At 36.0% G+C, this 72,089-nt stretch overlaps 4 protein-coding genes across 5 annotated transcripts; 3 read left to right on the top strand and 1 right to left on the bottom strand.

Moving 5' to 3' along the window:
- The first annotated feature begins 9,040 nt into the window (after window positions 1-9,040).
- LOC104237129 (uncharacterized) lies at window positions 9,041-11,122 on the top strand. The gene is made up of 3 exons (XM_070158925.1): window positions 9,041-10,043; window positions 10,355-11,070; window positions 11,117-11,122. The coding sequence occupies exons 1-3, from the start codon at window positions 9,041-9,043 to the stop codon at window positions 11,120-11,122; spliced, it is 1,725 nt and encodes a 574-aa protein (XP_070015026.1).
- On the top strand, window positions 11,080-13,553 carry LOC104235193 (uncharacterized). The gene is made up of 3 exons (XM_070160830.1): window positions 11,080-12,133; window positions 13,289-13,392; window positions 13,468-13,553. The coding sequence occupies exon 1, from the start codon at window positions 11,137-11,139 to the stop codon at window positions 12,025-12,027; it is 891 nt and encodes a 296-aa protein (XP_070016931.1). The 5' UTR covers window positions 11,080-11,136; the 3' UTR covers window positions 12,028-12,133; window positions 13,289-13,392; window positions 13,468-13,553.
- A 198-nt stretch (window positions 13,554-13,751) lies between these two features.
- LOC138880453 (ATP synthase subunit gamma, chloroplastic-like) lies at window positions 13,752-15,666 on the top strand. 2 transcript variants are annotated; one of them, XM_070160617.1, is made up of 5 exons: window positions 13,752-13,780; window positions 14,207-14,606; window positions 14,843-14,923; window positions 15,033-15,265; window positions 15,575-15,666. In XM_070160617.1, exons 2-5 carry the CDS (start codon window positions 14,516-14,518, stop codon window positions 15,575-15,577), a joined length of 408 nt encoding a protein of 135 aa, XP_070016718.1. In that variant the 5' UTR covers window positions 13,752-13,780; window positions 14,207-14,515; the 3' UTR covers window positions 15,578-15,666. The 2 variants fall into 2 exon arrangements, 1 of the variants encoding a protein (XP_070016718.1); XR_011403108.1 differs by lacking the exon at window positions 13,752-13,780 and having other exon boundaries at window positions 14,157-14,611; window positions 14,843-15,265.
- Window positions 15,667-21,445: 5,779 nt separating this feature from the next.
- LOC104237128 (large ribosomal subunit protein eL30-like) lies at window positions 21,446-23,303 on the bottom strand. The gene is made up of 5 exons (XM_009791219.2): window positions 23,124-23,303; window positions 22,917-23,022; window positions 22,735-22,836; window positions 21,789-21,857; window positions 21,446-21,690 (listed from the first exon to the last, which is right to left on the bottom strand). The coding sequence occupies exons 1-5, from the start codon at window positions 23,145-23,147 to the stop codon at window positions 21,650-21,652; spliced, it is 342 nt and encodes a 113-aa protein (XP_009789521.1). The 5' UTR covers window positions 23,148-23,303; the 3' UTR covers window positions 21,446-21,649.
- Between the last annotated feature and the right edge of the window lie 48,786 nt (window positions 23,304-72,089).

Consider the following 72,089-nt stretch of genomic DNA (forward strand, 5'->3'; position numbering starts at 1 on the left):
TTTCATTCTAGAATACTGGTGCTGTTGATAAGTATCCCTATCCAGTAGTAAGGTTATTATCAAGACAGAGAACATTCACCAGCAAAAGGAAGTTTATAGTGTTGTTAAGCTTACGGATGAGGAGCAGCTGATAAACAAATATAGTCCTGCTCAACCTTCAGATGACTTAACTGTATGTCATATTTGTTCACAAACTTCATAACATATTTAGATTGCAAATTTCTTTTATATTGCATAATTTGAATCATAATTTCAAACTCATTTATTTATTAATTTTTGATAGGAACCTGACTTCAATAATATTCAAGTCTTGGATGGAGAGAAGGAATGTGAGGTAAATACATAACTAATTTGTCCTTTAACATTAAAGCGACTTACATATCTTGAAGGATTTCTTTCTGAAATTTTTTTCAGATTTGGAGTAGTTTTTTTTATAACTTTAAAAGTTCTAGATGTTCACTTTGTTTTTTCTATGGGAATCTATGAACACAGTATTAATATTTCATAGAATAAGATAAGAAAACCTGTTAAGCAGGCTTAATTATACTGCCTCTGTATAAATTTATTTCCACTTTCAATACATATAAACAACTGTGAAGTGAAAATAAGGAGAGAAACCAGAAAACTACTGCTATTGCTACTTTTTACTCCTCAAATCATACCTGGATCATTGGCAATTTGTCGAAAATCTTGTGTTTCCTCTTCTGTTGTACTCACATTTTCACCCTTCCCATCATTCTCTGCTGTTGGGAAAAACGGACCAACTATATTCTGGATCTCTTATGTTGTACTCACATTTTCACCCCTCCCATCATTCTCTACTGTAGGCAATAACGGCCCAATTATATTCTGGCGGCAAGAGGCAGCTTCCTTAAGCTTCTTTCGTCGTAGCCTCTTTCTCTGGGACCTTGTGAGCTTCTCATCAGTCCCATGATTAGACGCTTGGTCGCTAGAGGAGGAAGAGCCCCATCGTCTTCCACTTCATCTGTATGTAAAACCCAATTACTAAAAATGCATTTGGTAAGCAACAACTGCAGACACTAATTTTGCACTAAATTTTTATTTTATATATGCAGGATTCCACTGAAGATAACGACACAACTGATGTTGCACATACACCTGCCCAGATAGGTATAACTAATGCCGCAACAATGGTTGAAGAAGATCCGAATGCACAATTGTCAGGAAATAAAATGAAGAGAGTATTTAAGAAGAAGAAAACAACATAATGTGTTTGGGAATGTTACAGTTGGAGAAATCAAGAACTATTTTATGAGTTCATTTAGTATATTATTACTACTCTTATTAGTTATGAACAATATATTTGAATCATTTCACCTTTCTTCTCCTGTTTAACTTTTAAGTTTTATGATATTAAATACTATCTACAAAGAACTGTTAGTTATAATATTAATTTGAAGTATTTAAATGATTATTGCATTTTCACTCCTTTATATGCAAGAAAAACTTCAGGAATGTCTATACCTGACAAGCAGTATGTAATGAGGGATTGGATTATGCTTATTTATGCACCAAATAGAACTGAGAGACTTGAGTAAACAGGATAAGAATATGTATCATGGGGATTGGAGTATGAATTTTTTAAGCGCACCAAACAGAACTGAAAGAATTGAGTACATAGGGTAAGATAAGAGAATTGTTATATATGAGAGTTTCATCCTCAACAATTTATAAAGCTAATGAATTGTCCATGTCCCTTGGACATTTCAATGTCAGATCCAGCTTCACAATTTCAGAAATAAAATCTGTAGAAATTGGCTATTTGTACTTAAGAGTCAACTCTATGAGTTATGCTGAGTTTTTGTCATAGTTGACAATAGTCATTCTTGAGATTTACTCTATACATATAAGTGATTACCTATAATTTGAATCTCTTAACGGCATTGATGGAACTATATCCATTTTCCACATAGGCTGTCAACTTTTCCAACTGAACTACGTTATTAGAATTCACATTACCTTATTAGTTGATAGCTACGTTAATGCAAAAGAAAGCCAGATGCCATTTGCAACAATCACAGAACATGGAAAACTAGGAAGTTCTTAAATGATCAATACTCATATAATGCAGGACACATTACTATTTATCAACTTTCTGCTATTAGAATTTACATTACTGTTTATGTAATTATATTTCAGTAATAGTCAAGCAAGTATAGTTGCTGGATTGATCGCATCCCTACTCTTGCCAAAAAGGTTTGGACTGAGAACAATCCTCTACTGCTACAAGGCCAGAAGTTGCCATGGAAGGCTGTTAATCACGCTCTGGTCACATAGCCACGCCTCATCAACTAGACTTGAAATTAAATTCATTTCTTTAATTAGTTTACATATAACCTTTAAACTTTAACATTAAAAAGGAGGAAGAATAAAGGGAAAAAAATACAAACACTTGAAACGTAAATAAAATAAGAGAAAATGTTAATATTGAGTCATTTTGGGCAGCAAATTTGTTAATCACGCAGCGAAGCGAGGGTCAGTTTGCGAAACCGGCACCGGAGCATAAGAGACAAGAAAAGTCTTGGACAGCGAAGCCAGGGTCACTTCGCGATACCGGGTCAGGAGCAAAAGAGACCAGAAAAGTCCCGGACAGCGAAGCGAGGGTCACTACTACGAGTCCGGTACCAGAGGAGAAAAGTTTAGCTTCTCATATTAAAGAAAAGTTAAAGGAATATCATATTTTTCAAATATTGGACAATATTTTGCCGCAACATATTTTCAACATGAAAAATCATATGTTGCATGGTGTAGAGGGATATCATTGTCGATAAAAAGAGTTTTTGGCCGTAACGAACCAACCAAATTGTCAGAAAGGAACATAAGCAAAAAAAATACTATCTACAAAGAACTGTTAGTTATGATATTAAATTGAAGCATTTAAATGATTATTGCATTTTTCACCCCTTTATTAATAATTTTTATTCGCTTGTGCGCGCGAGTGTGTGTATATATATCCTTTCTAGCAAATTATCTCATACTTGCTCGACGAAACCGCAAATTTACTTTTCACCTTTTCATTATGAGTTTAAAAATACCCTACCGAGAGGCGGATAATATTTGACCAAGAGTCTAAACAAGAACAAAATTGCTCGATTTCAACTAATATATAAATAAATTAGACTATTGTCCCATGTTTAAACGCAATTGATTTGAAAATATTATGGGAAACACCTATTAGCAGAAGTAAATGTTAAGGTATATCGGATAAAGCAAAAGAAACACAACTTTTTAAAATACACTATTTCTTTCTCCTCAAAATAAGTAGACAAATCTAATTCTATTTACGTTGTGTTACATACCAAAACTGAAATTCAATATTACCGATCTGGAAGAAGAAAATACTTGGATTTATATTAAAATATTGATTTAGTTAAAAAAAATTAGATGAAATAAAAATACCCCATTAAAAGCGGAAAAGAGGCGCCCCTGTTTCGTCTACTGTAAAGACACTCCTTTACAACTTCTACTGTAAAGACACGCCTTTACAACTTCTCAGCCCTAAGACAGTTTCTACTCAAATTTGACATGGAAGAGGAGAAGAAGCTCGCAAGAAAAAATCGGATGAACACCTTGAAGCAGAAAAGGCCGAAATATTGTTCGGATAATAATGGTATGAACTTTTATGCACTATTTCTTGAAACAGACTCTGTGGTTAATGATTACAAATACGACGTATTTCCGAACTACTGTTCGGTTATATATGATTTTCGTCGGGCAAATTTCCTTTGAGTCGCACTAATGTCCTGAGACTCCGTTAAACCTGAAATTGTGCGCATTGCGTTGTATATTAACTGTATTGGTTAGTACTAGATAATTTGAAAATCATACCACCAAGACTCTTCGCAGCATCCTTGAGACTTCCAGCAAAATACTGTTGCAAAACCTCTAAGCTTATTGTTTTCTACGCTTTTCCACGTTTTCTCTCTGATTTCTTACCAGTGCCTTTATTCTCCTTGAACGAGCTATGATTATGGGCTTCATCTGTACCATTTACGCCCTCTGCAACTTTTGCAACATTCAATTCCACAGGGGACTCTTGCTTTTTTATTAGATCAGGACGCACCCTTCCTTCATTGAAAGAACACGCCTTTTCTTTTTTTTTAGTCTATTTCTAAAGTTGTATGTACGGCTGGGCATATATAGGATAAAGCCGGTAGCTCGAAACAGACTCTGTGTTTAATGCTTCCAAATACGACATATTTCCGAACTACTGTTCGGTTATATATGATTTTCGTTGGGCAAATTTCCTTTGAGTCGCACTAAAGTCCTGAGACTCAGTTAAACCTGAAATTGTGCGCATCGCGTTGTATATTAACTGTATTGGTTAGTACTATATAATTTGAAAATCATACCACCAAGACTCTTCGCAGCATCCTTGAGACTTCCAGCAAAATACTGTTGCAAAACCTCTAAGCTTATTGTTTTCTCAGCTTTTCCACGTTTTCTCTCTGCTTTCTTACCAGTGCCTTTATTCTCAGAGAACGAGGTATGATTATGGGCTTCAGTTGTATCATTTATGCCCTCTGCAACTTTTGCAGCATTCAATTCCACAGGGGACTCTCGCTTTTCCATTACATCAGGAGGCACCCTTCCTTCATTGAAAGAACACGCCTTTTCTTTTTTTTTAGTCTATTTCTAAAGTTTTATGTACGGCTGGGCATATATAGGATAAAGGCGTTAGCTCGAACCTAAAAAAAAATTATTGGGTTATTGGTATCAGGTTATTGGGTTAACAGTTTCTCTATGCATTCAAGGAAGCTGGCGATCCATCATGTAATACTTAAGCCTGTAATGAGTCATTGTCTTGCTCTTTTTCCCTATAAAAATAAACGTGAAATATTTTGTCCGATGCTTATTTGTTTTGTGAATTATGATCATTTTCTGGTGTAGCTACAGGAAAAAAGAATGAAGAAAGTTAATAGTTACATAAACATACTTGCAAATCTCATATTTTACCATGCAAACTTTTGGGCAGCCACTATTTTTTTTGGAGATAGTGTTTACTTTATTCTTTTGCCAATATTCTTACCATTTTCAAGACTATAATTCTGACCTAAGAGATATATAAATTTGTAATTTTCCTCCATTGTTCAGTGAAAGCAAGGGCAATTCGTCTTAGTTATTGTCTAAATTATAAAAGTTGACAATTGTTACCATGTAGTAGGATTATTTTAGAACTGATGTGTTATGAGTGGTTTAAGCATTTGCATTTAGGTATTCTTCGCACTTTAATATCCATGAGATGTTAGTTTTATGTATAAGTTCTGTGAATGATATTGCATTTTTTTTTTCTTTGTCAAAAAGGCATACCATTTGAGTGAAGTTTATCTCTTTCGTGGTACTGATGCAATACCTATACTTTATAGCATTTACATCACAATCTATAAGTTACTTACTTAGATCTGCCAATGGTATCTGATCTTTGCTCTTATATTTTCCAGCTTTACGGACTGATAGGATAGAAAATTCATGTTCTACTTCTACAGGCTAATATCGTGAATCATTTTGCACATTGACTTTCTTATAGTGACCACTAAATTAGATGCCTTCATGTCTTCCTATTGAACTGATGATTGTGTCCAGCAAAGTCAAAAAAAATATTTTTGTTGTTTATTAATAGCTCAAGCTTATTTAAACTCACGATTCTTCAAATTTTTTAGGCTTTTAATCATTTTGAATTATTTAACTTCTGCCTTTGTATTATTAGCGGTTGGTGCTTATATTTTTTTTTGTGTTTGTACCTGCCTGCTTATTCTATCTAAAATTTAAGATTAAATCATTAAGTTTCTTTCTCCTACCTTGATTTGTACTTTGCAGCAACTACGCTTTGTAACATGGCAAGGTTCTTCATCTATTTAACAAACTAATAATCCTTTTGTCATTATTGTATGGGATGTAAACGCTTTTTATAAAAGAATAATCCTCTAAATATGAAAATTATAAATATTTTGAATAAAAATAGGTATGCTAACCTAGGATACAAGTTGCTTTTATGGTTTGGTCAAAAGTGAAATTACTAGAATGCATCAAATCAATACTGTCTTATAACGTATATTTTACCAGAGTATTAGGAATTCAATATAATATGGACATTAGTTTATGACATGATTGAGAAATTAAAGCGTGCAACTCCAACGACATTTAATTAAATTTCTTTATATCTACTTGTGGACACAAAGGTTTCGCTACAAAATTAGTATATATGTTTATAATATCAATGTTATTCAATTATATATTTTAGGCATTCATTTACTCCAAATTTACAGTCCCTTATGAGTGTCAAGAATGGTTGTATTAGCAATTGTTGGTGTAACGTCATATTGCTGATATTTTATTCCAATTTTTTTTAAGCTGATTTGTATGTTTTATGGTTTGCATACTTTATTTGTCCTGTTACTATCACAGGGGATGCATTTGAAAAACAAAAGGCACCACAACCTTTAACAGACATAACCAATCGTCAAAATTTCACACGATTACATTATACACCTTTAGAGAGTTGTGCACATGCTTCATCGTCTCAATCTCAGGCACGATATCCAAATTTACCTCGACAGGAACATTTGAAATTTGGTTTGTCAAATTCAAATGTGCAGACAAATTATCTTCTACCAGATAAATGAGCTACCCCTACTTCCAGGTTCGTGTTATAAATAAATAAATTAATATAACATGAATCGTTTATTTATATTAATGGCATTTTATTATAATTTATTATTAGAAGTTGAGGATGTCAATATTGATGGTGATGTACCAGGTATGTTTTTAATCAATCAAATTTTTATCTATTAAATTACACAAATAAACTACAGTTATACTAATATTCAAAATAATGGTAGTTTGATTAAATACTTAACGTAATAATACGTAAAACCAATAGCAGAAAATAATGATGCAACTGAAGATGAAGACGAGTATGAAGGTATGTCTATCTTATCACAAACAATGATTCATTCATGTCTGCCTTTTCAATTTATATTGCTAACTTAATATGATTTTAATACTATTTAGAGTCTGATGTTGGATATGCAATTATTGACAATGAAGGTATGCATATTTATTATTTCTATATGTATATAAAATAATTAGGCTAACCATAATATAACACCTTCACATTAATCTTACATTTGCTTATTTTATTCATAGAGTTCTGGAATATAGGTGATCCTACATGTGAATGTGAACATTGTGGTGCTTACTTCTGGTAGGAAGAAAGAATCAACAAGAATCGCAAAGCTAAAAAACCAGAGTTCTCTTTGTGTTGTAATCATGGAAAGATACTCTTACCAAAGCCAAAAGAACCTCCCACAATTTTAAAACGATTATTATTCGGATCAGGTAACAAGAAAATCTACTTTTACCATACTTCAATAGTATCTTCAAATATATGAAAAAAAATTTATTCACCAACAAATACTTTTATGTAGGTCCAAAAAGTAACCATTTCAGAGATAATATTAGAAGTTATAACTCAATGTTTTCATTTACCTCAATGGGAGGAAAAGTTGATGCTTTTGTGAACCAAACAAAGGGGCCAAGAACATTCAAGTTATCTGGACAAAACTATCATCAAATCAGTAGTTTATTGCCTCCCGAAGGATCCAATCCCAAGTTTGCACAATTATATATATACGACATAGAAAACGAAGTTCAGAATAGAATGCATGCACTCGGGTTAGTATTTAATTATTCCAAATTTATATATGCATGAATAATCTAACAAAAACAAAACTTATATCAATTTTATAAAACATTTTTTAATGCAGTCGTGGTGATAGAATAAACCAACTTCATGCTGAAATTGTTCAAGATCTGAAACAAATGCTTGATGAGCATAATGTTTTGACAAAGTCATTTAGAATGGTGAGAGACAAATTTCATGAAGAAACTCACTCCAATTTTAGACTCAGATTGATAGGAAAACGGAACTATGATGGAAGAAGATACAACTTACCATCAATTTCAGAGGTTGTTGCTTTGGTTGTTGGAGATTTTGATGTATCTAGATGTGACTGAGACATCATAGTTGAAACCCAATCTGGACATCTACAAAGGATAAATGAGTTGAATGCTGCCTATTTAGGTCTTCAGTATCCTTTATTGTTTCCTTTCGGTGAAGATGGTTCTAGGGAAGACATTCCTTTAAATGAAAATGACGAAACAACTGGAGGAAGGCATTTTGTTAGCATGCGTGAATATTTCACATACAAAATTCAAGAAAAAAAAGGCGAAGTACCAACAATTGTTAACTCAAGAAGATTATTTCAACAATTCTTGGTCGATGGATTTACAATGGTTGAATCGTCTCGGTTGAAGTATATCAGAACTCATCAAAAACAATTGCGAGCTCATATGTATAAAGGATTAGAAGATGCAGTTTTACATGGAGAGATAAATCCTTCTTCTCTAGGTAAAAGGATAATTCTTTCATCCAGCTTCACAGGAGGTGCAAGATACATGATCCAAAATTATCAAGATGCTATGGCAATCTGCAAGTGGGCTGGATATCCAAATCTCTTCATCACATTTACTTGCAACCCAAAGTGGCCTGAAATTAGTAGATTTGTAAAGAGCAAGGGCTTGCAACCAGAAGATCGCCCAGACATTTTAGCTAAGGTGTTCAAAATCAAATTGGATCGTTTAATATAGGATTTGAAAGAGAAACAAATTTTTGGATCAGTTAAATCAGGTATATATTTAATCTTTTTTAATAAATTCTTATCAGATTTATAATGTAATTTAATAAAACATTTTGTCTTACATATAAATTACAACCACTTACCCCAACCGCAAATTATTATTTTTTGCAGTGATATATACTATAGAATTCCAAAAGCGGGGGTTGCCTCATGCACACATATTGCTCTTTCTTCATAATAAATATCCAAATATTGGAGATATAGATCAAATAATTTCTGCTGAAATACCTGATGAATCGGTCAATCCATATTATTATAAGGCCGTGAAGAATTTCATGATGCATGGCCCGTGCGGTTCTGCTAGAAAATCCTCTCCTTGCATGCGTAATGGTAGATGTACAAAACACTTTCCAAAGAAGTTTGTAGAAAATACCACAATTGATGAAGATGGATATCCTGTATATAAAAGAAGGGACAATGGTAGAACTATCCAGAAAGAAGGAATTGAATCGGATAACAGGTACGTGGTGCCACACAATAGATATTTATTGTTGAAGTATGGCGCACATATAAATATTGAATGGTGCAATCAATCTCGGTCAATCAAGTACTTATTTAAGTACGTTAATAAGGGTCATGATCGTGTGACAACAACTTTTTCTCAAAGTGTGCATGAGGAAGACTCATCGGCTATTGATGAAATAAAAATGTATTATGATTGTCGATACATATCAACCTGTGAAGCTGCTTGGAGAATTTTTAAATTTCCAATTCAGCATAGAGAACCTTCGGTAGAAAGACTTTCCTTTCATCTACCAAATGAACAAACAGTTATTTTCTCTGATGATGATCCAATTGATCATGTTGCCAATAGACCAAGTGTAAAGGAATCAAAGTTTTTAAGCTGGTTCGAGGCAAATAATACATATGAAGAAGCAAGAGAATTAACATATGCAGAATTTTCTCTTAAGTTTGTGTGGAATAAAAAACTAAAAAAGTGGGAAAAAAGAAGAAATTCAGCTTTTTCAATAGGAAGAATATTCTTTGTACCACTTGGAAGTGGAGAGCAATATTACCTTCGAATGTTGTTGAATGTAATTAAAGGACCTAAGTGTTATGAGGATTTACGCAGAATCAACAATCACGACTATTTAACTTTTAGAGATGCATGTTATGCAATGGGTTTATTAGATGATGACAAAGAGTATGTGGATGCCATAAAGGAGGCAAGTAACAGGGGAATGCCATCATATCTTAGGCAATTATTTGCTATGTTACTATTATCCAATTCAATGTTACGACCAGAATATGTTTGGGAGGCAACATGGATTTTATTATCAGATGATATCTTACATGAAGAAAGAAGAATGTTGGATAATCCAGGTATACAATTCGACCTTCTACTTAAGATTTTAATATTATAAAATTGTTAAATTATTTTTACATTAATTGTGCATACAAATTAAATCTTAGTTTATTCTACGATCTACATTTAGGCTTGCAAATTATGAGCGATTAATTATTAATATATTTTGTTAGAGACATAATTGATGTCGCCTTCCAACGAATTAAGGTTACATTAATTTTCTTTTATTATTTCCGAAGGAAATCATTTTGATCTTATCTTTATATGACTTAAGGCAACTATATACTTTTATGATAAATTAATTAATTATATACTTTTATTATTTTAGAGGCTGAGCTAACAAATGATGAACTAAAGAATCGTTGTCTACAAAAGTTGGAAATTTTTTTGAAAGGTTGCGGAAGAACGTTATACGATTTTCCAACAATGCCAAGACCGGTTTTCAATGAAGAGGAAATTGACAACACAAATGCACTAATCTGTGAAGAAATGCATTATAATAGGTGCTCTTTGTCTAGGGAACATGAAGATTTATTGGTTAAATTGACAATGGAGCAAAAGTTAGTTTATGACAGAATTATCAAAGCAGTGCATGAGGACAAAGGTGGATTCTTCTTTTTATATGGTCATGGAGGAACCGGGAAGACATTTATTTGGAGGACTTTGTCATCTGCCATAAGATCTAAAGGAGATATTGTGTTAACAGTTGCATCCAGCGGAATTGCATCTCTTTTGTTACCAGGAGGCCGAACAGCTCATTCGAGATTTGCAATCCCACTAAATGCAACTGAAGATTCAACATGTAATATCAAGCAAGGTACTCCTTTATCAAAATTGATTGTCAAGACAAAGTTAATTATTTGGGATGAAGCACCAATGATGCATAGATATTGTTTTGAAGCTCTAGACAGAACTCTAAGAGATATTCTTAGATTTAAAGATGCATCCAATTTAGATCGTCCATCTGGAGGAAAAACCGTTGTTCTTGGTGGTGACTTTAGACAAATACTTCCAGTCATTCCAAAAGGTAGTAGACAAGATATTGTTAATGCTACCCTTAATTCTTCATATTTGTGGAATCACTGTCAAGTGTTAAAGCTAACAAAAAATATGAGGTTGGAAGGAAATCAGGTGGATTCACATTTGAATGATCTAAGACAATTTTCTGATTGGATTTTAGCAATAGGTGATGGTATGATTGGAAATTCTGTTGATGGTATCGATAAAGTTCACATCTCTGATGATCTTATCATAAATAATTGTGGCGATCCAATTTCTGCGATTGTGGAAAGTACATATCCAGATTTTTTAAGTCATTGCACTGATTTAACATACCTGCAACAAAGAGGAATTCTTGCTCCCACTCTTGACATGGTTGAATCAATCAACGAATACATGGTTTCACTAAACCAAAGTCAACCAAAAACATTTTTTAGTTTCGATACAATTTGCATGTCAGACGATGCTTTTACAGGTTTGGAACACATACATACACTTGAATTCCTAAACACTATTAAGTGTTCTGGAATTCCAAATCATGTTATCACTTTGAAAGTGGGTGTCCCAGTGATGTTATTGAGAAATATAGACCCATCTTCAGGGCTATGTAATGGAACAAGATTAATCATCACTAGACTTGGTAATCGAGTTATCGAAGCAAAAATTTTATCGGGAAATATGGCTGGACAAAAGGTCTTCATTTCGAGAATGTCATTAACTCCATCTGATGCAAGAATACCTTTTAAATTCCAACGAAGGCAATTTCCAATAGTTGTATCCTTTGCAATGACGATAAACAAAAGTCAAGGACAATCTTTATCTCATGTTGGGTTATATTTGAAAAAACCGGTCTTCACACATGGCCAGCTTTACGTTGCTCTATCACGGGTTACAAAAAGAAAGGGATTAAAAATTTTGGTTTATGATGATGATGGAGAAATTTCAAATGAAGCAAAAAATGTGGTTTACAAAGAAGTTTTCCGTAATTTACTTGGAGAATGATAGCAAATCTGATATATTTTCGCAACATTTTTGGTTCTCATGCTTCTGTCTTTGCTAAACCATATTGGAAATAAAGTTCAGAAACAACAGTTGACAACTTCAATTGGTAAGCTTAACTTTTATCTCATCATCATTTGTTGTTACTATTTTCAGTCACTTTTAACTATTAACTTCTTAATGTTTACATCTACTAACAAATAACTCGCAAAGTTATATTTCTTCCAATATTATACGCTACTTCAATTCTATCCTTCCTAATGATGTCATTTGATTTCAAGTTAACTTAGGGCTGATGCAAAATATGGCTACTCATTTTTATTTCATTAAGGATATAACAATTTCGAGGATGCAACAGAAGTTTAAATGTCGGGTTGTTCGTCTATGGAAAGCCCGGGATTGTTACAATTCAAACACTAATTTCTCCGTTGAATTGGTTCTACAAGATGAAAATGTATTACAAATCAACTTCTTTTACTTACAAGTATTTTGCGTCTTTAATTTTAAATAGCAAAATCTTCAATTGTTGTTATGCTGTTCACAAATTTTTAAACCTACTTCCTCGATTGGTTGTAGAAGATTTCAATATACTACAACAATTCACTTTTTGTTGTTAAAATATTTGGATTAATAGTTAAATTATATAACGAACATAATCTGGATACTTATATAATCTTTAAGAACTTCTTTACTTAGCTAAAAGAGTTTCAGTGTAATTTCTTGCTCTCCCATCATTGTAAAGAAATGAATTATTTTTGTACTTTGTCCGTACTATTGACTAAAGGTACTTCTTTGCTTATGAAACTGAAAAGGATGAGGGCTTTTATCAGTATAATAATTTTACTGTTTCGTTCTGTTTCTTCGGAAAATACTCTTGAACTTATTACGACACTTGCACTTTTTTCCAATTTGTTTAACTAGATATCCTCTTTTTATTTAAAAACTGTATTTTCTATCTATATATGCAGTCAATCTATTCAACTAATATGTGATTTTAAAATGTCATACAATGGGTGATAGTTTTAAATCTGTCAGTATGTCATTTTAAAAAGTCATACCACTGTCCTGCACTTATTGTTGATGAAATAATCTGATTTCTTCACATTATTACAATACCAATTGCTATATCTTAGATAGACCATGACATTTATTAATTATTATACAATCTTCATTTATATTGTCTATAATAATTACTAATTTTACACTTTTTCAATTGGTCAATGTTATTGTACATGTCAATGTTCTGAATGCTCATTATGAATAGGAAGAAGATTATCTTCATGTTGGCACAAGCTGAATACATAGATACTGAGAAAATTGAGATTGTTTATGCCAAATTCAAATTTGTTGCACAGTGCTTTGTCTCTGGTAAGCGCATAAAGAACTTTTCTCTTATGGATTCGCTAAATGGTGCCTCCTTTGATCACTGCTGCAACATTGCAGGTGATAACTTTAATTCCTCTTTATTAGAAGTAGTTTGAGTAGAGCCAGAAGTATTTAACGAATGGGCATCATACGATAGAATCAAGGTACCATTTAATCTTCAATATTTAGCCAATGCATTTACATTTTGTCAAATGCTTCACTTAAAGCAACTTCTGTGGAGGTCATCATTTAGATTTTAATGTTGCATTGCATTAACCATCATATTTTGCATTTCTTATCATTAACTCTGCACAGAGCACATGAGTTGTTCTTATATTCACACAGGTAGAAAATTACAACTTGCTTCTACAGCTTCCCATAAGATATACTGGTAATTAAATATTTGGTCAACTTTTTTATTCTCATGAAGGCTTATTTAGATATATTACTGTTAGTTATAATGATTGTTGCTTTATACAAAGGTTGTGCAGAAAATTTTCATAACTGATTTCGACTACCTTTTTCCCTTTCTCAATACAAGATGATTTACCACCTGTTCGTTCATTCTGTGTAATTTTGTTTATCGGACATGTCCCGAGGGATGTAGAGAAGCTATAAAATCTTTGATTTCTGCAGCAGCAAGACTCGTCGACGTGCCAGAATTACGCATATTAAAAAGTATATAATATATGATTGCCTAGCCCTGTCTTGCCTTTACCTTTTTATGTGAAAGTTCTGACACTTCATTTTTATCTTGTACGGTCCAGAAATTGGAACAGGATTTTTAAAATATGCTAAGCCTGTTCAACTTAAATAGGGTCAGGAGATCACAATCTCAACTTATTACATCATTAAAGTTGATGAGAGTATGATAAGCATGAGCTACAAAAAGTTAGCAGAGGATGTAAAGCCATAAAGTGTGATCATCTGTGCAGATGGCACAATCACCTTTACAGATTTGTCTTGTGACAAAGAGAACGGTTTGGTATGATGCCGTTGTGAGAACATTGCTGTTCTTGGCGAAACAAATAATTTCAATCTCCGGTGAGTAATTGTGGATCTGCCAGCATTGACAGATAAAGACAAGGATGACATTTTAAATTGGGGAGTTCCGAATCTTATTGACATGATTGCGTTTTCTTTTGTTCGTAACGGTTCAGATCTCGTGGAGGTTCAGAAGCTGCTAGGTGAACATGCAATGAAAATTCTTATGATGTGTAAGGTTTGCTTCTGACCAGCTAACTATGTAGTCTAATTTTTTCTCCATTAAGTTGCCTATTCACTTGCTCATGTTCTCATATACTGGTTCGGAAACTTGCTCATGTTCTTATACACTTCTGATCCAAAGTACAATACAACAAAATATGATGTCTTAATTAATGTGAATTACACATATGTATAAATGCTCTTTGTTTTTTTGATAATAACTAAAGACAAATTTCTGCTTTTTCAGGTGTACTAATCCTTTTAAAGAAAAAGACAAGTACTTCTGTAGCATTACTCCAGCATACTCCATCATTACTCCATATCCGTTGTATGCTAAATTTGTTTCGTTGATTAAATCTGATCCAGTAATACATACGCTGCTTCTAATTTCGTCGAAAGGAGAAGTCTTGATGTTAATGGGAAAAATTTTGATGTAGATAAAGATGACTTCTTTATGTTGACTACTAAGGAGGGGAAAATGATTGTTGAGAGGGATCATTTCAGGGTTAAAAGGGAAAGTGAGTTGCATAATTTAGACTTTGAGCAACATCCTGCTCAGATTCTTGATGCTTTCATGCCACTCTATTTGAATAGCCAGATTTTGAGGGCACTTGAAGAGTCATTTGCGAGTGAGCTTGCTGCTAGGATGAATGCAATGAGTAATGCCACGGTAATGGTTTAGTTTCTTTCAAAAGGTCATCAGTTGGTTTTAGATGCTCGTGTTGTTGGTTCCACTAGGGTATTCCTTTACCCACAGTATGTTTCTTTCTGTTGAAGTGTCTGCCATTAATTTAACAAACTTAATAGCTCAGACCATTAGTCATTGCATTGGCTTATTTAAGTTGCAAATTCTTTTCATTCGCTTCAATAATCATGCAATGTAAGCTATTTACAGATGCATGTGACTAAGCACACTTTCAGCGCTCTTTTAGCAGTTGCATAATGCTGCCTTGAATTTTCTTTGAATGCTTTTTCACAGTGATGCTGCTGCAAATGAAAGTAAAAAGACAGCACCAGCAGCAGTTGATGGTCTTTCATGAGTCTCACAGCATTCTTCTGGATATCAACCTACTGGGGGGGGGGGCTGCCATGTCAACTTTCCATGGCTGATATTGTGAAGATGGCTAAGCCGCAGAGCAAAGTGCCGAGTGTACCTAATGTATCTCACCACAATGCCAATGCCCACCAAAACCATATTCAAGGGCTGCCGTCTGGTGCATCACATCAAAATCAGTTTTCTGACAATCATACATCCAATGTTTCTGATGTATATCGAAACTCTGGGATTATCTGGTGCAGCATCGTTCAACCTGAGCTGCATCCAGAGCCTCTATCTCAGAGCCTCCCACAGATTCTGAGTTGCATCCTGATCCAGCTAACATATCATATGACAGAATTAATCATCAAACTGAGATTGATGAGGTTCAGGGGATAGATGACAGCACTGCTGAAAATCTTGGTAGTCCTCCAAGCAGAAAGCTGCAGGAGAGGGTCTGATTTTTTCCGATAGAGCATAACTTCTGCGTCATAATAAACTATTTGCTACCCCAGCTACGTCTTCCACATTTTGAATTATACTATTAGATGGCAGACCATCAATAACTTCATATAGAATTTCTGCAGTTTAAATTATTTATGTTCATGTTTTATTATCGGCATTCAATCTTTCCCCTCAATAGCACTGGTAATCATGTTTGGACACCAGTAAACACTTTAAGATTCACTGCTTAATTAGCTTGTCTTAGCTTCTCCAGGTTTATGATCTAGACCTCTCTCCTCTCACTAATAAAGAACTCAAGTTTCATGCTGAATATTACCATGTGTTAGCTCTTTGCCTTGCGTCTGACTCATTGGATTCTTGCACCACGTACGGCCTTCCTCTTACCACAACCTTGCACTACGTACTAGCTTCTTTAAATAAACGTCTGGACATACTACTCTTACAATTAGATAAGCTTTCAAAATGTGATAGAATTACTGAAATATAGCTGTTAATTCAAAGGACGTCGCATAAATATTAAACTTTCAAGTAGTTAACGAACATTTGATAGAAAGTCAGTTCATATAGAGCTAATCGATTATTAAAATTCAGAATGTTGGTTACTCAATTGTCAGCGGGTACTTCTAACTCCATCCAAGCTTTGACATTTTATGAAGAGTTAATTTGTATACACGCAACAGGGTAAAATTCATTGACTTTAAAATTAAACGCATAGGGTCACAGTTGCAGTGCCAAACTTTCAACTGAAAGCAGCAAGTGTTTTTGAATCTTTGTCATGTTCGGTTGCTTAAGGTTATATCTGTAAGTTTTATAATCTCTGATATGAATGTAGAGGTCTTTCATTGTATCCATTAAGGCTTGTAATTCATTACAGGATAGCTACATCCGAGGCCGAGGCTCAATTAGATTTATTTTATCTTAATCTCAATTTCGGTCTATTTATCATTATTGTTCTTCATTTCATTATACGCACTTTGGATTAATCAGATTGCTCTAAAATACAAATTCAATTATTTATTCTAAAACCAATTTTTGCGTAACACAAACCTTATCATTTGAGGTGTTAAAATATCGAAATAATGACTGATCATCCTCAATATCATAGTCATTAGATTTGGATATAATGATTAGCATTAGCAACTACTGATCTGAGGAAAAACAGGACAAAGACTAATAAAGGTAAAATAGCAGTGATTTTACAACAACTTCTTTTCCTTCTCCAAATGAGGATACAGTCGCTGGAAATTCAAGACTGTCCATATCAAGTGTCGTAAACCAATCTCAGGAAATAATACCTTTGGCGAATACAGTAAACAACTTTTAGTTTGCATCCATTTTCAGCAACAAGTTTACAACACTCTGCCACTACCCCCATGATTTCCCACTCCCACACAAAACTCCTCACATCCAACCATTTCATACACGTCCAGTCGTCCACCTTCAACTTCCCCATGTTTTCAACCCTCTACTTCACATATCCCTTCACAAATCCTCCCCACTTACCCACTATAACCACTTCCCCACTATACTAATCACATGATATTATAAAAGGACATAATAAGGGAGGTGTTAATACAAGAAAATTCAGAGAACAACGAAGAACAGAGGAGAGTCCGACAATATTACGCAAACAAAAATATTCTGCAAATTCAACATAGCCTCAGTTCTGCCGGAAAAGTGAGTGCTTTTCGGATTCTTCGTTTCCAATATTGTTTGTCACAAGTTATTTTCGCTTGATTTTGGTTACTTTTACAGTAAAATTTAATTTGAATAAATTTATAATTTGAAGAAATAATAAGATATTGATTTGAATAATTTTGATTACTCTCAAAATTAATAATACTTCATCAATCTGGAAAATTGGTTCTCAAAGGCAGACTTCGTTTGGTTTTTCCTGCTTTCTTTAGCTTTCTAGCTATTCAGGGCAATTGGTTCTCAAAGGCTCACGTAATTCCAATGGAATAGTTTATAAATTAAGCAATCAAAATCAACACTGTTTTTCCGCTTTCATTACTTTTTTTTTTTTTTGCAATATAATATAGTATCACCGACAAGAATATACTAAATTTTATGTGATCTATTGGAATTTAGTATGTACAAGTCTATTGGTGTTGTCAACTTATTTGTATACTAACTGAAATTAGGATGCGTTTCTAAATATTCATATTGGAATTAATTTAAATAGTAGTATCCTCTATTCATTATTCCATCCAATTCAACAATTAAATGTCTATTAGTATTCACTATCCTTTTAGCAGTCCTCTCAAGAAATAACATCATTGTCTCTCAAATTTGTGAGTGCTTTGAGACGCTACTGCCTGAGCTATATCTACTAAGGAGAAAGTTTCAAAATAATATGCATGTACTATGTTATCTCATTGACATGTTCTAGCTATTCTTATTCTTTCTTTAGTTCTATTTTAGATATGGATGAACAAGGACACGTTCAAATTATTCCAACTACGAGTGCTCAAATTTAACGAAGGGGACAACGTCGAAAGATACGTCGTCGCAACATTTATTCCTATAATGCTTCAGACTCAAAGCCTGAAATTATCAGGAATGTCCCAAGGGCTATACAAAATAAGTTAAGAGATCGAAGGGCTGAACGAAGGGAAAAAGAAAAGAAATTTAGAGAGCTTAGGCCTGCACTAGATCTACATATTGCAAATTATCAGCTTATGAGAGATGCACTAATAGATGCTATAGACAAAATTATACTATATGATTGGGAAGCATTATCAATTTTAGTAGATTCACTTGGACAACCTTTAGGTAGTATTTTAACTGACATTTATCACGAGGTGTGGCCAAGTGGACCTTTTTGGGTTTATGTCCTTAAATTTGAAGCAGAGTGGGAGAACCGTCTCTACGACTACCTGTAATTTATTTAATTAATGAAAGTTTTTTATTGATTTGCAGCATTACCTGTCATTTAATTATTATTTTTTTTCTTAAGAGCATTAGATAAGATAAATTACATAATGGAATAACGCAAACTTATTCCTTCAAATAATGCAACTTTAATGACATATCCAATGTCTTAAAAGAGGAAAAACATGAATACACACATTACTTTACGCTCTTTGCTTGATTATATGTAATTCTGATGTATAGTAATACTTTACAATTGTTTTGCCTCTTTTCCAATCAAAAATTAATGAGGAATCTATATTAATGAGGATTTAAAAATTAATGAGGAATCGATCAAATGGTTTAAATTTTACGATTAATCAAGTTATAAAAATATGAGATGGTTAAGCAACTAAGTTAATAATTTATTATATTTTTTTCTTCGTATTTTCCGCGCATCGCGCGGGTACTGTACTAGTAACACATTAATATACAATAACACATTAATACTCATTATGATATTTTTTTTAATCAATATAAGTATCTCATTTAGAGAAAAATAAAGAACAATTTAACTGGTGCTTTTTTGTAGTTTAAAAGCAAGGAGACGTGGTTAGATGTTATTGTTAGTGACTGCCGTTAATTCATGTTTGCCATTTTTAATTCTTGCCGTAAGCAAAAGATCTTAAATGCATCTCAGCCATGAGTTAGTTTATGTACACATGGCATGAATCTAAAGGCCCATTGAAGATTACTTGACGAAATTCTACTTGACTGGATCTTTTTCCGGAGTAGTTTGTTATATTTCTAATGATCAAATTAAGGTTAATATGATTAATTTTATTGTTAATTAATACTAAAAAATAAATTCCTTAATATGTGTGAAAAAATCAAAAAATCACTTAAATGGATGGGATGGAGTAATTTAGAGTGGGGTATGTTTAATCCAATTGAAAACGTATTAGCCCCTAAACATTCTTTTGATAGTCAATAAGGGCAACCATAAGTCAAATTTCTAATGACAAGGATAGTTTTAAACCAAATTAACAAAAAACATGAATCCATTTCGCCTATTGCAGGTTACACTTGAACCTTTTCTTAAAACAATTTAATAGAACAATTATTTGACTGCTATTTTCCAAAATGAGAAGGGGAGCCTTGGTGTTGGTAAAGTAGTTGTCATGTGACCAGGAGGTCAGGTCACGGGTTCAAGCCGTGAAAATAGCCTCTTGCAGAAATGTAGGGTAAGGCTGCGTACAATAGACCCTTGTGGTTCGACCATTCCCCGGACACCGCACATAACGGGAACTTAGTGACCGAATTGCTCCTTTATTTTCCAAAATGAAAAGCTCCAAAAAGACGGTCAAACTAAACTGGAATGAAAAGACACTTGGAGAATATCTCCGAGCTACTTTAACTTCCAATATGAGATTTGAGTGACTGATGACAGCGTAGTTAGTTTTAGCATAATTCCGAGTCTAAGTGTCATATTTTGTCGATTTTGCCACAAAAAATTATATTACATGCTAGGGGAAGGCGGGGGAAAATACTGAAATCTATATAAAGAACAGGCAAGTGTTTGACAAAATTGCAAATTTAAGATTTTTTCAAAAAATGTAATTCGGATTCCCTTGCCATTTATGAGGTTGTTTGGACTTAGGTCCGGTAGATGAAGAAGGTGGAAATACAGCACAGACCATTGAGAAATTGAGACAAGACTGTACAACCAAAAAGAAAACAGCTATGCAAATTTTATCAACTCTGCAGCAAACAAAACCTGAATATCAAACAGATGAACTCTTTCCTGCAGGAAGCTTTGGGAGGTTTTGAAATGAGGAAAAGAACGGTCTGTGGAAAGTAAACCGGTGCAAAACCTTTGGTTTCTAACAGCAACTCCGGCATAAATTTTTCAGTAATGTGAGGCATGGATATATTCTTGACCATAGTTACAGCAATGTGCAAAAATAGATAGAATCAGTAGGAGAAATCACTTGATAAAGATAATGATGGGTTCAAATGCTTCGATTCAAGAAACCGGAGAGAAAGATTACCCCCCAACACAAATACTAAGTCTAATTCTTGATATTCTCCAAGGAGAGACTAGTTAACCAGCACATATTACATTGTGCAACCTGCTAAATGTGTCGTTCATCAAAGTACTAAAGAGACATAATGTTGTTTGCAAACTTTGCCCCTCCTGTGCAAAGTCGCTCAAGTCTCCCTCACATTTCCACGATTGGCTCAACTTCAACACGAAAAGGGAAGCATGACAAACCGCCCCGTGGCATCTCAGGGGAAAAGGTGAGTAGGTCTTAATGTAGTAGAATAGAATCGAGTAAAATTATCAACAACAATACCAACAAAAAAGCCTCAAGGACAAGCTAGCTGAGTTTGGCTACATCAAGTCTCACTATCCACGTCCCTCCAATTAGAGATCTTCTCTCAATCCAATAATTAAGCATCAAGTGAAACTACCCAGAAGCAACACAAAAGTAGTACTCTCACAAAGATATGCATTGATAGAACGAGCAAATCAATTACTAACAAAACATAAATAGCTGAATTCTGGATCACTATTATCTGGCTCAACCTTTAGGTCAAATGACAAACTAAATAAAATTAAGAAACAACAAAACCTTCTATACTCTTGCTACAAGAAATTTTCTCCAAGATACAAGAATATGAATGATAGAGCAACTCTCAATGATCTCCGTGCAGAGACTTGATGATGTCCGAATCACCTGAAAAATCATTAGCCGCAGACATAAGACAAAAGGGTCCTTATGAACTTCTAGGAAATTTCAATGTACAACAGTAGGAACTCTCAGATGTACTTTACCTGGGTCAATTATGCTTAGGCATGAGACACGGAAATACTTGCCACATGCTGTCCCAAGATCAACATTGTCTACACAAAAAAGTTGTAAGGACAATAAAGAAAACAAAGTAGTTTTATCGAAAACAGAACACTTTGGAGTCAAAAGGCATGAGCTATTCCCAAATGTTGTCAATGGGTAAAAGTAGCAAATCTATATCACTAAATGTACTGATAGAGGTGAAATCCTATGAACTGAAGACAACACAAGTACACAACTACCATTGACCTTATCATCAGTTAAACGGAAAATGTGAAGAATCAATCACACATAACTGCTATACATTCTCCAACAAATATGCACAAAATGTCTGGTTGGGGAAAATAAATTGGATATCAAGTATAATGAAACCGAGTTTTTCATTTGCTTAACATGTACTCCATTCATTCCAATTTATGTGGCACTATCACTATTCAAAGAATCCAACAATTTTTCACACATTTTTTCAAATGTTTCTATTGATTACTTCCTCCGCACATTTTATGTGGCCTTGTTTGATTGGACAAGGGGTGTAAGAAAAAAGAAAAACTTTTCAAACTTGTGGTTTAAATTCAAGTCATAGACACTTGTGTGGCAATAGATATCCTCACTAAGGGTAAAACAAAAATTCCAAAGTTAAATTATTTCTAAGTACAGAAAGTGTTATTGGTTTTGGGATACACTAAAATGAAATGTGTGCCACATAATTGGGACAGATGGAGTACAACACATTGTGATTTATAGTACTTATAACCTAGTCTTAAATATGTAAAATTTTACTTCACAAACGAAACTAGGAAACTAATTCGCTTAAAAAATTAGATGCATCACCAAACCCCACAAAGGGATCAAACTTAATTACTAGATAGCCATACGAATTAACACATGAACTAACAATGATGAAACTCAAGATCTTTGAAGAATGCTTACTTCCATTGAAATGGTGAACACCAACTTTAGAGAGCATAGCATAGTACTCAATCTCAGATTTCCTCAACGGAGGACAGTTGTTGGATATCAATATCAACTTTCCTGTAAAAAAAATATCACATTTAGTCCAAATAAATTACAAAAAAAAAAGGCAGAAATATTATTTTTTTTAAATGAAGAACCTTTAGAGCTCCTGAGGGTCTTGAGAACAGTCTTGTAACCAAGAGAATACTTGCCGCTCTTCATTACAAGTGCTAACCTGTTGTTTATGCTTTCATGTGTCTTCTTCTGCAAATTACAAATTTTGCATTAATAGCCAGCCAAAAAACCAAAAGAAAAATATAACAAAAAAGGGAATAAATGAAGGGGAAGAAATGGGTATTTCATACTGTTTTCTTTCCAGTGGTCACCATTGTAGATGCAAAGATCTGAGAATCGAAGGAAGTGGAAAAAGGGGAAAGTGGAAAGGAAAGGTTTCTGCTTAAAAATGTGAGATTAGGGTTTTGCCGGGGCGGCTATAGGGTAACGCAAGTGAAGCCGTTGCCTTAGCCCCAAATAATTAAGCCCCCAAAAATAAAAAGTATTATTATATAATATATACTCCATAATTTATATTTATATAATTATTAATAGAAGATTTTAAATTTTAATAATTTTTAATATTTGGTAGATGTAAGATTGAGTGAGTTAATTGGATAAATTTTTCTCGCTTAATTAAATAATATATTTACCTTCTCATCATTTTTTTTCTTTCTTTAAGTATAATCTTTTTGCATGGTTCTTACAATTTTACTTTCTAATTTCAACTCCAATTCTCTAAATTAACTATTTCTTTTTGTCACATTTGATTGATCCACACAGCAGAAAGTAGATTCTTTTGCGTCTCATTTTTTTTAACTAAGAAATTCCCGAGGCAAATGTCGCAAGGTTCAAAACATGATGAATAATGGGTTCACCCTTTACCATTTTCACTTAAGGGAAGAATTCAATACCATATGACGCACGCCTAACTCATACATCATGAGTTGTGCTCTCGCCACTATATCAAAGTCATATATGTTTTGTTGTGTTTCAATATTATATGGATTTTATAAAAGACGCTTTAGGGTCTTTTTAATATATTTTGGTTTAGGCCACCAGTTTTGTTGAGCCGCCCCTCATTGACAATCATCAATAATTATTTACAGACTACTGCCCCGCTATAAACGTACTGTTCAACCAACTTCATTCACATTTGGTAACTGAATGACAAACTCACTGCCTTTAATGCTCTTGTCATTGTTGTCTTATTTTAAGTGAGACTCTATAAATTTTATTGAGAATCACAGGGGCGGATAAGTGGCTCTAGTAGGAGACTAGTAAAGCCTTGATTTGGGTCCCCCAAAATTTTTAATAATGGATTTTATAATTTTATTTTAAGTAAGACAATATTAATATTTGTAGAAAAAATAAAAAAAAAATACAAAAAAATGTAAAAAAGAAATAAAGGTGTCTACTCTTAAACAGTAAAAATAATTTTAAGACTTTGAATTAAACTACTTAAATCTTCATATTAGTAAGTATATTTTTTACAACAATATCAAGGGTAACATATTGCAAATACATGTCTAATATCTCATTTATTTAAAATTTTCTTTTCTAATATAAATAATAATATTACTATGTGAAGTTAAAGACTTTATGTCATTTAAGAATATATTCTATAAACAACAAATATGAAAAAAAAGGCAAGATTAATTTTTTTGCATATATGTGTGTATACGTACTAACTAAAAAAAATATAAGGCCTCTTATTAAAATTTGACTTTAGGCCACCAATTTTACGGAGCCTCCCTTAGATTTTGTTGTGCGGCTCTTGGAGTGTTATCTTACAATTTGTCACTTGCGAAAAGCACGTGCTTATTAGGATGTTTGGGATGTGCAAAGGACGTGAGTAATGTTAGGACAAAATTTGAGTTGGAACGAAGAAAGAGAAGAAAAAAGGTTTTATTTGAGTTGAAGCTAAAAGTTGTTTTTGTTATGATAAATATCTCGTTACGGTGGATGTCTACTCTTCTTCCATGATCTTCATTTTAAATGCTTAATGACATATTCAATAACATATTTTGTATGTTCAATGATATATTTCATGACATATTTTCTTCACTTTTTATGCATATATAAAGGCCTTGTAATAGATAAGAAAATACACACAATTGAAGAAGAAAATCTCTTCCTTCTCTCTATCTCCATTTCTTGTTCATGTTTTGCTAAATTGCTTTTATTTCCTTGTTCCATATTATTACTTTGAGTTATATTTCATAACATGTTATCAGCACGAGTCTCTAGCCAATTGTATATATATCTACAAAGATTGCAATTAGAAGCCATACATATCATCTCTTGGTTAGATGTAAAGAGAAACTACATATAGTAAGTAATGAAACGTAAGAAGGTATGATTATCTTATACTTGTCATTCCTCTAATATCTCGTATGCACACAACTTCGTACTACACATGTATTGCATAAACACATATCAATATTACATCTTTTATATCATATGAATGAAATGAAATTTTCGAAGCTCTATATGTGAAAATCATAGTAGCAGTTAATTGTTGATATGATGCATGTCATGGTAACCAAGGATATGTTATATAAGTAGTCTTATGCTTATTTGTGTGCTAACTATCTTCAATCTGTCTTGCCGCTTTTAATATTTTTTTACTTGGATGAACATTTTTTCCTTTTGGGTCTTTGCACTTGCATAAAAAAAATGGTCATACTGAAGTGATTAGAAACATAAATAATCTTAAAGAAAACAAGAAATACTTCACATCTTTATCTAGGTTAATTAATTATTTCTTTGAAATTTGGAAAACAAACCAGCTATTGAGAAAGTATTCATAATTTATGGTCGTATCATTTGAAAGCAAACAATGATTAGTATGACTACTAGAAGAGGTATTTTTTTATCCATGACCTACTTGATGCTTGCTACTGACTTACCATTTTCAAGTATTTTATATGAATGATGCACAAGCTACAACTGGTAAGTTGTTACCTATAATGTCACTTTTCAGGTAATATAAATGTTGAATTTATGTATTAGTACTATATATGTGTTGTTACCTATATGATGTACTTTTGATAAATTTATTTACTAATTGCTTGGTTGAATTGAGTGAAGGAAAGTCATGGCGTTAAATCAAATCCAATGGTAGGGTATACCCCGAAAACAACAATATTTTTGAGAGAGACTCAATAAATATTATGACAATGATTTTATGATCCTTTTAAACTCTAATAGAATTTAGAAGAAATATTCTGACTACAAACGGTTGTATTTCATATAGATGCTACAAATAATTAATAAAGCTTTACGCTGATTTGAGATTTGTACACTTATTTAAGAAAGCAAATTTGATTTGCTAAGTTGCAAATTAGTTGCGTATAACTTTCTTGGCATGTGATTGAAATTAAGGCTTGAGAATGAATCTCAATATTATTTAGCCTATTATGTCATTAATTGAGGGTAAGACATTGGGATGCTCCATAATGATAAGAGTTGGGTTTGAGTCCCAATTTATTATGGCCTAACATGTCTTTATATTGGTAAGATATTGGATTTGAGTCCCACTATACTATATTGATGATATAATGATGACTAAAGAAAAATAATATATTTTTCATTAAAGGCATAAAGATTGTCCCACTTGATTTGCTCCATTCTTGAAGTGAATGTGGTAGCAGTGCATAATAAATTTAAATGAAGACAAGTGGTCGAACACCGAACATGGGCGTTCCAAAGATCAAAACAATAATCATCATCACTATGATTATAAAAGGAGAATAATAGGGGTTCTCAAAACAGTCCTTCAAAATAAGAAGGCAATGTTTACCATTAAATTGGTATGAAAATAATAAAGCACGTCGTTGATTATGATCCATTCCTTGAAGAGAATGTGACTTGTGATAAGCATTGAGAATGCAAATCCATTCCTAAAGTTTAATGTGGCAATATGTGATAAAAGCAATGAATAAAGACATGCGATTCATGCTTATTTGAATACCACACAACTCACATCTAAGGGAGGTTTGAGTGAAATAAAGAGAATAAATATTATTGTGTGGTTACATGAATATGTCATTAGTCGCGTACATGTGATACGCCAGATATTATTTTGCCATGCCATATAAAAGTTATTAAAGGCAAAATTAAAGAAATAAATAATTTTGCTTATGATGATTCTGACCATGGCAATTTATTATGATATAAGTTTCTCCGTGAAGGAGACATTTGCCATATGAATGGTATGATAAAAGATCTTGTAGTACAAAAGTTGTTAAGAGCTCCGAAAAAACTAATTTGTTACTATCGGGATGAATAAAATTATTCATGACATTGATATTGTAAAGTCTCAAAAGAAACTTTTTGAGTTTCAAATGTATAAGTCAAAGTGGTTGGCATATTGAGACTATAAATAAAAGGAAGATTGAATATCTTCATATTTCTATAATCATACTGGATAAATATGAAAGGTTACCCGATTTTCTTTCTATTTGTACTACACAAATATAAGCATGATGATGGAATCATATGCCACAAGTAAACTAGAGGTTTACTAAAACAAATATTAGTTGGCATAACCGATTGACCATCCTGGTTCAATTATGATGCGAAAAATTAATTGAGAATTATATTGGCATATATTGAAGAATAGAAGATTCTTCAAGAATTATTTTGTGCTGCTTATTCTCATGATATACCAGTTAAGGTTGGGATTGAATCCCTTAATTTCTAGAACAAATAAAAGGTGATAAATATATGGGCCCGGTCACCTGCCATGTGGACGATTTTAATAGATGCATCTATTCTATGGTCACATGTGCATTTGTTATCAACTTACAGTTTGGCTTTTGAAAGATTGCTTGCTCAAGTTATTAGAGCACAGTTCCAGAATATAAATTATGATGATTTATCTTAATAATACTGATTTAAATCCAAGTTGGTTTAGCAGAAATTGTATGCCTCTAATTATAGCTAAATCATTGGTTATGAGAACAAAACTCCCAAAAACGAAATTTGGTATGAGATGTATTATTTAATATACAACAGCACTTGTATGCATCTAGCCAAATTATAAAAATTTCTCCCTATCACAATCAGTTCAAGGTCAGGAACCAAATAATTTCTATATAGAAATATGGATGTGCTGTATGATTTAATTATGCCACCAAAATGCACAAAGATGAGTTCCCAAAGAAGGTTGGGAAATATGTTGGTGATCCCAATATTAGGGGGAGAAAATGAGCAGTTGAGAAAGTGATACGTGAAATGAATTATTATGAATACATATAGATCCTCGTACAAGAAAATATGAACTTGAAGTTCAAGTGATAATTCATTTACAAATTATTGCTAGACGCATTTGCTGACCCAAAGCTAAATGTCATATTTCAGCTGCTAATGCTCCAAATAGAATAAAGTCCATGAGGGATAGAGTCTATGGCACGCATGAAGCGAAACAGACCAATCGGTTCCAAAGATAAAACTCCTTGAAGAAGGAGAGGAGTAAATATTCAAAATGGTCATAATAAGGAGGCAAGTGCTCTAGAATAGCACCACGACATAACACTTCATAAGACCTCATGGGAGAGGCTCGGGTACCTAAAAATAATGAGATAAAGAGATCTCAATAAGTTATGTCTTTATTAGGTAATAATGGAACCGACGTAAAGTGATCGTCGACGATATTGTTAATATAACGTAGCACTCAATATTATTAATATTGACGAGGATCTTGAGCTCAAATCTATTATGAAATTTGGACAGATAAATGATTGGCCAAAATAAAATAAAATATACGCAATCACGATTGATTTCACCTGAAAAATGTGAAGTTGGACGGATAGTCCCAACACCTGAAAGTGTAAAGCCAGTTGAGGTATAAATGTGCTCTTGTGCGAAGAAAGACAAGTCGATAGACATAAAGACGACTTGTGTCATAAGAAGATTTGTAAATATCCTGGCATTGATTGTATAGAGACATGTTCTCTTGTGGTGAATGTAGTTATTTTAGGTTTTAATCTGGTAATACATAAAAAACTTGATATGCGTATAATGAAAATCATTGAAGGATTTAAATTGCTCTGAAGCATATTATGGTTCCCAAGAAATTTATTAAATAAAGCTTCAATAATACTTATACGGATTGAAACAATCAGGGCGCATGTGGTATAATCGCCCGAGAAAATACTTGTTGAAAGAAGGGTACAAGAATAATTTAATTTGTCCTTGTAAAAAGATCCAGATTGAATTTGTTGTAATCGCCGTGTATGTTGATGATTCAAATATCATTAGAACTCACGGGGAGCTTCATAAAGCAGTAGACTGTTTAAAGAAAGAATTTGAAATGAAAGATCTTAGAAAGACAAAATTTCATCTTGGTCTACAAATTGAGTATATGAAAGATGAAATTTTTGTCCATCAATCAACACACACTGAAAATATTTTAAAGCGATTCTATATGGATAAAGTACATCCATTGAGTACCCCGATGGTTGTGTGATCACTCGATATAAATAAAGATTCATTCCGGCCTCATGAAAATAATGAAGAACTTCTTGATCCTAAAGTACCATATCTTAGTGCAATTGATGCACTAATGTATCTTGCTAACACTACAAGGCGTGACATAACTTTTTCAATTAATGTCTTAGCAAGATATAGTTGTACTCCTACAAGGAGACATTGGAATGAAATCAAACACATATTGCGTTATCTAAAGAGAACTACCGATGTGGGCTTATTTTATGGCAATGATTGCAATTCCGATCATGTTGGTTATGTCGACGCGGGGTATTTATCTGACACACACAAGGCTTGATCTCAAACATGCTACGTGTTTACATGTGGAGGTATTGTCATATCTTGGCGATCGACTAAGCAATCAATCGTGGCTACTTCATCTAATCATGCTGAGATAATTGCTATTCATGAAGAAAGTCGAGAATGTGTATGGTTGAGGTCTATAATACATCTTATTCGAGCCAAAAATAATTTGACGTGTTACAAACTACCCACAATTTTGTATGAAGACAATACATCATGAATAGCCCAATTGAAGGGAGGATTCATAAAAGGAGTTAGGACAAATTGCATTTCACCAAAGTTATTTTCCATACATGATCTTCAAAAGAATGGTGATATCAATGTGCAATAGATTCTTTCAAGTAATAATATGACTGATTTGTTCACCAAATCTCTACCGACGTCAACCTTCAAGAAACTAGTGTACAAGATTGGGATGTGAATGATCAAGGATGTGAATTGATGCTCTCATCAGGGGGAGTTAATACGCGTTGTACTTTTTTTTCCTTACAAGGTTTTGTCCCACTGGGTTTTCCTTGCAAGGTTTTTAACGAGACAACCAAAAGGCGTATTTCTAAACATGTGTATTCTTTTACGTTCACTAGGATTTTTTTCCCATAGGTTTTTTTTCTAGTAACGTTTTAACGAGGCACATTATCTTTGGACATCCAAGGGGGAGTGTTATGATAAATATCACATTATGATGGATGTCTACTCTTCTTCCATGATCTTCATCTCAAATGCTTAATGACATAATCAATGACATATTTTGTATGTTCAATGACATATTCCATGACATATTTTCTTCACTTTTTATGCCTATATAAAGGCCTTGTAATAGATAGAAAAATACACACAATTGAAGAAGAAAATATCTTCCTTCTCTCTATCTCCATTTTTTGTTCATGTTTTACTAAATTGCTTTTATTTCCTTGTTCCATATTGTTACTTTGAGTTATATTTCATAACAGTTTTTGAATTTTGACTTTGAAGTTCAAAATTTGTAAACATAAAACTTTATGTGTGTATACTTCACCACATAAATAGTGAAGTTTTTGAAGAAAATGACAAAACTAACCCTTAATCTCTGTAGTTGGTTTAATAAGTACAGTATTTTACGTATAACACTTGAGCAATTTTAATCTTTTATGTGGATAAAAATTGAATCAAAGTGGAGTACTTTTGATGCCCACGATATCTAAACGGATATAGCCTTCAGAAATTTTGCGTAATCAATGGTGTAATTCTTATATATATATATATATATATATATATATATATATATATATATATATATATATATATATATATATATATTCATACTATGTGGTACACTTTATTTTTTAATTTGCCTAAGAAAAAGACATATTTTCTTAGAAGGAAAAGAGAGGAAAATTAGAGACATGTAACGATGGATTACCTAACATGGTGAACTTGTGAGATTGACAAGAAAGAATATTTATTTTTCCAAATTCCAAATCACTTTTATAATCAAACAACTCTAGGACAAAATTATTGTACTCAAAGTCAAACATGTCTTCCATGAATTAAAAGTCATTCTTTTAGGCATCTTTGTAATCCCATATTAATATTGCAGGTTTGCTCCCTCCACAACTAAGCAATTGCCTAATAGCACAAACAACTTTCTTCCCACAACCACAAGTCTTATTATCTTCATTAACAACTCCTTTCTCGTCCATTTTGATTTTCTTCATCTTCTCCTTGTGATGTTTCTGCATTACATGAATTTCAGCAACCTGTGACATGGCTCTCTATTTTTGCTGACCTTTGCTCTATTTTCTGGTGAAGTAACAATGTATTATTCTTTCTGCTATTTATAAGCGCTTGAGTACTTGGGAAGCAAGGGGAACGTGTTGTCATTAGGCTTTGGTAGCTGATTAAAATTCATGTACTTGGAGACCAAGTAATTTTCTAATTTTTTTAATATAAAGTTTTCATAAAGCTTCTCCTCAAGCCGCCCACTTTGACTGTAATTACTCCTATTATTATACTTCTGGATAAGAAATTTTGGAACATGACACTGTTTGGCGCTTGTTAAAGAATCCAATGACTATGTGCTTGTCTTAAAATCAGCTTAACCTTAACCAGGATTCTTCATATGTTATGAAGTTGGACTTCAATATATCATGGAGTAACTTTTCCACTAATTAAGATTGCAAGTTGTCCTCTCTGGGAGCCAGACAGAGTGTCTCTCTCTAGAAACTAGATGACTTTACCACCCTGTTGTACTGGACAAACCACCTCAATCCCACCCAAACCACCAGATATTCCAACCAGTACCATGGAAGGCATGAATCAATCAAATGATCACAATCCTACTCCCCTAGGGGACTCTCCCTCTTTCAAAGAAATACTTCTCACGGACCCCTACTCTAACCTAATAACTCTGCAAGGGGATATGCTAAACCCAATGCCCATGCATCAAGAAGTGGAATTAACATCATCATCAATGCATGAAAATCGATTGGAGGAACCAGTTAGGGAGGGCTACTGTGTTAGCCTATCACCAGATGATCTCCGGCGAATCTACCATCCCTGAAAATTTTCAGTCATCATCCAACTCTTGGGTAAACGAATTCCACACCACTGCCTAAAAAGGAAAATTCAGGACTTATGGAAACTCTCCGAAAATTTTCCATTAATTGACTTGGGTGCAGACTATTATATTGTGAAATTCTCTAAGGAAGAACATATGGTGAAAGCTTTGCAGCAAGGCCCTTGGTTCATTAATGGTTACTTTTTATCTGTTCAACGATGGGAGGCTAACTTTGTTGCTTCTGAGGCAAAACCTCTGTTTACGGCTATATGGTTAGAGCTTCCCCAACTTTCCACAGAATTTTACGATAGTCTAATCTTGCAAAGGATTGGGAACACGATAGGGAAACTGTTAAAGGTTGATGCATGCACATCTGCTACTCATAGGGGTAGATATGCAAGGCTATGTGTAGAAATCCCCATGAACACTACTGTTAAGTCCTTTATTTTTATTGGTTCTCATAAACAGGACATTTGCTATGAAGATGAAAAATTCTTGTGCAAAAATTGTGGGAGATTAGGCCATGTTGCTCCTCAGTGTCACTACACCATTAATAAACAAGGTGCCAAAGAACCAGTTATCCCCACCATTCCTGGAGAAATACAAAAGCAGGATCAAGAAACCAATGGAAGACGATTGGAAGACAGTCTCATTTGCCAAGACAAAAAGGAAGCTTACTCGATCTTCTACAACTCCCACTCATATTCAAAATGTCCCAGGTATAAATGTCAAAATTTATGATGCTGATATAGGTAAATACCTTAATACTCAGAAGCTTAATTATGTGGAAAAAACTACAGGGTTCAATACGGAAAAGATAAAAAGAAAATCCAATCTACAAATGAGCTGATTATCCCTAACTCTAATCTGATTAACAACAAATTTTCTAGTCTAATGAAACAGCCCATGGTTTGTGAAGAAACCACCGGTTCTAAATCAGTTTTTTACCCTTCCACCCAATGCATGCCTTTCTTACATGACACATTGCAGGAGTTGAAGCCACACGTGGCCACTGGCATGCAAACCCCTAGTATTAGCTCTTCATTATTAACAAGAGATCCTAAACACAAATCCTGTCATTAACAACCAATCCCTTTAATAAAACAGAATCTAGACTTAATAATATGGATTTCCCTCCAACTGTCACCCCATGCACTGACACGCTATCCCCCGTTAATTCCAAAGCCCTTCCATCCACAACAACCAACGAGTTCTCTGAAGAATGCCAAATGGACACCTCTCTCGACCAAGTGTCACAAACAAAATCCCCCAAGGATCTTGTTAATTCCCTTACTCTTCCCCAATCTGAACCAATGCAAGTAGAAACTTCTTCTATAAAGTTACCTAGGGAATTGTCTAGCACCAATCCCACTCTTTCAACTATCAACAATATAAACCCTACCACTCATAAGTATGCCAAGACTACCAATATCGTCAAGAAGGAGAAACAGACTTCGATCCTTCGTCACCAACACCTTCCAACAATGAACAACCTTCCTCCACTTCCCCCAACTCCCAGAACCAATAGTTTACTACACATCCCCCCCCCCCCACTTCCCCAAAACTACCAACCCCTATCTTGGCTAGAAGCAGGACTGATAGGACATGCTATCTCGTTCAACATGAACATCAGTGGCCAGGACACGGTCCTCATAATCCAGATTACACCTTATCTTGCTCAACTAATATCGGAAGGGATGAGGCTAGTTATGAACAATTACTTGAACCAAATGTGGATCAACAATGTCCTACACCCCTTAGCTCCAACAATGAATCAAAACCTGATTCAAGCCATGCAACAACAATGGAATCTTCCTCCCCAAGCAAACCCTCAAGCCCCACAAAATCCTCCCGTAGAGCTTCCATTCTTCCTTCCGGAGGAAATCTCCCAAATCAACCCTATCTTCATCCCCTGGGACATGCATGCACATGGAAATGCCCAGAACAACATTCCAATGCAGATGGAAAACAATCCCCCTCCCAATGTGCAAGAACCAGTAGGAAATCAACCAGAAGAGGAGGAAGAACTCGATCCTCTACTTATGGAATCGAGTGTGGAATTTGCAAACCTAAACGAAGTAAAAGTACTTCTATTCAAGGAGATGCTGAGCAAGAAATTCATCTTCAACTGCCCTCCCTCAATGTACAAATGCTCAGTGGACATAAGTGTTGCGGAAGTCAAATGTATATAGTGTGAATAAGTCACAACTACTATACCAAAAATTATGACAGCCACCAAATAATAAATAAGACAATAAAACAACAATAAAGGGAACACCAGAATTTACGAGGTTCGGCTAATTTTGCCTACTCCTCGGACACAACCAATATTTTATTTCACTCCAAAAATACAAGTGAAATAATACTAAAGAGAGAAGATACAAATGCCTTAAACAGATGAGAAGGCAAATGAGAGGTGTGTTTAAATCCTAAACATTAAGCCTTCTTTTATAGGGGGAAAATCCCCCCAACTATTGCTAACCCACCGATGTGGGAAGCTGAAATATTTGACATTTCAACAAATCTCCACCTTGGCAAAAATTCCACGTCTTCAATTTTCTCTCTATAACAAATTTTGGTTGTGTCTTCATCTTCAATCTTCAGTGTTCAACAATGTTGATCAAATCCAAACAATGTTGAAACTTGACCGCAGTCACCACCTTTGTCAGCATATCAGCAGGATTCTCCGTAGTATGAATTTTCTTCACCGTGACTCCACCTTCTTCTATGATTTCTCGTACGAAATGATACCGAACATCAATGTGCTTCGTCCTTGCATGATAAACTTGGTTCTTCGCTAATTGAATAGCACTTTGACTATCACAAAAAATTGTGATACCTTTTTGTTCAACACCAAGCTCCTTTAGCAATCCTTGAAGCCAAATTGCCTCTTTCACAGCCTCTGTAATAGCCATGTACTCTGCCTCTGTTGTAGACAAAGCAACTGTTGACTGCAAAGTAGACTTCCAACTAACTGGTGCCTTTGCAAAAGTAAACACATAACCAGTAGTTGATCTTCGTTTGTCCATATCACCCGCAAAATCTGAGTCACAATATCCAACTACAAACTGATTGTCTTCCTGCTCAAAAACTAACCCGACATCTACAGTATTATGAATATACCGTAGAATCCACTTCACAGCTTGCCAATGCTCCTTCCCTGGATTGTGCATATATCTGCTAATAACTCCAACAGCTTGTGAAATGTCAGGCCTTGTGCAGACCATTGCATACATCAAGCTACCAACAGCATTTGCGTATGGTACCTTTGACATATACTCTCGTTCAACTTCATCCTTTGGCGACATAGTAGTACTCAGCTTAAAATGGGGAGCAAGTGGAGTACTAACTGGCTTAGTCTTGTCATCTATGCCAAAACGTTGAAGTACTCTCTTCAAATATTCCTTTTGAGATAAACAGAGTTTCTTTGAACGTCTATCTCTTATTATCTCCATGCCAAGAATTTTCTTTGCCTCACCTAAATCCTTCATCTCGAACTCCTTCTTCAGTTGAATCTTCAACTTATCAATTTCTTCCAAATTCTTGGAAGCTATCAACATATCATCAACATATAGGAGAAGATATATAAAGGAACCATCTTTAAGCTTGTGCAAATACACACAATGATCGTATTTGCTTCTCTTGTACCCTTGCCGCAACATAAACTCGTCAAATCGCTTGTACCATTGTCTAGAAGATTGTTTCAATCCGTACAACGATTTTTCAAGTTTGCACACCATATTTTCTTTTCCAGCAACTTTGAATCCTTCTGGCTGAGTCATGTAGATTTCCTCCTCCAAGTTTCCATGTAAAAACGCAGTTTTTACATCCATCTGAACTAGTTCCAAATCCAATTGTGCTACCAAAGCCAACATAATTCTAATGGAGGAATGTTTTACAACTGGAGAAAACACTTCATTGTAATCAATTCCCTCCTTTTGAGCATATCCTTTGGCCACCAATCTTGCTTTGTAGCGAACATCTAATTGGTTAGGAAATCCTTCTTTCTTTGCAAATACCCATTTGCACCCAATTGCTTTCTTTCCCTTCGGGAGATTGGCCAATCTCCATGTATGATTCTGATGAAGGGACTGTATTTCATCATTCATGGCAATCCTCCACTTATCTTCTTCTGAACTTTGGACAGCGTCTTTATAAGTGGTAGGAACATCATCAGCTACAATTGAGGTTGCACAAGCAACCGTCTCTATGAGACGAACAGGTTTCGTTATTGTTCTTTTTGGCCTGCTGGTTGCTATTGATTCAAGTTGTTGTTGAGGTTCCTGAGTTGGAATCTCCTCTACTGGCTCTCCTTCCAGAGGGTAATCTTCATTTGTTTCCTCCTCTGCTTCTTGTGTAGGAAAAATAAATTTTCCCTCAAACTCCACCTGCTTAGAAGCACCTTTATTTTGTTTGGTGTCTTCTGTTACCTTATTTACCATAGCAGATTCATCAAAGGTAACATCTCTGCTGAATATTACTTTCTTTGTCATAGGACACCATAAGCGATATCCTTTGACTCCAGAAGTAATTCCCATAAAAATAGCCTTCTTTGCCCTTGGATCCAATTTTGACTCCGTCACATGATAATATGCAGTTGAGCCAAACACGTGCAAGGAGTTATAATCTACAGCAGGTTTTCCATACCATTTTTCAAATGGTGTCTTGCCATCAATAGCAGCAGATGGTAAGCGATTAATGAGGTGGCATGCATATGTAACTGCCTCAGCCCAAAATTCTTTGCCCAAGCCAGCATTGGACAACATACACCGTACCTTCTCCAGCAAGGTCCGGTTCATACGTTCTGCCACTCCATTCTGTTGTGGTGTATGTCTAACAGTGAAGTGTCGGACGATGCCATCATTTTCACAGACCTTATTGAAATGATCATTTTTGTATTCACCTCCATTGTCTGTGCGAATACACTTGATCCTCTTGCCTGTTTGATTCTCCACCATCGTCTTCCATTTGAGAAAAATTCCCAACACTTCATCTTTGCTCTTCATTGTATACACCCATACTCTTCGGGAAAAATCATCAACAAAGGTTACAAAATAGTGCTTCCCACCCAATGAAGGTGTTTTGGAAGGACCCCAAACATCAGAGTGTACATAATCCAAAATGCCTTTAGTATTATGGATCGCTGTACCAAATTTAACCCTTGTCTGTTTCCCTTTGACACAATGCTCACAAAACTCCAAGTTGCAAGCCTTTACTCCTTTTAACAATCCTTGATCTGATAGAGTTTTCAAGGATTTTCCTCCAGCATGTCCCAAGCGCATGTGCCATAGCTTGGTTGCTTCTGCCTCTTTGTCGTCACTGGATGTCACTGTCGCTGTCCCAATAACTGTACTGCCACGATAGCGGTACATATTATTATTCTTCCGATTAGCCTTCATTACCACTAGTGCACCGGAGCATACTCTCATCACTCCATTTTCTGCAATGATTTTGAACCCTTTTGATTCTAGGGCTCCCACAGAGATGAGATTCTTCTTCAAATCCGGTACATATCGAACATCTGTTAATGTTCTGATCATTCCATCATGGTTCCTTAATCGTATTGAACCAATGCCATATGAGGTAAGAGGGCTGTTATCCGCTGTGTGGACGACTCCATATTCTCCTTCTTGAAATTCCACGAACCAGTCCCTGTTGGGACACATATGATAGCTACAAGCCGAGTCCATCAACCATATGTCTGATGATGTTGATGACTCTGTTGTAACTAATGAGAAGTCTGAATCATCACAATCAGCTACATTTGAATCCATAATGGCCTTTCCATTGTTATGTTTGGCCTTATTCTTCAACTTCGGACAGTCTTTCTTCCAGTGCCCTTTTTCTCGACAAAAGGCACATTCATCTTTGCTGGGTCTGGATCTTGACTTGGATCTTCCCTTCTTTGTCCTCGTTTGATTTTGAGGACGACCCCTCACAAATAGTGCTTCTCCTTCTCCGCCCTTCTGTTTTTCTCGCTTTCTTTGTTCATAGCTGTACAAAGCCGAACAAACTTCTCTAAGAGAAACTTCGTCATTTCCATGGAGTAGAGTAGTTTCAAGGTGCTCGTACTCATCAGGAAGTGACGCCAACAACATCAAGGCCAAGTCACCATCATCATAAGTTGTATCCATATTTTGCAAATCTGTGACCAACTTATTGAAACTGGTGATATGTTCATTCATCGTGGTACCAGGAACATAGGTGAAGTGAAACAGTCTCTTCTTCATGTACAATTTATTTTGACTATTTTTCTTCAAAAATTTATCCTCCAGTGCTTTCCATAATTTACTTGCAGAAGTTTCCTTTGTGTATGGATATTTCTGCTCTCTAGCAAGGTAGGATCGAATGGTACCGCAAGCAACACGGTTGAGAATCTTCCAATCTTCTTCTCCAATAACATCTGGTTTCTTTTCTTCAATGGCCAGATCTAGCCCTTGTTGAAAAAGGACATCTAGAACCTCGCCTTGCCACATCCCAAAATGCCCGGACCCGTCAAAAATTTCTACCGCAAATTTCGCATTTGACACAATTCTTGTCATAAGCGAAGATGCCAATGATGACGTATTGTTGACACTTGATGTAGATTCTTCTTGTTTATTGTCTCCCATATTTGACACAAATATTATTTAATAGCTGACGACACAAATCAAGATTATTTCCTTTCTGATGTAGAAGATCAGACTAAGCTGCAACCACAGAGCATACTCAGACAGAACCTTGACTCAGTTACCAAGATAAATCTTTTCTGATGTGGAAGATCAGACTATGCTGCAACCACAGAGCATACTTAGGCAGTACCTTGGCTCTGATACCAATTGTTGCGTAAGTCAAATGTATATAGTGTGAATAAGTCACAACTACTATACCAAAAATTATGACAGTCACCAAATAATAAATAAGACAATAAAACAACAATAAAAGGAACACCAGAATTTACGAGGTTCGGCTAATTTTGCCTACTCCTCGGACACAACCAATATTTTATTTCACTCCAAAAATACAAGTGAAATAATACTAAAGAGAGAAGATACAAATGCCTTAAACAAATGAGAAGGCAAATGAGAGGTGTGTTTAAATCCTAAACATTAAGCCTTCTTTTATAGGGGGAAAATTCCCCCAACTATTGCTAACCCACCGATGTGGGAAGCTGGAATATTTGACATTTCAACAATAAGGCCTCCACGGGACCCAACGGTGGGAACCCATGCAGTGATCTTAGTCCCATGCCAAAGGAGGACCTCAAACTCCAACTCGGAGGAGGAGGAGATGACTGTCAATCCAAATCACCAACCAAGAATGATGAGATCCACTAGAATCATCTTCTGGAATGTCCGTGGTGCAGATAATGACGACTTTCGTCGTAATTTTAGGGACCTAGTTGACACCCACAGACCTTGTTTAGTTGCTCTCCTTGAAACTAGAATGGCAAATCATGGGTCCCTTCTTAATGATTTTAATTTTTCTGAAATGATCGAAGTCCCCTCGGAAGGCCAATATGGTGGAATGGCTATCCTCTATGACCATACAGTGGTCACATTTCACAATTTCACTAGGAGAGGGCAAGAAATTCATGCAATGATAGAGGTACTTCCCTTTCGATTTACTTGGCTATTAAGCAGTATCTATGCTAGTACTAATATTCATACTAGAGATTCTATATGGGAAAATCTTATTAATATTTCCAATAGCCACAAGGGAGCATGGTTAGTGAGTGGAGACTTTAATGATATTACCATGTCTTTCGAGAAAATTGGAGGAAGAACTGTAAGTATTAATAGGACCTCTAGGATTTGGAACTTTATTAACAAATGTCGACTGATTTACTTAGGTTATAAGGGTAGCAAATTTACGTGATCTAATCATAGGAAAAGGTTTAAGGGATTAATTATGGAACGACTTGATCATTTTTTAAGTAATGAAGATTAGGCTAATCTTTCCCCTAATGCCACTGTAACCCATCTACCAAAGACGTATTCTGGCCACAACCCTCTTCTTTTAAACCTTAATTTTTTCCTCATGTAACTATTCGTTAGCTATTCAGGATTGAGAATATTTGGTGCACTCATCCTGATTTTGTGAACTTAGTTCAACAACATTGGCTAAATCGTAACCTCTTAGAAGCCACTCGAAATTTTACTACCAATATCTCCAAGTGGAGTAAAGAAACCTTTGGTGATGTTTTCAAAAGAAAAAAGAGAATTCTGGCATGCCTCGAGGGTATTCAAAACTCCCCCACTATGCCCATAGTTCTTTTCTTCAAAACCTAGAACTCTCTTTGAAAAATGACTTTAATAACATCCTAAAACTAGAAGAAGACTATTGGAGACTTAAATCTCTGAATTTCTTGGCTAAATGATGGGAACGCAAACACAAAAAATTTTCATATTTGTGCCACTAAGAAGGAACCATGTTAGTTTTTTTAAAGATGATCATGGGAACTAGGTTGACAACCATAGTGATATCCTTACTCATGCTCAAAACTATTTTGAAAAAGCATTCACAATTTCTCACTGTTTTACTAATAAATCGAATATTTTCAATAGCCTGTTTAGTTTTGACTCAGTAGACCTCTCAACGCTAGACAAACCCCTTTCAAACAGTGAAATTATTAAGGCTATTTTTTCCTTTAAGCCTTTCAAAGCGCCTGGTCCAATGGTTTTCACCCCTTCTTCTATCAGAAATACTGGAAATTTGTAGGGCCTAGTGTTACTTCATTTTGTCATAAAATCTTCACTTCCTTCCAAATTCCTGCCAACATCAACTCTACTTACTTGTGCCTTATTCTCAAAATTCCCAATGCAAATAATCTCAGAAAATTCCGACCTATAGGACTATGCAACACCAGCTATAAAATCATCACAAAAATTATAGCTAATAGGTTAAAACCTTTTCTAGCTCAAATCATCAGCCCCTTTCAATCCAGCTTCCTAAAAAATAGAAGAGCTAGTGACAATGCTGTCCTTATTCAAGAAGACATCCATAATTTCAACAAAAGCTCTAGTAAAAAGAATAGGATGATCATTAAAATTGACCTAGGAAAGGCTTTTGATAAATTGGAATGGTCCTTCATATGTAGAACCTTCAGTTATTTCAAAATCCCTCCTAATCTGTCTAAATTAATCATGTCCTGTATCACAACCTCTAGTATGACAGTTATAGTAAATGGTGCTAGGAGTAACTTTTTCTATCCCAGTAGAGGTATTAGACAAGGTGACCCCATGTCACCCTATATTTTTATTCTCTGCATGGAAATGTTATCACGCTATATTAACTACCAAGTAGACATAAAAAGGTGGGATCCAATTACCCTGTGCTCAAATGGCCTTCCTCTATCACACCTTTTCTATGCAGATGATCTAACCCTTATGAGCCACATAAATCAAAAATCCTGCTCTTCTATTAAGTGAGGCCTTGACATGTTTTGTAAATATTCTGGTCAAAGCATCAACATGACCAAATCAAAAATCATTTTTTCAAAGACCTGCTCCAAAGAAATCAAAGTTGATACCTCTAATTTTTTTGGTATAAAAAGCAGTACATCTTTTGGAATATACTTAGGATTCCCCATCGTGGATTCTAGCCCTAAATCAAAAGATTTTCACTTCATTATTGACAATATGAGAAGTCCCCTGACAAATTGGAAAATTAACTATCTAAACATGGCTGGCCGAACAACCCTTTCATCCTCAACCTTTGCTAGTATTCCCAATTACGTAATGCAATACACCCTTCTCCCTGAAAAAGTCTTGAAAACCATTGACAAGATTCAAAGAGATTTTATCTGGGGACGAATGATTCTAAAAAGAAGTTGCATCTCCTTAAATGGGATACCATTACTCTAGAAAAAAATAAAGGTGGCTTTGGCGTTAAGAAAGCAAAATCAAAAAACCTAGCTCTCCTAACTAGCCTGGCATGGAGATTAATTAATTACCCTCTGACTCCTTGGGCAACAGTATTAAGGCAGACATATTTATCCTCCCCTACTAAGCGTCAATCCTTTTATTGGAAAAATTTCCTAAAAGGCTGGCATTTTTGTTTGAAAGGCTGTTTGTGGCAAATAAGTCGTAACTCCTCCCTTGGCATTTGGGACACAAAATGGATTCCCTGTCTTAGGAATATCATTGAAGGTCCTCTTACCCAAGATGATTGCTCCATTACCATTAAAAACCTCATCACTCACAACACTTGGTCACTAGATAAAAGATCCTTAGCTCTGCCAAATTATTTAGTTGCTAAAATTCAGGCCATTAGCTTACCAATAGAAAGAAACCACGACTTCTTGACTTGGGAGCCTAATAGCAATGGCCTATTTTCAACGTCTTCCTGCTACAACCTCATTGAACCTAATGAAACTCCCTAAAAAAATTTTAGTTGGATCTGGAAAACTCATTGTCCCAACAAATTGAAATTTCTCCTATGGAAATGTTACCACAATAGACTACCCTCTAGATCCTATCTTCACCATAGAGGAATAAATGTAGATAAATTATGCACTGTTTGTCGACAACAAGAAGAAGACATTCCTCATATTTTTATTCACTGCACTATTGCTCAAAAACTTTGGCAATCCCTGAATATTAGTACCAACTGGCCCAATTGCAAGGATAACCTAAGGGTAGATAAATTGAAAAATTCTAACCCGTCAATTCCTTCTACTATGCTTACCTGGTCCCAATTATTTCCCTATGCTATTTGGAATCTTTGGATAAACAGAAATAATAACCACGAAAATAATTCATCCAACCATGTCTCAATCTCTTCTGTCATCAAACAAGCGATAGAATACGCTTTACTAACTACTAGAGAAAGTGCTCCCTCTAAAAACATTATTTGTAAGACTCATTGGCACAAACCCCGAGCTGATTGGTTCAAGATAAATATAGACGGAGCTTTTCACCAGAGTCGTGTAGGTATATGAGGAGTCATAAGAAATAACGCAGGAGAATGGATCATGGGATTCCATCAAAGTGTTCAAGCTGTGAATTGTATTCATGCTGTAAGCACGTGATTTTTGCCCTATATGAGAATTACTCCCCAAAAATTCAAAAATAAAATGATTTTTCTTTGGTATGCAATTTTGTGATATTTTGAAGAATTATTTGTATTTGTCTGTGCGTGTTTATTCGCTAAATTAATAAAAAATACAAAAATATGTCGCATTTTTGCATGTAGGATTTAATTCTACAATTATTAGTAATTAAAATTGTTTTACAAAAATTAAAAATTACAAAATAGGCATCGTTTGCATTTTTAGCATTTAATGTCCAAATATACAATTTTATGCTTAATTAATACTTAATTGTGCGTTAATTGTTATTGGGAGTTAATTTGCGCCTTTATAACTTAATTTAGTTCTTAATAATAGTTTAAGTATTTTTATAATTTAGTTTTAGAAAAATAAAAGAAGAAAAGAGAGCGAAAATATAAAGAAAGTCGGAATTGGGCCTCTTCTTCAATTTCAAGCTATAGGCCCAAAAAATGGCCCAATCTTCCCTACGACCCAGTCCATTTCGAACTGGGTCGACCCAGTCCATAACCCAAAAGACCCAAACCTCTTTGTCTTGCATTTTACAAAACAAAACAAAAAAAAAAGAAGAAGGAAAACCCTAAAAAAACACTAAAACAATCCGCCCCCCCCCCTTCCCTATCTTCTTCTTCTCCAAGTTTCTCCAAAGCTCATCTATGGCTTCCCCCTCAAGCTCCCATGGCTGCCCTTTACCCTCCATTATCACGTCCAAACAACCCCTCACAGCTTCATCTTCACCCTCACCATGGACAACCCAGTTGCGTCTTCATCTTCTCCATGTCGAGCTCAAAAAGCTCATCCATGGCTGCTCCTCCTCCTTCGTTCTTCATCGAGCTTTAACCAACGTTGCTGCTTCTTCTTCCTCACTTTAAGACTCCTGCTGCTGCTCGTCGAAGCTCCTACGCCGCCGCAGCTGCTTCCTCATCGTTCAAACGCGTCACTGCTGCCCGTTTATGCCCCGTTGCTTCTGCCGATGTTTTCTTCTTCTCCCCGTCGACGGACAGCTGCTGCCATGGTCGCCACTGCTGCTGCCGTTCCAGCTCGTTCAGTTGTTCCTCATCAACGCAGGCAGCCATGGCTGCCATTGCGTCTCTTCTCTTTGGTCGTCCGTTCGTAGTCGTCTTCGACGTCAAGTTATCTTGGTGCGAGATTCGTTCTCGGACAGATTTGTTTACAATCAAAGTTCGTCGTTGATTCATCTCCGGTTAGTTGTTTTTGAGTTTTATTTTTGTCCATATTTTTGTTTGATATTTTCCGGATCCAAAATCGTTAAAGAATTCAATTCTTGTTTGTTCGTTGTTCATCGTTGAAATAATTTTCTAGTGTGTTCATGTTGTTTGTTAAATTAATTTTCAGATTTCAAAATAGAAGTTTAATTAGTTGTTTTCATGTTTATTTCATGTTTGTATTATTGTTTAAGTAAGTATTTGTTAGTTTGATGTTTGTTAGATTCAAATTGAAATTTAATTAACTATTTCTTCAATTTGTTTCATGTGTTTATGTATTGTTAGAAATTGTTAATATTGTTAAGTTCAAGTTTAAGTTCATAATTGTTTCTTCGTCGGTCTTGTTATTTGTTTAAAGAATTTAGTTGTGTTAGAGAAATATGTTGGTTTAATCGTTTAAATCCATCATGTTTGTTGTTTAAAATAGATTTAATTCATGTTCATACTTTGTTTGATTGTTCTTGAATCCGAAATTTGTATAGCTTGATTTCTTGTTTACCATTTGTGATTATTTCTTGAATTTGTCTCATAAAGTTTAATATAGGAATTGTTGGTTGTAATGTTGTTAGAGTTGATTTTAAGTTCAATATTATTGAATTTAGGAATCTAAATATACTTGTTTGATTGTTGTTGTTGTTTAAATCCGAAAAATAGGTTTGTTGTTGCCAAAAATATTGTTCAATCAAATTTTAGTTGTTCTTGGTTGTTCAATTTGTGTTCATGTGATTTGTTGTTGAAATGTTGTTAAAATCATGTTCATGTGATATTGTTGTTATGATGTTCATCCGTGTTCATATTGTTGTTTGAACATTGTTAGAAATTGATCATATTGTCTATATTTTGGTTAAGTTTGATTAATTGATGTGTTATAGCTGATGGGTAGTTTGGTAAATTTGTAATACGTTCAGGGGTAGTTTGGTAATTTCAGTAAGGTCGGAAGGGGTAGTTTAGGAATTGTACATTTTGTAATTGTTTATTTGAAGCATGGGGGACAAAATGAAATGGGGTGGTGTGATATGTTTATTTAATGTAATGGGGATGAGTGGAAAGATAATGGGTTGGGTAGAGAAAAAGTATGGATTTTAATTAATTGAAAGGTTTATGGGATGGGTTATAAGAAGAAGTCTTGAACACAAGACATGGAGAATACAGGACAAGACACAGACAGAAAAAAAAACGGGGGAGAGAAACAAATCTGAAAATAAGAGAGAAAAGGGCTGAACATTTAAGAGATAGAAAATTCCGAAAAATATTTAAGCTTTCAAATAAAAAAAACTAAAAAAAAATATTCTGCTTTCTTTTGTTGTTTGAAATCAGAATTGATTGTTGTTTCATAAAAGCTGAAGCTTTTGTTTTTTTTGGATTACTACTCCACCGGTCTGTTACTGGGTTGTTACTGTTGTTGGGCTATTGTTGCTGTGTTGTACTGATTTTACTGCTGCTGCTGATTCTCATCTTCATTTTCTTTTGCTTCCAATATCAGGTACACAACTGACACGCTGGTTATTGTAATCCGAAATATGAAGCATGAATACGAAAAAATGAAGAGTTGAAATTTTGAATTATATTTAATTATATTCTGAATTTTATTTGTATGTATAAATTATGTAGTTTGCAAAAAAATCAGAATCATGTAGATATTTAATACATATAGTGGAACATTCGACGATAGCTTAACAAATGAACTATCTACATCTATTGCCTAAAAATAAATAAATGGTGTAGTAATTCCGTTGAATAAAAAATCAAACGAATAGGCCATCTAGTAGGAAGTTAGTAGAAATTTATTTAGTTAAATAATATTGGTTAATTTCAGCATATAAATGGTCTAGGATTAAAATTAGAATTGCTATGTTTTTTTTAATTTGACAAACTGAGAACATGCCTAGTATAATGTAACTAGGTAATAACATGTAAATAAATTAAGATATTTCTCCTTTATTTTGTAGATACAAATTTCAATAAAAAATGTAGGCATTTTAGGACTGCCCTTTTAAAAATAAAATGAGATGAGCCTCGCCCAATAAAATGCACTAATTGCGGGGCCCTCAATAAATATTTAATTGAGTATTTAGAATTCGGGATGGACTGTTTAGTGAATTTCACTTCCTTCCCCAAAGATAATGACGCGCTAGACTCTTTAGGCGCGATTTAATTAATTTTACCTTCTTAAACTCGGATGCGCATTTCATGCGACCCAAATCTAAATCCTAAAACATTGAATAAAAATGTGTTCCGGATTGCGGGTGCATTTCATGTGACGTAATCCAAAGACATGTTTTAAACGATGTTCACAATTTTATTTTTTTATTTTTATTTTTTTAAAAAAATATTAATAATAATAAAGTGGTAAAGAGTTAAAATTGGCACATCGGTTCATAATTGTATTAAAATCAGATAAATAAGCCAAATATGACAATTGAGCGACCGTGCTAGAACCACGGAACTCGGGAATGCCTAACACCTTCTCCCGGGTTAACAGAATTCCTTATCCGGATTTCTGGTACGCAGACTGTAATATGGAGTCATTCTTTTCCTCGATTCGGGATTAAAATTGGTGACTTGGGACACCCTAAATCTCCCAAGTGGCGACTCTGAAATAAATAAATAAATCCCGTTTTGATTGTCCTTTAATTGGAAAAACTCCTACGCCCTTCGCGGGGTCGGAAAAAGGAGGTGTAACAGCTCTGGCGACTCTGCTGGGGACATTTACCCAGAACCACTGGTTCAGGGTTAGAAATCCAAGCTCATATAAATTGTTATATTTGGTTTTATCTGATTTTTACATGTTTGAGCCTAATGTGCTAAATGCTGCTTTTACCGCTTTGATATTACGTGAACTGTGTATAAACTGTGCCGAAACCCATCTCCTCTCTGAGTCTTCTAAATCATGAAGAAGGGTGTACTTCGTACGACTTCTTTTCTGTATAGTGTCAAATCCCAATTTAGAACGAGGTTCGGACAAGTTGCTAAGCCGGTGAAGCTTCTGTATTCCCGGTACGCTACCCCCCTCGGCTCGAGCTGTCCGCTCGGGTAAGCCAGGTCTAGAACAAACACCCAGGTTCTGAACCTAGTATAACAAAGCCACATGCCGGATCCCTAGTAGGAACGTTTGTTTGCATCACGTGCATCTGACTTTGGAGGCTCAACACAGGGGTTGAGTCTGTCTAGGACAGGTGCACCAAAAATGAAAATGACCATCCTGATGCACCTTACTTGTTACTACTTGCGCATTAATTTGATTCGGACTTGTGTGTTGACTGACTTGTGAATATCAGGAATAATATTTTGAAATTGAAAAAAAGAAATAGCGGTTAGGGAATTGATTGTTTATTTTGAAAAGAAAACAAATGCCCAAATACTGTCAAAACTCTGCCGAAATTTTGAGAAAATGAAAAAAAAATGTCTTATTAGTTTGTTTTATTAAAAGCTAAGAAAAGAAAAAAAAAGAGTCGTTGTTCTGTTTTGTTTTTTAAAAATAAAAATAGAAAAAATATATAGTTTGTCTTGCCATGAAAATGAAAACGAAAAAGAGTCTTATTTTTGAAATGGTTTTTTTTTATTATTTATTTGCTTATGAAAATGCAAAAAAAAAAAAAGAGTCTTTCATTATTTGTCGCAAATATATATATATATATATATATATATATATATATATATATATATATATATATATATAAATCCGAAAAGTTTTTTTTTATTTCCAAAAAAATATATATATCTTCATTGGTTGCAAAGAGTATTTGTTTTGCCAAGAAAATTCAAAGTAAAATTCCAAAAAAAATATGTCTTGCAAAAAATAATATAAATATCTTTATTTTCCACTGTTGATAAAACAAAAATAATAAAAATGTTTTCTTTAAAAAAAAATCCGAAAATATTTTGATACTTCTTTCAAAATTGAAAAGAAAATTCAAAATTCAAAAAATATTTTTTAGAAGCATTTCTTTTATCAAAAGTAAAATCCCAAAAAATATATTTTTTTTAGAATAAGAAAAAAAACAAATGGAAATTCAAAAAAAAAAAAACTTCCTTTTACTTTTGAAATTCTCAAAGTTCAAATCAAAAGAAAAGGAATTTTTACAAGTCTTTCTTTCAAAAAGAAATCAATCAAAAAAAAAAATATATATATATATATACTTCCTTTCTTCTTTTGAAGCAGTTCTTTCACAGTTCCAATTAAAAAAAATATTAGTTCATTTACTTATTCGCGAGGCCCGAACTACGCGGGTTTGATTCTCACCGGATGTGAGATACGTAGGCAACCCTCATCGGGTCCAACCCCCTTTTTTGCTAAAATAGTCAAAAACCAAAAAAATAAATAAAAAACGTGTCAAAATTTTTTATTTTGTCATAAATAAGTCTAGTGGTGTCCAACCTCCCCTTTTGCTAAAAATAGCCAATAAAAAAACATGTCAAATTTTAATTTTGTCATAAAGAAGTCGGGTGACGCTGTTTTATCAAGACATAGCCGAATGTTCCCGAAAGGGACGCCGGAAGGCTGACTTTGCATAAACAACCACCTTTTGGGTCATGTTTAGGATTTTTGGTCTAGTTGACCCACACAGCCTTAAAAATCTTCGTCCCCGAGGTGCTGAAGGGCCGTGTTTACAACACCCGATTTTTATTGTAATTTGAAAAAAAAACAACAAAGAGTCAGCGGTTAGGTGAATACCATTTAAATTTTTGGTCAAAATAAAGCCGAGCCAGCTTCGGCCGCGTCTTAAAACCGTTCTTGCCGAAATAGCCTTAGAGTATCTTTCAATCGTCAAAAGGTTATTTTCGTAAAAGAACAGACAAGTTTGTAAAGTGTCAAAATAATCCTCCCCGACCTCAAAATTCATGTGAGATTTGGAAGGGAGCACATTTGCAAAAATAGCCGTTTGGTTGCATTTGTCAAACAGGGAAAGGAAGCTGGCCTTTTTGTTTTGAGGTTATAAATCTTTTGGCTAGAATATATGGGTTGTTTGATTTTTGAGTTTGTTGGTCATCTTTCAACCTTTGAAACCCAGTTTATTTTATTATGAAAATTGATAAAAAAAATGTGTCTCATTGTTGTTACCTTTCATTTGGTCCGAACTACGCAAGGTCTGATTCATGCGGGGTCATGATACGTAGGCAATCTCCATAAGATTCGACCACCACTGAAAAAGAAAAAAGGGAAGAAAGAAAAATAAAGGAAAGCGCAAGTGCATCGCATCTCTGATAGAACGGTTTAACTGCTTAGGTGCATTGCATCTCTAATATATGATTATCTGTCAAATGCCCTGACACTAACGTGATGGCTTCCCTTTGCTGTGTTCATATATAGAAAAGTGGTTGGTTGTGGTAACTCCTCCCTGCAAAGCAAATGACACAGAACCTCAGAACAGGGTGGGTCGGTACTGATGACCGACAACAATTGGTCGAACAGAACAACGGGTTGGTAGAAGAAGTGAAAATGCTGAGACAACATGTGGCAGACATGTATCAAGCATGGATAACTGGGAAAGCACCACCCCCACCACCGCCAAGCTTTTCAAACTCTGGCATTACCCATCCCCCATACTCTCCATCCCAGCCCACTTATGACAGCTTTCCTAGCTACCCGAGTAGCTCCATCACTCGTCCACGCTACTCCCTTCCCCAATGCTACTTCTCTCCACGAGATTCCCAAAGACGGGCTTCACTTTCCAAATACCCAGCTCCACAGAAGGCCTATCCACCCTCACAAGCCTACCGGAAGCCCCCTGGATCAGGTTTCCGGCCCAATCAAGCATTTAGGAACGAAAGGTTGCTGAAACGAGGAAAGGCTCTCACCCCTATCGGAGTATCTTATGCAAGTCTGTTTGAAAGGCTAAAGCATGCTGGCTCGATTGAGCCACTCCCCGCATGTACTCCAAATCCACTTGCAAGGAGCTTTGATCCGGCAGCGCGATGCGCCTACCACTCCAATGTCATAGGGCACAACATTGAGAGCTGTCATAGTTGGAGAAGGGAAGTAGAGAAAATGATCCAAGAAGGGCGGGTTGTGATTAATAACAGTGACATGGTGCACTCGAGCCCCCTCGAGAACTTGCCGACGAATGTTGATGATATTGAAGCTGGTAATGGTCTTGGCAGTATCGATGCAAAGCTCAGTGGCTAAGATGCCAGTCTTGATAAAGTGGAAGGACGCTCTGTTCCTTGGTTAACAAGAGAGAAGCTTGTGGTGGCTTATTTTGTTGACATTTATGTTGTTCGGATTATTAGGGTTATAAGTCGGATATTGTCTTGTCCAGTTTGTTTTAGGATTTTGTTCTGGATTGTTTTGTTTGTTTTGTTATTTAAACCATTTCACCGGTAGTCTAATACAAAATCCGGTCTTTCTTTATTTCCAGTCATCTCTTTATTTAGGCCTTTTATCATTTTTGTTCAGTGCCGATTTTAGTGACATGACATGCGCACACAGTTTGGGCCAAGTCTATAAAGTTAATCATAAAACCCTGGGAAGGTGATCAAAGCATTTAAAGGAAATAAGAACGGTTTGAGATTATTTGAAGCCCGAGTCATGTGGAACTGGGGCAAGTAAAACATAAAGAAAACCGTTAAATGCAAGATTCGCCAAATTGGCATGAGGGTCGTGCATGAGAGTGAGAGTGTCGCCCAGCAGTGCTTTAGAAATGACAAATGAAAAAGCAAGTGTTTAACATAATTGTCAAGTCCAGCACCATCGGAAGAGACTATAAATCTATGTTCAATTGTGTTGTTTGCACTTGGCATGTTTTAAAGACTGGAATGACGAAGGCATTTTGTTCTTCTACCTAAACACTTTATCCTTCGTTACCCCTTTTGAGCCTTATTTATTTTCTTTCATACCCCTCGTTTGGAATCAATAGCAACGACTAGGAAATACGAGCCTGGAAGGTAAAGAAAAAAAATCAAAAAAAAAACGAAAAAAGGAAAAGAAAAGAAAAATGAAAAAATAACAAACAAAGGAAAGTCAAATGAAAAAAAGAGGAATTGGGAACTACGTTTGACCTGATTCCTCAAAGAGGATATGTAGGCGCCTCACGGCTCGGTCATAGGGTGCATAGTGTGCATAGTGTGCATGGTGTGCATAGTGTAACAAAAAATTTAAAAAAATATATATAATAATAAATAATCCCCAAGCAAGAAACTGGGGCAAAGGTTGCGCTTGTTGTAAACAAATATGATTTCGAAGGTTGTAATTTTGAACCCCAAATTTGATTTGTTTTTGAGCCTTTAATACCCTTTCTTTCTAAGCCTATCCAAAAAACCCACATTACGGTCCAAAGAAAGACCTTCTGACCAGTCTGCAAAAGATGCCAAGTCAGACAAATGAGAGTCTTACCGGCGAACTTAACATTCTGTTCCACAGCAGAAAGGACTCTAATCTCCAGCAGAGAGAGTCATACCGGCAACACTCCAAATCCCCAGCTGGAAAGTGATACAAATGAGAGAGTCTTATCGGTGAAAATCTTCACGGACACCATAAGGCGATGAAAGCTGAGAGAAAAACCAAAATGAGAGAGACTTGATAGTGAAAACCCTTCGGGCACTACAAGTCGAATAAGATTGAGAATCAGATGGGGAATTGCCAATTGAAGGTCTTGAAAGACGATTGACGACGGAAGATAGGCCACAAATGCATGCCATGACCATTAGAGTCGTTGTCTGCGTTTGATAGGTTTTTTTTATAGTTTCTTTTGTTACAGAGTCATCTTTTTTCATTTGTCTTTTATTCTGTTCCCTTTTTATCTTTTTCCTTTCATAGAAAAACTCCCCAATAGAGTCTGTCTGGTCAAAACAAGTGTGAATTGACTTCAAAATATGCCATCAGCTTTCCAATTATGCAAGATAAGATCTGACTAGTACATCCAAGTGGTATAGTCAGCGAGGAACAAACGCGAGGCCAGTGTCAAAAAAGATATCCCCAGCAAAAGGGAATTGACAAAAGGATTGACAAGTGTCAAGAGGGATACCCTTGCCGAAATCAAAGGTTATAAACCTCAAGGCCAAGGCCCGTTGAACAAAGCAAGGAGAGCAGTGAGCATGATTTGGGGAAATTCATACTAGACTAAAAGGTCGGGGAAATGCCAGTTTCCGAGCTATGCCACAAAAGAAGAGGGATATCCCCAGCAGAAAGGGATTATCCCCAGCAAATAATATCATCCCCAACAAGTTGTGGAGCGCAGAGCAAGGAAGGAGAAAAGGAAAAGCCATCCCAGTAGGAGTATCACAACCAACCACCACGTTTTAAACTAACAAATTTTGTTTGATTTGAAACAGGTAAAGGAAATGGCATTGATGACAGAAATGCATGCCATAAGGGAGACTGTCAAACTGGGGCAGAAAATTTTCCTTTCATTTAGAAAATTTTCTGGAAGTCAGGTACCCATTCGAGGAAGAATAAAGATAACACCAGCCTCAAGGGAAGTGGTATTTGAACCAGTGTTGCCCCAACATAATAAGTTTAAATGGAGGAAGTATTCCCCAGCAGACAGAATAAAGGGATGACACTTGTGCTCAGAAAAGCAAAAAGCCATTATCATCCCCAGCAGCTTCCAGAAGAATGAAGCATCGACTTGAAGGGATAAAATTCCCCAGTAGCGTTATCATCAACAACGTTATCCCGAAAAGATAACACTTTTATCCCCACAAGTGCCGAACAAAAAAAAAACGAAAAAAGAAAGAAAAAGGGGGAAGTAGTTTGCAGAGGAATGAAACATCCTACTCAAAAGGAAGTAATTTTGGAAGGAGTAAAATAACATATTTACTCAGCAGAGTTATCCACAGCAGTGTTATCCCCAGTGGATCATCGAGATGTAGAAGCATCCTCGACAGAGTTTCGGGCAACCCAGAGTGGGTAAGGAAGAAAAGGAAAAGTCATCCCCAGCAAAATAATCCCCAGCAGTTTCGAGGGAAGACAACACAGGTAAGTAAATAATTCAGGAAGAAGGAAATGGTTCACGCATAGGAGAGGCATTTCCTCCTAAGTCTAGTTTCACCCATAGGAGATGCATTTCCTCCTAAGTTTACTTTTACCCCATAGGAGATGCATTTCCTCCTAAGTTTAGTTTTTACCCATAGGAGATGCATTTCCTCCTAAGTTTGTTTTAGTTTCACCCATAGGAGATGCATTTCCTCCTAAGTTTGTTTTTACCCATAGGAGAGACATTTCCTCCTAAGTTGTTGTTGAACCAATAGGAGACGCATTTCCTCCTAAGTTTAGTTTCACCCATAGGAGAGGCATTTCCTCCTAAGTTTAATTTTTACCCATAGGAGAGGCATTTCCTCCTAAGTTTAGTTTCACCCATAGGAGAGACATTTCCTCCTAAGTTGTTGTTGAACCAATAGGAGAGGCATTTCCTCCTAAGTTTAGTTTCACCCATAGGAGAGGCATTTCCTCCTAAGTTTAGTTTCACCCATAGGAGAGGCATATCCTCCTAAGTTTGTTTTACCCATAGAAGAGGCATTTCCTCCTAAGTTTATTTTACCCATAGGAGATGCATTTCCTCCTAAGTTTCTTTTAGTTTCACCCCATAGGAGATGCATTTCCTCCTAAGTTTAGTCTTACCCGAAGGAGAGGCATTTCCTCCTAAGTTTATTTTACCCATAGGAGAGGCATTTACTCCTAAGTTGTTGCTGAAATCAAGAGTCCGCCTGGAGAACAGAGACATACTTTTCAAGTTTGACGTCAGGAGCCCGCCTGAAGAGAGGAAAGGCGTTTTTAAAAGTTGTTGAAATCTTGCCAACCTATAGAAAGGAATGGCGATGTATTGTTTGAAGTCAGGAGCCCGCCTGAAGAGAGGAATGGTGATTTATTTTCAAAGTTGTTGTTGAAGTTGGGAGCCCGCCCATAGAACAGAGGCATACATTTCAGTCTTTACATTTCAAGCATTGAAGTTGGGAGCCCGCCCAGATAACAGAGGCATACATTTCAGTCTTTACATTTCAAGCATTGAAGTTGGGAGCCCGCCCAGATAACAGAGGCATACATTTCAGTCTTTACATTTCAAGCATTGAAGTTGGGAGCCCGCCCAGATAACAGAGGCATACATTTCAGTCTTTACATTTCAAGCATTGAAGTTGGGAGCCCGCCCAGATAACAGAGGCATACATTTCAAGTCTTTAATTTTCAAGTATTGAAGTTGGGAGCCCGCCCAGATAACAGAGGCATACATTTCAAGATCAAGTCAGAGGACAATAAAACAGAGGGTTACAATAGGAATCCCCAGCAGGAAACAATAAAATTCCCCGGCACCGGGAAACAGAAGGTTGCAACAAGAGGTCACAGTACAAACTCAAGTACATGTGTCAAAAGAAGTAAAGCACCGAAAGAAATGCAAGCAGACAAGGAAGCAAGGCAACAAAAACAAATTGTACTCTAGCCTAGCTTCTTGTTTTTTTAAGCACGGTGTAACAAGGAGATCGGTAAGCAGTAGTAATAGCATGCAACAACAGTAACATTGCAGTCCAACGGTAGTCCCAGCTACCAAAATTTCTCGAACTACATTGACCTGATTCCTGTTTAGCCCAGGATATGTAGGAAACCTTTGAAGCAAAGGTTCGGTCAAATCTTTTTCAAAAAAATGCTTCAACGGAGTACTCGGATGGGCAAAAATCGCTCGCTTTATCTTTGCACGAAAACCCTTCGTGTCTCCGGGCAAAGAGGGGCAGCTGTAAGCACGTGATTTTTGCCCTATATGAGAATTACTCCCAAAAAATTCAAAAATAAAATGATTTTTCTTTGGTGTGCAATTTTGTGATATTTTGAAGAATTATTTGTATTTGTCTGTGCGTGTTTATTCGCTAAATTAATAAAAAATACAAAAATATGTCGCATTTTTGCATGTAGGATTTAATTCTACAATTGTTAGTAATTAAAATTGTTTTACAAAAATTAAAAATTACAAAAATAGGCATCGTTTGCATTTTTAGCATTTAATGTCCAAATATACAATTTTATGCTTAATTAATACTTAATTGTGCGTTAATTGTTATTGGGAGTTAATTTGCGCCTTTATAACTTAATTTAGTTCTTAATAATAGTTTAAGTATTTTTATAATTTAGTTTTAGAAAAATAAAAGAAGAAAAGAGAGCGAAAATATAAAGAAAGTCGGAATTGGGCCTCTTCTTCAATTTCAAGCTATAGGCCCAAAAAATGGCCCAATCTTCCCTACGACCCAGTCCATTTCGAACTGGGTCGACCCAGTCCATAACCCAAAAGACCCAAATCTCTTTGTCTTGCATTTTACAAAACAAAACAAAAAAAGAAGAAGAAGGAAAACCCTAAAAAAACACTAAAACAATCCGCCCCCCCTTCCCTATCTTCTTCTTCTCCAAGTTTCTCTAAAGCTCATCCATGGCTTCCCCCTCAAGCTCTCATGGCTGCCCTTTACCCTCCATTATCACGTCCAAACAACCCCTCACAACTTCATCTTCACCCTCACCATGGACAACCCAGTTGCGTCTTCATCTTCTCCATGTCGAGCTCAAAAAGCTCATCCATGGCTGCTCCTCCTCCTTCGTTCTTCATCGAGCTTTAACCAACGTTGCTGCTTCTTCTTCCTCACTTTAAGACTGCTGTTGCTGCTCGTCGAAGCTCCTACTCCGCCGCAGTTGCTTCCTCATCGCTCAAACGCGTCACTGCTGCCCGTTTATGCCCCGTTGCTTCTGCCGATGTTTTCTTCTTCTCCCCGTCGACGGACAGCTGCTGCCATAGTCGCCACTGCTGCTGCCGTTCCAGCTCGTTCAGCTGTTCCTCATCAACGCAGGCAGCCATGGCTGCCATTGCGTCTCTTCTCTTCGAGCTGCGTCTGCTTCTACTTCTTCTTCGTCTTCGTCGTTCTTCGTTCGAGCTTTGGTCGAGGCTCGGACAGATTTGTTTACAATCAAAGTTCGTCGTTGATTCATCTCCGGTTAGTTGTTTTTGAGTTTTATTTTTGTCCATATTTTTGTTTGATATTTTCCGGATCCAAAATCGTTAAAGAATTCAATTCTTGTTTGTTCGTTGTTCATCGTTGAAATAATTTTCTAGTGTGTTCATGTTGTTTGTTAAATTAATTTTCAGATTTCAAAATAGAAGTTTAATTAGTTGTTTTCATGTTTATTTCATGTTTGTATTATTGTTTAAGTAAGTATTTGTTAGTTTGATGTTTGTTAGATTCAAATTGAAATTTAATTAACTATTTCTTCAATTTGTTTCATGTGTTTATGTATTGTTAGAAATTGTTAATATTGTTAAGTTCAAGTTTAAGTTCATAATTGTTTCTTCGTCGGTCTTGTTATTTGTTTAAAGAATTTAGTTGTGTTAGAGAAATATGTTGGTTTAATCGTTTAAATCCATCATGTTTGTTGTTTAAAATAGATTTAATTCATGTTCATACTTTGTTTGATTGTTCTTGAATCCGAAATTTGTATAGCTTGATTTCTTGTTTACCATTTGTGATTATTTCTTGAATTTGTCTCATAAAGTTTAATATAGGAATTGTTGGTTGTAATGTTGTTAGAGTTGATTTTAAGTTCAATATTATTGAATTTAGGAATCTAAATATACTTGTTTGATTGTTGTTGTTGTTTAAATCCGAAAAATAGGTTTGTTGTTGCCAAAAATATTGTTCAATCAAATTTTAGTTGTTCTTGGTTGTTCAATTTGTGTTCATGTGATTTGTTGTTGAAATGTTGTTAAAATCATGTTCATGTGATATTGTTGTTATGATGTTCATCCGTGTTCATATTGTTGTTTGAACATTGTTAGAAATTGATCATATTGTCTATATTTTGGTTAAGTTTGATTAATTGATGTGTTATAGCTGATGGGTAGTTTGGTAAATTTGTAATACGTTCAGGGGTAGTTTGGTAATTTCAGTAAGGTCGGAAGGGGTAGTTTAGGAATTGTACATTTTGTAATTGTTTATTTGAAGCATGGGGGACAAAATGAAATGGGGTGGTGTGATATGTTTATTTAATGTAATGGGTATGAGTGGAAAGATAATGGGTTGAGTAGAGAAAAAGTATGGATTTTAATTAATTGAAAGGTTTATGGGATGAGTTATAAAAGAGAAGTCTTGAAATCATATAGAAAAAACACAGACAGGACAAGACACAGACAGAAAAAAAAAAACGGGGGAGAGAAACAAATCTGAAAATAAGAGAGAAAAGGGCTGAACATTTAAGAGATAGAAAATTCCGAAAAATATTTAAGCTTTCAAATAAAAAAAAACTAAAAAAAATATTCTGCTTTCTTTTGTTGTTTGAAATCAGAATTGATTGTTGTTTCATAAAAGCTGAAGCTTTTGTTTTTTTTGGATTACTACTCCACCGGTCTGTTACTGGGTTGTTACTGTTGTTGGGCTATTGTTGCTGTGTTGTACTGATTTTACTGCTGCTGCTGATTCTCATCTTCATTTTCTTTTGCTTCCAATATCAGGTACACAACTGACACGCTGGTTATTGTAATCCGAAATATGAAGCATGAATACGAAAAAATGAAGAGTTGAAATTTTGAATTATATTTAATTATATTCTGAATTTTATTTGTATGTATAAATTATGTAGTTTGCAAAAAAATCAGAATCATGTAGATATTTAATACATATAGTGGAACATTCGACGATAGCTTAACAAATGAACTATCTACATCTATTGCCTAAAAATAAATAAATGGTGTAGTAATTCCGTTGAATAAAAAATCAAACGAATAGGCCATCTAGTAGGAAGTTAGTAGAAATTTATTTAGTTAAATAATATTGGTTAATTTCAGCATATAAATGGTCTAGGATTAAAATTAGAATTGCTATGTTTTTTTTTAATTTGACAAACTGAGAACATGCCTAGTATAATGTAACTAGGTAATAACATGTAAATAAATTAAGATATTTCTCCTTTATTTTGTAGATACAAATTTCAATAAAAAATGTAGGCATTTTAGGACTGTCCTTTTAAAAATAAAATGAGATGAGCCTCGCCCAATAAAATGCACTAATTGCGGGGCCCTCAATAAATATTTAATTGATTACTTAGAATTTGGGATGGATTGTTTAGTGAATTTCACTTCCTTCCCCAAAGATAATGACGCGCTAGACTCTTTAGGCGCGATTTAATTAATTTTACCTTCTTAAACTCGGATGCGCATTTCATGCGACCCAAATCTAAATCCTAAAACATTGAATAAAAATGTGTTCCGGATTGCGGGTGCATTTCATGTGACGTAATCCAAAGACATGCTTTAAACGATGTTCACAATTTTATTTTTTTATTTTTTATTTTTAAAAAAAATATTAATAATAATAAAGTGGTAAAAAGTTAAGATTGGCACATCGGTTCATAATTGTATTAAAATCAGATAAATAAGCTAAATATGACAATTGAGCGACCGTGCTAGAACCACGGAACTCGGGAATGCCTAACACCTTCTCCCGGGTTAACAGAATTCCTTATCCGGATTTCTGGTACGCAGACTGTAATATGGAGTCATTCTTTTCCTCGATTTGGGATTAAAATTGGTGACTTGGGACACCCTAAATCTCCCAAGTGGCGACTCTGAAATAAATAAATAAATCCCGTTTTGATTGTCCTTTAATTGGAAAAACTCCTACGCCCTTCGCGGGGTCGGAAAAAGGAGGTGTGACACATGCAGAGATTATGGCACTGTCTAAGGGCCTAGACTTTATCTCACAACACAATTTATGGCCTTGTGAAGTAGAAACTGACTCAACACAGGTGATCGATCTTTTGGGAGAAGGCAACACCTCTTATGACTTTTTACTCCAATCTTGCAGGTGCTTGATCTCCCAGAAGGACAAGGAAGTGGTGCTCCAGCATAACTTTAGAGAAGGAAATGAAGTAGCTAACCTACTAGCTCAGGAAGGAACTAAGCAATCAAGGCAATGTGGTTTATGTTGTAACCCCTACCTTTGTTGAGTCCAGGATGCTGGAGGACAAGGAAGGCTTCTCTTCAAAAAATAAACTAGTCAACGAAAATAGTTGTAGGAAGCTAGCCAATGTTGGTAACCTTAATGCCATCTATGGGCTTTCATCCTTTTGTAATGATCCAATGAATCTTGTAATGGACGTTACGTAGTCTTATCAATAATAAAATTCTCCTGTCTCTCAAAAAAAAAAGACTTCAATATATCATATAGGCATTTTTGGGTAATTACAAGCAGGAAACATAGGCCCCCTTTTTCCATAAATTTTTTTTCTTCTTTTCAAAAAAAATAATAATTAAAAATATGTTTGAGCATGAAAATATATATAGTGTTTGGAAAATGAGTTTTTCAAAAATCAAAGATCACTTTTTCAAAATTTTCAGAAACTCTCTCCCCCCCTCCCTACAAAAGTGCAATATTTTTTCAAGTGAAATGCATATCCAAACATAATTTTAAATTCCAAATATCAATTTTCAAGTTAACTCTCAATACTTTTTTTTCTTCAAAAAAAACAATTTTATGTCCAAACACCTGCATGTAGTTTCAAAAATAATTAAATGTGAAAAGAAATTGCCTGCCGGACCGTAAACATAGTGACAGTATTATAGCCTGTTTGGCCAAGCTGTAAAAATCAGCTTATTTTGAGAAGTGCTTTTTCTCAAAAGTACTTTTGGTGAGAAGCAGTTTGTGTTTGGCTAATTAGTTTGAAAAGCATTTCTGAGCAGCAATTAGTGTTTGGCCAAGCTTTAAAAAATTGCTTTTAAGTATATTTTTCTCAAAAGTGCTTCTCAAAAAGGGCTTTTGGAGAGAAACTACTTTTTTTTGCTTCTCCAAAACTGCTTCTGCTTCTCCTCTAAAACACTTTTTTCCTTTCAAAAGCTTGGCCAAACACCTCAATTTTTGGCCAAAACTGCTTTTGGAAAAAAAAAACAAAAAGCACTTTAGGCCAAAAAGAAGCTTGGTCAAACAGGCTATTACATGGAGTGACGGTGCAATGCGCTCTAAGCAATGGTCACTGTAAGCACGTAATTTTTGACCCACGCATTAGAATTACCTTTAATGGTCCTAGTATTTTTAAGATATCTATTTGAACTTATTTCTATAAGATTTCACTTTATTATCAAATTCAATTTTAAAAAAACTACAAAAATAATAATAAATATATGTATATAGTTTCATGTTTTATCTTATTTCTATTTAGTTTAGGCTATTAAGATTTTTATAGCCATATATTTTATTTTTACTATGATTTTCACTCTTACTTTTAATTTATATAAAACATGAAATATTAAAAAATATATAGTTTCATATTATTACATAGTTTATTTAATTAATTGAAATTAGTTTAGTTTTAATTTAAAAAAGATTGAGTTGGCTATTTAATGGACTTTTAAAAATTGAAGAAGTACAAAATCTTGGCCCAATTTTATACAAGTAGAAGCCCAAAATCGGGCAGCCCATTCCCTTCCTTAACCCCAACCCTTTGACCCGCCGGATCGACCCATCTACCCGCCCATTTTACCCTTTAATCTCGGCCATCCATTCACCAAATCCAACGGTCCACATTATTTCCCCACACCCAAATACAAACTCAGTTATATCACTCCAACCCCTAACCCTAAAGACTAAATCAACTGCACCCTCTTCTCCTTCATACCTTCTGCTGCCATAACCCAGCCCAAACCTCATCATAAATGAACCCTCATGGTCCCCCCTCCTCTCCTTTCTCTCTTCCACGTCATCAAGACCATAACGATCTCTGTCAGAAGAAGATATTCCATTTTTCCCCTTTCCACGCGCTCTTGCTTCCCTTGGATGAAATTCGGATTAATGGTAGACGTAGGATTCGAAAACTTTAAATCCTAGTCTTCCATTTGTCTTAGAACCATCCAGAAAGAAGAACAAGAGGGGATTTTCGTTTGGGGGCTGGGGATTTTCGGAATTTATTGAAGGGCAAATTCGGGTTTTTGGAGAGATTTCTTGTTGAAGAAGGAGAAGCTTCGAGAGGGAGCTATATATTTGGGGTCTGGACATAGATAGGGGGTTTTTCTTGTTTTTTTGGGGTTTTATTTTTTTTTCGGAGAAAATTGACGAAAAGAGAGGAGGGTTTGTTCTTAGCTTTTGGATTTTTCTTTTTTGTTTTCCTTTGAATTCCATAGAGAAGATATAAAAAATACCAAAAAATTTCAGTTCTGTCATTTTTCTTAATTTGTTACAAAGGACAGAAAATTCAAAAAGAAAGGGTTTTGTTCTTCTTCTGGAATTCAACTGAGGTATTAGGAGTTTGATTGACAGGTCTTGCCGTTCGAAGTCGAGTTCGCGGTTCCTGTTCAATCTAGTTGCTGCTTTTCTCATTCGGATTTTGGATTCAGAGCATTGTAGCTGGTTCTCTTAATTATCCGCTATTAAGAAGGAACTCGCATTCTCAGGTTCATTCCCACTATCCCATCTATCTTAGTTTTCATTGCAAATTTAGCCGGAAGAGCCATTTTAGGACCAGTTTGTTGGTATCATGTTTTAATCTATTAGATACAGAGTTATGTTAGCAGGGGTTTGTTAATCCCGTTTCGATTTAATCTGTGCCATTGTAATTGTTAGTCTCTTTCAGTAGCTTGTTCGTATTTTGGAAATGGATTGTGTTTCAATTTGCTTGGATCTTATACTGCCGTAATGTTATCATAGAGAGTGTTGTGCTTGATTGTTTGAATATTGTTCCAAACATAGTGTCGATAATGACTATTCTTTCAAAGTTAAGCAAAGTTCTGTTACCTTGGACCTATCTCATAAAGTTCCGTTAAGATTTAAGCTACTTGCCATGATTTTCTCATTTTAGACATAGACAAATGATATGTAAAGCAAGCTTTTGCAGCTATGTATGTGTTCAGTGCTGTTCTGGATTGAATACAACTATCTGTTGATGTTGCTGATGACCCTACGTGAAGTGTCTTACTTTGTTATTTAGTTTAAGCCCTCATCATACCCTACCATTTACTTAACGTCTCTTGAATTTTCTGTTAAAAACTATTATTGGAAGATGGAAACATATGGAACAGTGACATTTAACTTGCCTAATGTTTGTTCTAGTTAACTTCTGAATGAGTATTACGTGAACAACATTTAAAATGGATTTGTTTAGTCTCATGAAAGTTCTGGGCGGGTTAGCAATCTTTGAATGGCTCTTCCAAATGGATATAATTTGCATTTCTTTAACTCGTAGTAACTATTATTTTAGTTTTGTTTAGTTCATATTATCTATGAATGCTCAATACTTTATGTTAGATGATTTGTCTTGTTAATTACTGTTGTTTGACTGTGAGTTTGATTGAATTATGGATATTGGGACCGTGGGAATGGGGGAAGGCCGAAACCCATTAGCAATTGATTTGTCTCCATGCTTTAGTTATTGGGCTCGGTCTAATAATAAAAACGAGAAGTTGAGAAAGGAATGAGCATGATTTAGAATTTTCTTCTACCTTATTTAGTTTTCTTTCATTTGTTTATTTAATTACATTGTCCGCTAGGAACATGCTTCGGCCGATCACATTTGGGTAGGCAAGCCTTAGGATTTTTGTTGGTTTTGAGGCAAGAGGTCATTCCCTTAGTTAAATTTATCCGGGGAATGCCCCGAAGGACTTGCATATATTTTATTCCGGGGAATGCCCCGAAGTACTTGTATTTGGAGACCTAAAGTAGAACTCGTAGTATTTTATTTTCATTTTTACTTTTATTTCTTCTTTTATTAGGTGGGAACAACCTCGAGCCTCTTGTGTGTTTATTTTCCCGTTTTTGTGTTTTTACCTTAATTCGAATATCCTAAAAAGTCAACTTGATCATGTACGCAACCGTGATTTTCACGGGACTTGGGGAGTGCCTAACACCTTCTCCCCGAGTCAAATGAACCCCTTACCCGAATCTCTGGTGCGGACTTGGTTTTAGAGTCTGAAATATTTTAAAAGGAAAAATCATTTTTAAAAAAAAAACGGTGACCTGACACACTGAAATCGAAGTTAGGTGATGACTCTGAGTTATTTCCTTTTGAACAATCTTTTGTCACTTTCAAAATTGAAAAACCCTTTCGGGCCTTGCGAAATCCTTTTATTATTTTTAAGAGGGTTAGTGAGGTTTGGTTAAAAAGGGGGTGTGACATCTCTGGCGACTCTGCTGGGGACTTGTAGGTTCGAGCTAGTACTTGATCTTGTTGGCTTTTAGGATATTCGGTTGAGGTTTTTATGTGTTTCGTTTGTTTTATTTGATTTTATTTTGTTTATTTCGTTTTATTTGCTAGTTGCTTATTTGTTTACAGTTTTTTCTTAATGTGTTACTGCTTTATAAACTGTCATCATTTGCATAACCATGGGTCTTCTTTCTGCAACAAGTCTCGGAGTACGCGTCGCGTGCACAAACTCTTTGTTGAGTCACCCTTAATTTAGGAGGGGGGCCGTCGGACGTATGGAGTGGGTGGAAAGCTTGAGCAGCCACCATCGACCATACGCTCCCCCGAATTGCCTTGTTAGTGAACCCCAAACTTAGGTCAGCCTTTAGGTCATTTTTATTTGCATCATGTCATTTAGGACCTAGTAGGGCTCGGTCCCAGGTACCGTGTCCCTTTGTAGGAAGCCTGTCCAAATTTTGTCAAAATGGGCTCGTGGCCCAAAATGACATTTAATCATCCTATGTGCTAAATGTTGCATCTGTGAAGGTAAAAGGGTCATTTGGCGGACCGATGCTTGGGAAAGAAGGGTGAAAATGAAGAAAGTAGGGCCCACTCACATTTTTTTTATATAGTTTTCCAAAAATCAAAATGAAAATGAAAAATCCAAAAAAGATTTTACACTTTTCCATTAAATTCAAAAAAATAAAAGAAAGAAAATCCAAAAAGATTTTACATTTTCCATCATTTTTCCAAAAATTCAAAAACAAAAAAGAGAAAAAGAAAAATCCAAAAAAAAATATTTTTTCAATTCTCATCAAAAATACAAAAAAAAATGGTTTTTCCAAATTAGTTGCATTTTTTTAAAAGGCTTCCTCCCATGTTTAATCTTCCCGAACTACGTGAACTTGATTCTCGTCTTTTGAGACGTAATACGTAGGCAACCCACATAGGGTCCGGTCTTCCTAGTAGGTCCTAGGTTCTTGGCTTCCGGGGCCGTAGCCAAATTTTGCATGTCTAGCCACTTTTGGCCACATCGGCCATTCTTGCAAAATAGGGTTATTTTCGCAAGAGTGGCTCAATTACCCATGTCTTAGGATCTTGAGTTCATAACTCGGTGTCATATCACTTTAAGGTCCATCCATGTCGTGTTTGCATCCCTAGCCACATTTGACCACATCGGCCATTTTTGCAAAAAACAAAAGGGTCCATTTTCGCAAAGTAATTTTTAAGACCATGATTGTCGGGATTTTAGAGTCATGTAAGCTTTAAATGGAGTATTTCTCATGCATTAGGAGTCAACTTTGTCAAGTTTACGCTAATAGCCACTTTCAGCCACTTAGGCCATTTTGCAAATATAGCCAAGTTGTGTCCTGCATTTGTCCACTAGGAAATGTGGTGGGGTCACGTAGTGTCCCGAGTCGCTAACCATGTTTGCTTCATTCAGGTATGGACCCGCTGATTCGATCCAAAGTGCTTATGGTAGTAAAGATTCCTAGGAAGCTGATCAAGTGGTGGAAAATGTTTTCATCGTTAGAGCAGCATGAGTTAATGCAGAAATTGGGCACCCCAACTTCCCTTCTCGATATCACACCCCACCCAGACATAGTGGAGGCGATGCTGATTTATTGGGATCCGCAAAATTTGATTTTCAGATTTGGAGAGTGTGAGATGACCCCTACCTTGGTAGAAATGTCTGGTCTCACTCGTTTAAGCTATATATGCAAGGACATGATACTTCCCCGAGACCACTCTAGGACAAGATTCCTCAGTGACCTGGGCCTGAAAGATAATAAGCATTTAAAGTGTCTCGAGCAGTCCTGGATATCCTTGGATTATTTGTTTGCTAGATTTGGACCATAGGATAGTTTTGACGTCTTTTGGGATGAGTTCTGCACAACCAAGGCAAAGTGGCAGAGACGTCGCCTCGAAGCTTTCAGCCTTTCTTTGTTGAGATTATTGGTTTTTCCATTAGATGAGAGGCACATTAGCACCCGTCTGCAGTCAGTGGTAATGGAACTATTTCATGAGAAGCAACGCAAAACCGTTACTGTTGTGCCGATGATCTTAGCAGAGTTGTACCGAGCCTTGAGTGAGGTTAGGGAGGTGTCAGATATTTTGAGGGAAACAACCTTTTGCTACAACTGTGGATGATGGAGCATTTTCACACCGCTTCCTTACTTTGTCCCATCGACCGGGCCTTGAGGGATTGGGTGGTATGCATCGAACGTAGGATGAAATCTCTTAAGTTTACGTACCCAGTAGGTGTCACGGCTTGGATTGAGTTCCTTGGTTTGAGGACAAATGGGAATATTTTGTGGTCTTACCTTTGGCTGCCTTTGGATGATATCTTGATAGGGTGCCTCATGCAGCCTTTCCTGATGCTGATAGGACTCAAGTGTGTTAGGCCGTACACTCCCGTTAGGGTAATGCGGCAATTGGGCAGAAGACAAGAGGAGCCTCCAACTTTGAATCTTCGAAGGCACATCATAAATTTTAGTAAAAAGGCGGCTGATGAAATCAAGTATGTGCAATATTGGAACAATGCAAAGAGGATGAAGAAAAATACATTAGTAGAGGACGTTGGCAGGCTCGAGTTTACTCAAGAGTACTTGATTTGGTTACAGTCCGTTCCACCAGGGTCAGCACCCTATTGCCAGCACAACTTAGGGGTCGGGCAGTTCAGACAGATGATTTTGAGGAGGTATCTGACCAAGATCCCTGTGATAAGCTTGAGTTGATAAAGTCTCAGTTAGCGGGATTGGCAACAAACGTGGAGCAGCATGGCCAGTATTTGTTTAGGGTCGACCTTCAGGATGCGGGGGCATACGCCAGGACCTTTATTCCCAGCATCAGTGTTTCTTTACGAGGCATGTTACAGAGTTTGAGCATGACGGACATCCCAGGATCATCCCAGCCAAAACCATCGCATTCAGGAGCAGCTTGAGGAGTCATTCTATTTAGGTGTTTTGAGATTGTCGTTTGTTGTCTTTTACTTTCGTGTCTTGTCTAGAAGTACTGAGTCCTTTAGGTGGTGTCAAAGTCTGTCGTAGTGTAGTTGAGTCTGTCAGGTCTTTTATTATCGCACTTCCCATTGTATTTTAATATCGAAAAGTTTTTAAATGAAAAATCCCAAAAAGATTTTGTTTTTAATTTATTTTCTATCGCTTTTACAGAACTACGCTTGGTCTGATTCATGAGGGGCATGATACGTAAGCAACCTACATTGGGTTTGATCAAATCATTTTTGGTTCAAAATAAAAAGAGAAAGAGAAAGAAAAGAGTGATAAGAGGTGTTGGAAAAGAAAGAGAAGGAAGGATTGAAATGAGCAAATCAGGATGATGCCATATGACCCTGCGACCTTCAAAGCCATTTTAGAACCATTAATTATTGCTAGATGCATTGCACGTAATGTGATATTATTATTTTATAAATGCTCTAACACTAACATGGTGGTTTTGTGTTGTTGTCATCTGTTATCTCTACTCAATTTCAGGAAGGTGGTTAGTTTGTTGGCATCCTGGCAAGTCATCCATACAACACCCGATCAAAGCGTCAAACAGTCATGGCTAGCAAGGAAACAGACACTGGAGTTCTAGACCCACCAAGGGAGATTGTCAAGTTGGAATCGGAACTGCAAGAGGAGGTCCGGAGGTCCAGAGGTTGAAGCATCAGATGGCAGAAATGTATCAAGCCTGGATTAAGGGACACCCTCCACCCTCGTTCCCTACCAACTACACAGAAAACCCTGCTTCCATTCCACCACTCTCTCAATCCCAGATGCCCAATACCATTGATCTTTTCCCACAACACGCACCTGGCTTTACCCCTTACCACAACTATCCCGGCACTTCAGCCCAAACTGTTCATGCTCCGCCAGCCAAAACAACCTCATACCCTGCTCCGACATCTGCTCCTATTTTTGTACCCCCTCCGCAATCTACCCTCCACCGATCCTCTAGTGAGCCCGCATTCCCCGCTATAGATGCCCACTACTATGCACCGAAGCCCACCTTCAAAGTCCCAGATCCTTACTCTTACACTCCCCAATTTGAGCCTCATGTTGAAACTGACAAACCACCCAAGAACACAGAGCAAGAAGAGATGTTTAGGAAGGTACAGAGTCTGGAGCAATCATTGAAAAATATGCTCAACCCCCTCCTTGCCCGCAATGGCGTGCTCCAGCTCCACAAAATATCTACCCAGTTCCACAAAATACCTATCCACTCCCACAACCCTACCAAAACCCTACTGGTTCAAATTTTCGATCAAGGCCAGAGTATATGAGAGAGAGGCAGCATCGGAAATAAATTTTTACCCCGCTTGGACAGTCCTATGCTAGTCTGTTTCAAAGGTTAAGGCAGTTGGACGTCTTGAGGCCGATTGAGTCAAAGATACCAAATCCCCCTCCAAAGAACCTCGATTATTCCCTAAGATGCGCCTATTGTTCTAATGCTCCAGGGCATGACATAGAGAGGTGTTGGAATTTGAAACGGGAAATCCAGGAGCTCATTGATACAAACCAAATTGTAGTCCAAAGCACAGACACGCCAAACATCAACCAAAACCCTTTGCCAGCCCATGCAGAGACGCATATGATTGAAATAGTTCATAAGGATGGGGAGCCCAAGAAGTCTTCTAAGTCCGTCATGATGATTCGGGCCAGTGAAAGCAATTTGGTTAAAGCTCCAGACTCTCCCAAAGCGAAGCCCTTGATAGTTGAAGGGGTGACAGAAAAGTCGAGCTCGCTCAATTTGAAACCACCAGTGTTGGTCGTGAAAGGGCTGTCAAAAGATGTTAGGGCAAGTCCGGGAAGTTCAAAAGTGGTAGTACCAGGGATTTCAAGTAAGCCTGTCATAGTTGTGAAGGGGGATCTTATTACCCTTATCATCATTAGACCAGTAACCCAGTTGCCAGTAGTGGATGTCAAGGCTGTTTCGTGGAATTATAAACAAGTGATAGTGACATACAAAGGAAAAGAAATAGGGGAAGAAGTTAATGAAACTGGAGGATTGACTCGTTCTGGGAGATGTTTCACCCCAGAAGAATTAAGGAAAGCCAAGCCATTCAAGGATAGCCAAATGCCAGTAAAGAAATCGGTTACCGAGGAAGAGGCTGAGGAATTTCTGAAAAAGATGAAAGTGCAGGATTATTCCATTGTGGAGCAGTTAAGGAAGACACTAGCTCAGATTTCTCTTTTGTCTTTGTTGATACATTCAGATGAACATCGCAAGGTCTTGATGAAGATTTTGAATGAGGCACATGTTCCTAATAAGATCATAGTGAACCACTTGGAAAAGATAGCTGGCAAGATCTTCGAAGCAAATAGGATCACTTTCTCGGACGATGAACATCCTATGGAGGGTACAGAACACAATCGAGCTCTTTATCTTACAGTGAAGTGTAAAGATTCTGTTGTCTCAAGGGTTTTGGTTGATAATGGCTCTAGTGGGAATATTTGTCCCCTGTCTACTCTGCAAAAACTGAAGATTGGCACCGAAAGAATCCACTTGAACAGTGTGTGTGTTTGAGGCTTTGATGGGGGAGGTAAAGATTATATTGGAGATATAATACTCGAATTGTCGATAGGGCCTGTTGAGTTTACCATGGAATTCCAAGTGTTAGATGTGGCTGTCTTCTACAATCTGTTGTTGGGCAGACCCTGGATACATTTTTCTAAGGCAGTCCCATCTTCTCTGCACCAAATGGTGAAGTTTGAATGGGACAGGCAGGAAATAGTTGTGCACGATGACGAAGACTTGTCAGCTTGTAATGATACAATTGTTTCGTTCATCGAAGTTGAAGATGATAAGGGACCTTGGATCTATCAGACTTTCGAAACAGTGTCTGTTAAGAAAATTCCTGAGGGAAAATGCATTCCGGGTCCTAAGCTATCCTCCGCGTCCGTCATGGTTGCGAATGAAATGTTGAAAAATGGTTTTGTCCCGAGCAAGGGTTTGGGCTCATCTCTGCAGGGTATTGTGCATCCAGTACACCCCAGTAGGAATCGTGGTACATTTGGTTTGGGATTCATGCCCACAGAGAAGGACGTGAAAAGGGTTAAAAATATGAAACAGAAGGTATGGTCGCTCCCCTAGCCTATCCCACACATCTCTAAGTCTTTTATCAAGCCAGGGACCGAAAAACCTCCAACCTCCTCAATCCCAAAACCTGTGGTCGATGTTGATAAAGAGCTGATTAAGAGGTTCCAAAGTCTGTTCGAAGAGGTCAATATGGTAGAAGTTGGTGAAGGCTCTAGTAAAGCAAATGTGCAGCTCGTTGGCCCAAACATGAAGCTTAGCAATTGGGAAGCTACTCCTCTCCCCACCAGGAAAGAGTTTTGGTAGTTTGCTTTGTTTTCCTTTCTGTTATCTGGGTTATTCCAGGGTTGTAATCCAGATTTTTAGTTTTTGCTTGTTTTGATGTTCAAACCCTTCTATCCTTTTATTTTCAATGAAATGCAATTTTTCGTTTCCCATTATTCTTAATAGTGTTTTATTTTGTTCTTTTTTTCTTTTGTACATTTCTTTTTATGCTGGTTGCAGTGACATGACATGCGTGAAGAATTTTCAACAGAATCTTAAAAGCCAATCTAATCCTGAAATAACAATCCAAGAAGTAGAATATGATGATGAAACATAATATGATGACGGAGCAGCATTTGAGGAAATTAGTAAAGAGCTAAAACAATTTGAAGAAAAACCAAAGCCTAATTTGAGTGAGACCGAAGCAATCAATTTAGGGGACCAGGATGTTGTTAGGGAAACCAAGATAAATGTGCATTTAGAACCGCAAGTTAAGGAGGAAATAATCAAAACATTGTTTGAGTACAAAGATGTCTTTGCATGGTCATATGATGATATGCCAGGCCTGAGCACTGATCTGGTAGTTCATAAATTGCCAACTGATCCAGCATTCCCTCCTGTCAAGCAAAAGTTGCGAAAGTTCAAGACTGATATGAGTGTGAAGATCAAAGAAGAAATCACAAAGCAGCTTACTGCAAAGGTCATTCGAGTCACTCGATATCCCACTTGGTTAGCCAATGTTGTGCCAGTACCGAAGAAGGATGGTAAGACCAGGGTCTGTGTTGATTACCGTGATCTTAACAAAGCAAGCCCAAAGGATGATTTTCCATTGCCGAACATTCACATTCTAATCGATAATTGTGCCAAGCATGAGATTGGGTCTTTTGTGGACTGTTACGTGGGATATCACCAGATCTTGATGGATGAGGAAGATGCTGAAAAGACAGCATTCATCACGCCATAGGGAACATACTGTTATCGGGTAATGCCATTTGGTTTGAAGAATGCTGGGGCAACTTTATGAGGGCGATAACCACCATATTTCATGACATGATACATAGGGAGATCAAGGTTTATGTAGATGATGTGATCATAAAGACAAAGAGGCAGTCTGACCATGTTAAGGACCTGAGGAAGTTTTTCCAAAGGCTCCGCAGGTACAACCTCAAGCTCAATCCAGCGAAATGTGCATTTGGTGTCCCGTCCGGGAAACTGCTAGGATTCGTGGTTAGTTGACACGGTATTGAGTTAGACCCATCGAAGATCAAAGCCATTCAAGAGTTACCACCACCAAAGAACAAAACAGAGGTGATGAGTTTGCTTGGAAGGTTAAGTTACATCAGCAGGTTCATTGCTCAGCTCACGACAACCTGTGAGCCCATCTTTAAGCTGCTAAAGAAGAATGTTGCGGTTAAGTGGACTGACGAATGTCAAGAAGCATTTGATAAGATTAAGAGGTACCTGTCGAATCCACTTGTGTTGGTCCCACCAGAGCCTGGAAGACCTTTAATTCTCTATTTGACAGTCTTGGATAATTCTTTTGGCTGTGTATTGGGTCAGCATGACATCACGGGAAAGAAGGAGCAAACAATCTATTATCTTAGTAAGAAGTTCACTCCCTATGAGGTTAAGTACACTTTGCTTGAGAGGACATGTTGCGCCCTGACTTGGGTGGCACAAAAGTTGAAGCATTATCTGTCGTCCTACACTACTTACCTCATTTCCCGCATGGATCCTCTAAAGTATATCTTTCAGAAGCCTATGCTCACGGGAAGACTGGCGAAGTGGCAAATTTTACTTACAGAGTTTGACATCATCTATGTGACTCGGACCGCGATGAAAGCCCAAGCCTTGGCCGACCACTTGGCCGAGAATCCGATGGATGATGAATATGAGCCACTGAAGACTTATTTTCCTAATGAAGAGGTCATGTGTGTTGACGAGATTGACTATGATGAAAAGCCAAGTTGGAAACTCTTCTTTGATGGAGCTGCTAACATGAAAGGGGTTGGAATAGGGGTTGTACTTTTCTCTGAAATAGGGAAACACTACCCTGTAATAGCCCAGCTTAGATTTTATTGCACCAACAACATGGCTGAGTACGAAGCATGCATTTTGGGTTTGGGGTTAGCTATAGACATGGGAGTCCAGGAAATACTTGTTCTAGGAGATTCAGATTTGTTGGTTCACCAGATTCAAGGAGAATGGGAGACTCGAGATTTGAAGCTCATACCGTACCGATAGTGCCTGCATGATCTTTGCAACGATTCAGGTCAGTCGAATTTAGACATATTCCCAGGATTCATAATGGGATTG

Source organism: Nicotiana sylvestris, chromosome 10, assembly GCF_000393655.2.
Source record: "Nicotiana sylvestris chromosome 10, ASM39365v2, whole genome shotgun sequence".
NCBI lineage: Eukaryota > Viridiplantae > Streptophyta > Magnoliopsida > Solanales > Solanaceae > Nicotiana > Nicotiana sylvestris.

Excerpts from the sequence above, each read along its gene's own strand:
- LOC104237129 (XM_070158925.1), top strand. The coding sequence starts at position 9,041 with ATGCGTAATGGTAGATGTACAAAACACTTTCCAAAGAAGTTTGTAGAA. Across the intron at positions 10,044-10,354 it reads AAGAATGTTGGATAATCCAG|AGGCTGAGCTAACAAATGAT; the intron begins GTATACAATTCG and ends TTATTATTTTAG.
- LOC104235193 (XM_070160830.1), top strand. The coding sequence starts at position 11,137 with ATGAGGTTGGAAGGAAATCAGGTGGATTCACATTTGAATGATCTAAGA.
- LOC138880453 (XM_070160617.1), top strand. The coding sequence starts at position 14,516 with ATGATTGCGTTTTCTTTTGTTCGTAACGGTTCAGATCTCGTGGAGGTT. Across the intron at positions 14,607-14,842 it reads AATGAAAATTCTTATGATGT|GTGTACTAATCCTTTTAAAG; the intron begins GTAAGGTTTGCT and ends CTGCTTTTTCAG. Across the intron at positions 14,924-15,032 it reads ATCATTACTCCATATCCGTT|ATAAAGATGACTTCTTTATG; the intron begins GTATGCTAAATT and ends ATTTTGATGTAG.
- LOC104237128 (XM_009791219.2), bottom strand. The coding sequence starts at position 23,147 with ATGGTGACCACTGGAAAGAAAACA. Across the intron at positions 23,023-23,123 it reads TGACCACTGGAAAGAAAACA|AAGAAGACACATGAAAGCAT; the intron begins GTATGAAATACC and ends TGTAATTTGCAG. Across the intron at positions 21,858-22,734 it reads TGTTCACCATTTCAATGGAA|ACAATGTTGATCTTGGGACA; the intron begins GTAAGCATTCTT and ends TTTTTTGTGTAG.